This window comes from Dasypus novemcinctus, chromosome 9, assembly GCF_030445035.2.
Source record: "Dasypus novemcinctus isolate mDasNov1 chromosome 9, mDasNov1.1.hap2, whole genome shotgun sequence".
NCBI classification, from domain to species: domain Eukaryota; kingdom Metazoa; phylum Chordata; class Mammalia; order Cingulata; family Dasypodidae; genus Dasypus; species Dasypus novemcinctus.
In genome coordinates, this window is record NC_080681.1 from 91480981 (window position 1) to 91538178 (window position 57198).

Here is a 57198-nt window from a genome sequence, read left to right on the forward strand (position 1 = left end):
GATACTTATATACATCCAAAGTAGAAGCTCTGGTCCACTGTATTTTGTAAAAATTTTTTATTCTAGTGATATACATACAACCTAATATTTCCCCTTTTAACCACACTCACATATCTTAATTCAGTGCTATTAATTATATACACAATATTATGCTATCATCACTACTATCCATTAACAAAACTTTTCCATCACACCAAATAGAAGCTCATACAATTTAAGCATTAACTCCACATTCTGTGCCCCCACCCCATCCCCTGGTAACCTATACTCTAGTTTCTTATTCTGTGAACTTGCTTACTGTAATTATTTCATATCAGTGAGATCATACAATATTTGTATTTTTGTTTCTGGCATATTTCATTCAACATGATGTCTTCAAGTATGTATGTGAGAACATGGATGATCCCCAGTTTTTTTTTAATAGAATTCTTAAAAAAAATTTTTTTGTATTAGAGAAGTTGTGAGTTTACAGAACAATCATTCATAAAATACCAGATTCCCATATGCCACCCCACCACCAACACTTTGCATTGATGTGGAATATATTTTACAATTGATAGTACTTTTTAATAATTGTACTATTTTTTTTAACAGTAGTAGCCAGCATTTATTGAGAAATATGTTCTAGGCACTGTGTGAAGCAATTTACATAGATTTTCTCATTTAAAACACCCAATACAAAGGACTGTTAAATAAGTCCTTTTTTAAAATTTTTTAAATTATAGAATTTATATATTTACAGAAAAATAATGTAAAAAATACAACATTCCCTTACACCTCTATTTTGACACTTTGCACTAATATGGTACCTTTGTTAAAATTGATGAAAGAACATTAAAATTGTACTAACTATAATCCATAGTTTACATTAGGTGTATATTTCCCCATATTAACACCTTGTATTAGTGTCAGACATTTGTTATAATTAATGAAAGAACATTCTTGTACTATGAACTATAGTCCATTATCTACAACAGGGTTCACTGTGTTGTGCAGTACAATGTTTTACCTTTTAGGTTTTTTTTTTTCTTCTTTTAGTTTTTACTCTAGGAATACAAATAACCTTTAATTTCCCCCTTTTAACCACATTAGCATAGATAACAGTGCCATTAATTATATTCACGATAACGTGCTACCATTACCACCATCCATTTCCAAACTTTTACAATCAACCTAAATAGAAATTCTATACAATTAAGCCTCAACTCCCCATTTTCTACCCCCAATATTTCCCCTAGTTACCTATATTTTAGATTCTAACTCTATGAGTTTGCTTATTCTAATTATTTCATATCAGTGAGATCATACAATATTTGTCCTTTTGTGTCTGACTTATTTCACTCAGTGTAATCCTCAAGGTTTATGCAAGTTGTGAAATACATGGGGACTTCATTCCTTTTTTAGGGCTGAATAATATTCCATTGGCTGTATATACCATATTTTGTTTATCCATTCATCTGTTGATGGACACGCCACTATGAACATTGAAGTGTAAATATCTGTTCGAGTACCTACTTTCAGTTCTTCTGGGTATATACCTAGTAGCAAGATTGCTGGGTGATGTGGTAGTTGTATATTTAGCTTCCTAAAGAACTGCCAAACTGTCTTCCACAGTGGCTGCACCATTTTATACTGCTACACGCAATGAACGAGTGTTCCTGTTTCTCTACATTCTCTCCAACACTTGTAATTTTCTGTTTCTGTTTTTTTTTTAAAATAGGAGCCATTCTAGTGGGTGTGAAATATCTCACTGTAGTTTTGATTTGGATTTCCCCAATAGCTAGTGGTGCTGAGCATCTTTTCATGTGCTTTTTAGCTGTTAGTACATCCTCTTTGGAGAAATTCAAGTCTTTTACCCATTTTTAAATTGGGTTTTTTGTCTTTTTATTGTTGACTTTTAGGATTTCATTATATATTCTGGATATTAAACCCTTATCTGATATGTGATTTCCAAACATTTTCCCCAATTAAGTGAGTCGTCTTTTTCACTTTTGTGAAAAAATCCTTTGATGTACAAAAGTTTCTAATTATGAGGAGGTCCCATTTATCTATTTTTTCTTTGATTGCTTGTGCTTTGGGTGTAAAGTCTAAGAAAACATTGCTAACACAAGAGCCTGAAGATGGTTCCCTACATTTTCTTCTGGAAATTTTATAGTCCTGTTTCTTAATATTTAGGTCTTTGATCCCCTTTGAGTTACAATTGGATATGGTGTGAGATAGGGATTCTCTTTCATTCTTTTGCATATGGATATCCAGTTCTCCCAGCACCATTTTTTTGAGAGAGTATTCTTTCCTAATTGAGTGGACTTAGCAGCCTCATCAAAAGTCAATTGGGGAAGTGGATTTGGCTCAATGGATAGAGCGTCTGCCTACCACATGAGAGGTCCAGGGTTCAAACCCAGGGACTCCTGACCCATGTGATGAGCTTGCCCACGCACAGTGCTAATGCGTGCAAGAGTGCCGTGCCACACAGGGGTGTCCCCTAAGTAGGGGAGCCCATGCACAAGAAGTGTGCCCCATAAGGAGAACTGCCCAGTGCAAAAAAAGTGCAGCCTGCCCAGGAGTGATGCCATACACATGGAGAGCTGACACAGTAAGATGACAAAACAAAAAAGAGACACAGATTCCCAGTGCCACTGACAAAAATATAAGTAGACACAGAAGAACACACAGCTAATGGACACAGAGAGCAGACGTGTGTGGTGTGTGGGAGAGAAATTTTTTTAAAAATTGGCTATAGGCATGAGAATCTATTTCTGAACTCTCAATTCAATTCCATTGGTCAATATATTCTTGTGCCAGTGCATACTGTTTTGACCATTGTAGCTTTATAATATGCCTTAAAGTCAGAAAGTGTGAGTCCTCCAATTTTGTTCTTTTTCAAGATGTATTTTGGCTATTTGGGACTCTGTACCCTTCCAAATAAATTTTATGATTGGCTTTTCCATTTCTCCCAAGTAGGCTGTTGGAATTTTGATCAGGATTGCATTGAATCTGCAAATCATTTGGGGTAGAATTGACATCTTAACGATATTTAGCCTTTTGATTCATAAACATGGAATGTCATTCCATTTATTTAGGTCTTTGTTTTCTTTTAGCAATGTTTTGTAGTTTTCTGTATACAGGACCCTTATTTATTCCTAGATATTTGATTCTTTTAGTTGTTATTGTAGATGGAATTTTTTTCTTGATTTGCTCCTCAGCTTGCTCATTACTAGTATATAGAAACACTACTGATTTCTTTTTCATTTTATTTTTGTGTGTGTGGTTTTTTTGAATTTTAATAAAATGTTTTATTTGGCCAGAAGAATATACACATATATACAAAATGCCATTGAGTTTTAACAAATCACAATGTAAAATAAACCTCATGTCCTCCTTTTACAATTAAAGTGATATTTGAATCTCATTTGTCGCTGGACTGATATTTATTTCACTTGACTTTTTTTCTTTAAACAAATCAATTTTATTGGTACATAATAATAAAGCATGCAATTCATCCAAAGTATACAATCAATGGTATTTGGTATAATCACATAGCTTGTACATTCATCCCGTCAATCATTATTAGAGCATTTTTATTATTTCAATAATAATAATAAAAAACAGACAAACAAGAAAATTCATCACCTCTCAATCTATGCTTCCCCTGCTGTACATTACTGCTATTTCTGGTTATTCTTGCACATTTATTTATTTATTTTTTTAACAGTTTTATTGAGATATATTCACATACCATACAATCTATCCAAAGTGTATAATGGCTTTTAATATAATCACAATGTTGTGCATTCATCATCATAACAATTTTTAGAACAATTTCATTACTCCAGAAAGGGAAATTCCACACCCCTTAGCCATCACCTCTCAAGCCCTCTCTGCTTCCCCAGCCCTATATAACCACTAATCTAATTTCATCTTTATAAATTGATTTATATTTACATTTATATAAATGGAATCATACAATATGTAGTACTTTGTGTCTGGTTTCTTTCACTTAGCATAATGTTTTTGTGTCTGATATTAACATCTTGTAGTATTAACATACATTTGTTCTGCTTCAAAGAAAAGAGTCTTACACATGCAATTTTACCCATATTCATACTTCACATACAGTTTTACTCTGCTATACAGTCCCATGTTACACTTTTTAGCTTTCCTTTTAGTAATATACATAACCTTAGACTTTCCCTTTAAACTACTGTCATACCCATATAATAGTACCTTTTCATTCATTTCCAAACATCCTTTTTACCAATTCTGTACAAGTTAACCCTCAGCTTTCTATTCTCTAACCACATTCCATTTTCTGGTGTCCCATATTCAAGTTATTAACTCCATGACATTACACAATATATTTTGTTCATAGTAGTGCAAGCTTACAGTATTTGTCCTTTTCTGTCTGGCTTGCTTCACTCAACATAATGTTCTCCAGGCTCAACCATGTTGTCATATGCTTTACAATGTCATTTCTTTTTACAGCTGCATAATATTTCATTGTGTATATACACCACAGTTTGTTTATCTATTCATTGGTTGATGGACACCTGAATTGTTTCCATCTTTTGGCAATTGAAATACTGTTTTTTGTGCATTGATCTCATACTCTGCCACTTTGTTGAATTCATTTTTTTTAATTCATTTTTTAAAAAATATTACATTCAAAAAATATGAGGTCCCCAGTCACCACCACCTTCCCCCCCCCCTCCCGAATTCATTTATTAGCTCTAGATGTTTCATATTGACTTTTTGGGACTTTCTCTTTAAAGGATCATATCATCTGCAAATAGTGAAAGTTTTACTTCTTCCTTTCCAATTTGGATCCTTTTATTTCTTTTTCTGGCCTAACTGTTCAGCTAGAACTTCCAGTACAATGTTAAATAACAGTAGTGAGAATGTCATCCTTATCTTGATCCTGATCTTAGAGGGAATGAATATGTCAGCTGTGGGTTTTTCATATGTACCCTTAATCATGTTGAGTAAGTTTCCTTCTATTTCTATTTTTCTGGTGGTTGTTTGTTTTTTTTTTAGTCAAGAAAGGATGCTGGAGTTAGTCAAATGCATTTTCCACATCAATTGAGATGATCGTGTGTCTTTTTTCCCTTCCAATTGTTAATGTTTTGCATTAATTGATTTTCTTATGTTGAACCACCCTGGCATATCTGGAATAAAACCCACTTGATCATGGTGTTTAATTCTTTTAATGTACTGTTGGATTTGATTTGCTAGAAATTGGTCTGTAATTTTCTTCTCTTGTAGTATCTCTATCTGACTTTGGTATGAGGGTGATGTTAGCCTCATGGAATGAGAAGGTACTTGTATTAGCCAAAAGGGTGCTGATCCAAAATACCAGAAATTAGTTGGTTTTTATAAAGGGTATTTATTTTGGGTAGGAGCTTACAGACACCAGGCCATAAAGCATAAGTTACTTCCTTCACCAAATTCTATTTAGAGCAAGATGGCTGATAACGTCTACGAGGGTTCAGGCTTCCTGGGTTCCTCCCTTCCAGGGTCTTGCTTCTCTCTGGGTTCAAGGTTCCTTTTTTCCCAGGGCTTGCTTCTTCCTGGGCTCAGGTTTCCTCTCTTATTGGGACTGGCTTCTCTTTCCTCTGTGAGCTTACTTCCTGGGGCTCCAATTTAAGGCTTCAGCATCAAACTCCAACATCAAAACCTCCAACTCTGTCCTTTGCCTTGTCTTTTTTTTTTTTTAAAGATTTATTTATCTCTCTCCCCTCCCCCCCACCCTGGTTGTCTGTTCTGTGTCTATTTGCTGCATCTTCTTTGTCCGCTTCTGTTGTTATCAGCGGCACGGGAATCTGTGTTTCTTTTTGTTGCATCATCTTGTTGTGTCAGCTATCCGTATGTGCGGCACCATTCCTGGGCAAGCTGCACTTTCTTTTGCGCTGGGTGGCTCTCCTTATGGGGTGCACTCCTTGCGTGTGGGGCTCCTACGCGGGGGACACCCCTACGTGGCCCAGCACTCCTTGCACGCATCAGCACTGCGCGTGGACCAGCTCCACACGGGTCAGGGAGGCCCGGGGTTTGAACCGCAGACCTCCCATGTGGTAGACAGACGCCCTAACCACTGGGCCAAGTCCGCTGCCTTGCCTTGTCTTTTATCTGTGAGTACCCACCCACCAAGGGGTAGGGACACAACACCCTAATAATGTGGCCCAATCAAAGCCCTAATCATAACTTAATCACGCCCAGGTACAGACCAGATTACAAACATAATCCAATATCTATTTTTGGAATCATAACCATATCAAACTGCTGCAGTACTGTTCCCTCCCTGTTCCTTATTTTTTATTTATTTATTTTTTGGGGGGGAAGAGTTTAAACAACACTGGTATGAATTCTTCTTGGAATGATTGGTAGAATTCAACTCTGAAGCCATCTGGGTCTGGGTTTTTCTTTCTTGGGAGGTTTTCTCTTTACTTGTAATTGGTCCTTTGAGGTCTTCTATTTCTTCTAGAATCAGTGTAGGTTGTTTGCGTGTTTCTAGGAATTTGTCCATTTCATCTAGGTTGTATAATTTGTTGGTATACAGTTATTCATACTATCCTCTTGTGATCCTTTTTATTTTTGAGGTCAGTAGTAATGCCCTTATCCCCCATTTCTGATTTAATTTGCTTCTTTCCTTTTTCTTTTCCAGTCTAGCTAAGGGTTTGTCAATTTTATTGATCTTTTCCAAGAATCAACTTTTGGGTTTGTTAATTCTATTGTATTTTTTATTTTCAATTTCATTTGTCTGCTCTAATCTTTGTTATTTCTTTCTTCCTGTTTTCCTTGGGATTAGTTTGCTGTTCTTTTTCTAGTTCCTCCAGGTGTGCAGTTAGGTCTTTGATTTTAGCTCTTCTTTTTTTAATGTAAGCATTTTGGGCTATAAATTTCCCTCTCAACGCTTCCTTTGCTGCATCCCATAAGTTTTGATGTTAGATTCTCATTTTCATTTGTCTCAAGATATTTACTGATTTCCCTGCAATTTCTTCTTCAATCAACTGATTGTTTAAGAGTGTGTTATTTAACTTCCATGTATTTGTGGATTTTCCAGTTCTCCAAATGTTATTGATTTCCAGCTTGATTCCATTATGGTCAGAGAAGATACTTTGCATAATCTCAATCTTTTTAAATTTATTGAGACTTGTTATGTGAACCAAAATGTGGTCTATCCTGGAGAATGATCCATGTACACTCAAGAAGAATGTATATCCTGCTAGACAGAGATAACATGTTTGATATATGTTTGTTAGGTCTAGTTCATTTATCATTTATTCAAGTTGTCTGTTTCCTTACTTATCTTCTGTCTAGATGTTCTATCTAGTAGTGTGTTGAAGTATCCAACTATTATTGCAGAAATGTCCATTTCTCCCTTTTGCCAGAGTTTGCGTCATGTATTTTGGGGCACCATGGTTAGGTGCATGTATATTTATGAGGGTTATTTATTTTTGTTGGAGTGCCCCTTTTGTTAATATATAGTATCCTTCTTTGTTTCTTTTAACAGCTTTTAACTCAAAGTCTATTTTGTCCAATATTAGTATAGCTACCCCAGCTCTCTTTTGGTTACTATTTGCATGGAATATCTTTTTCTATCATTTCATTTTTGACCTTTGGGTCTAAGATGAGTCTCTTATGAAATACATATAGTTAGATCATGCTTTTTTAAATCCATTCTTCCCATCTGCCTCTTTTAATTGGCAAATTTAATCCATTAACATTCAGTGTTATTACTGTAAAGGCAGGACTTACTTCAGCCATTTTGTTGTTTGGTTTTGTATGCCATATCTTTTTTTTTTCTTGCCTCTCTTTTCCTTTATTGCAACCTCCTTTTCTGTTTAGTTGATATTTTGTGATATATCTGAGTGATCCCTTTCTCATTTCTGTTACTGTATATTTTTAAAATATACTTTCTGGTTCCCCTAGGGTTTATATTGTACAACCTACATCATAAACTATTATTTGAAAAAATAGTAACTTACCTTCTCTGAGCCTCATTTCTCATTTATATAATGGAATAATAATTCCTTCCTTTCTGGGCCATTGTTAAGAAATAAGGTAATATATGTCATAGATACTCAGTAAATGTTACTTACCTTCTCAACCACATTTCAGCTTGTTTCATGGGAAATGTTCCACATTTCAAATAATCAAATAATACATGAAGCTGGAAAGATTCTGATCATTATTGGGAACTGCTTGTATTAACATGTCTTAGTCTTGGGTATATTCTGTCCTAGACAAGCATTCTGATAGGGCAGAGCCTTTTAAACTTCAGGTGATTGTAAAATCCATTTATTGGATTATGGCCAACTTCTCCTCTTAATGAAATAATAGATTAGAAAATAGCACATGTGGTAAGGATATCATTTCATTAAGCTTTTGTGTCAGGTTTATATACACTTATGAATGTGTATACTGGGTTTGATGTAAAAATTATATCTTACTGAGGGTTGAGGTAAAGGGGGAAAAAATGAGATATAAGAGGATGCCTGAACCAAGACAGAAATGGGTTGTCTTCTTTTTATTCACATTATAAAGATAAAAACTTTTCATCTTTTACTTCTGTGAAATATCAGGGTAAGGGCTCCAGAGGTCTTTGTATCCATAATTAGAAAACATTGAACAGTAAGGCTCTTATTTTTATTATTTTTTTCTTTCTCCTTTTATGCAGTCTCTGAAGAGACTGTCAAAAATTGCCAGTGTAACTTGGCCCAGTGGTTAGGGCGCCGGTCTACCACATGGGAGGTCTGCGGTTCAAACCCCGGGCCTCCTTGACCAGTGTGGAGCTGGCCCATGCGCAGTGCTAATGCGCGCAAGGAGTGCCCTGCCACGCAGGGGTGTCCCCCGCGTAGGGGAGCCCCACGCGCAAGGAGTGCACCCCGTAAGGAGAAGCCGCCCAGCACAAAAGAAAGTGCAGCCTGCCCAGGAATGGCACCACCCACACTTCCCGTGCCGCTGATGACAACAGAAGCGGACAAAGAAACAAGACGCAGCAAATAGACACAGAGAACAGACAATCGGGGGAGGGGGGGAATTAAATAAAATAAATAAATCTTTAAAAAAAAAATGCCAATGTTGACTATATTTCAAGTTGTCATGGTGGAGTATTGGGAAAAGTTTTCAATTAGCAATAATCACCCCTCATAATAATTGTAAACCTCATTGGCTACAATACTGCCACTACACAAAGCTCACTAAGGCTCTTATAAGCATATCAACAAAAACTAGGAACACATCTTTTTTTGCTTAACTGTCTGGAAATGCCAAATCTGACATGATGCGTTCCCAGTTTCTCAGAGGTAAGAGGAGATATTTTTGAAACTCTGCATCAAAACAGTAACAATGAGAGCACTGCCTTTAGAAGTCAATCTGCCTGGGTTTGTCTCAGAGGTCCACTGCTTACTAATTGTGTGAACTTTGGGCAAGTTTTCAATCTCCATAAGTCAGTGATTCTCAAACTTTTGGTATCAGGAATTTTTTAAACGCAAAAACTTGAGGACCCCCCAAGAGCTTTTAAATGATTGTATATGGAAAGTGGACTTGGCCCAGTGGTTAGGGCTTCCGTCTATCACATGAGAGGTCCACAGTTCAAACCCCGGGCCTCTTTGACCCGTGTGGAGCTGGCCCATGCGCAGTGCTGATGCATGCAAGGAGTGCCATGCCACGCAGGGGTGTCCCCCACTTAGGGGAGCCCCACGCGCAAGGAGTGCGCCCCATAAGGAGAGCTGCCCAGCAGGAAAGAAAGTGCAGCCTGCCCAGGAATGATGCTGCCCACACGAAGAGCTGACACAACAAGATGACGCAACAAAAAGAAACACAGATTCCCGTGCCGCTGACAACAACAGAAGCGGACAAAAGAAAACAACGCAGCAAATAGACACAGAGAACAGACAACCAGGGCAGGGAGGGGGAAGGGGAGAGAAATAAAGAAATAAATATTTAATAAATAAATAAATGATTGTATATATTGCATTTACTGTATTAGAAATTAAAACAGGAAAGCTTTTAAAATATTTATTAATTCATTAAGAGCAATAAAAATCCACAAGTTAATATAAATTTTTTTTCGTGGAAAAAAAAATTTTTTTTCCAAAATAAAGAGCCATTTAGTGAGAAGACTGGCATTGTTTTTGCATATTTGCAAATCTCTCTAATATCTAGTCTAATAGAAGGCAACTAGATTCTCATCTCTGCTTCTGCATTTTGCATTCTCATATTGTTTGAGTTAAAGTATATGAAGAAAACCTTGCCTCACAGAGATAGGTATTTGGAAAAGACAGGGGTATTTTAATAGCCTTTTATAATAATTGTAGATATTCTTCTTTGATGCTACACCAAAACTCAGTAAGTGGTAGTTTCTTAAAGGTTAGTTGCAACATGAAATCTGATACTTTATCAGTGAACTTTATGTACTCTATTACAGTAAAATCCATTGGTCTTTGAGTCTTGCCCTTTGAATGGATCTTTCACACATGCATGATTTTGTAACATCATGCATTTGTCATTTAGAAAATATTGGTTCACTAAGTTATGTAGTTTTTAGAAATGCTGACACATTTCATTAGTCAACATCAAATGCGAATTCATTGATCTCCCCACCCATCTCATCAGAAAAATCAGTTATTAGGAAGTCATCAAACTCAGGGTGGTAGATAACTTTCCAAAATTTAAATTTTCACTTGAAAGCTCAAATTTTACCCTTGACAACAAAAACTGTTTTTCTTAAAGTGACAGGCTCACTCAGTTAATTTTCAAGAGAACCAAATACCCACATCTGAACAACACTAGTTTATCTATAAGTTGTCCTTGGATTTTTTATGAAAAAAGCAGCTAGTTTAGCTCAAACTCCAACAAGTGCTTTTCCTCAAGACAACCATCACAACTTCACTAGGCAGAAGTACTCTATATATGCTTTCCATTTCACTGCACAGAATATTAAGATGTAGGGGCTCAGCTGAGCGCCTACTTCCCACATGGGAGGTCCTGGGTTCAGTCCCTGGTGCCTCCTAAAAACAAAACAAAACAAACAACAAGCAAACAAACAAAAAAACCAACTCAGGGGAGCCGATGTGAATCAGTGGTTGAGTTCTGGCTTCCCATATATGAGGTCTGGGGTTCCACCCCTGGCCCTGGTACATAAAAAAAAAAAAAAAAAAAAAAAAAAGATGTATAAGCAAGGATCAAGACTTAATAAAATTAATAGTTTTTGCTGCTTCATCAATGACATTCATAAGTAAAACTGGCTTTTAAAAAAAATCTGTGAACATGTGTTGGTGAAAAATGCGGTGACTACTAATATCATTTGGTGCAACTGCCTTGATTCCCCGCAAGGTGCCACCAGTCGTACCATTCGCTGTCTGTGTTCTTCTATGTCTGCTTGCATTCTTGTCAGCAGCACCAGGAATCTGTGTCTCTTTTTGTTGCGTCATCTTGCTGCGTCAGCTCTCTGTGTGTGCGGTGCCAGTCCTGGGCAGGCTGTGCTTTTTTTGCACAGGGTGTCTCTTCTTGCAGGGTGCACTCTTTGCGCGTGGGGCTCCCCTACACAGGGGACACCCCTGCATGGCAGGGCACCCCTTGCGTGCATCAGCACTGCACGTGGGCCAGCTCACAACACAGGTCAGGAAGCCCTGGGTTTGAACCCTGGACCTCCTATATGGTAGGCAGACGCTCTATCAGTTGAACTAAATCCGCTTCGAACACAGTAACATTTTAGTACCTGCTTTAGGACTATTAAGAAGATAGCTTTGACCCGGAAAGGGTCTCAGGAACCCCAGTGGGCTGCAGCCCATAAGCCTATGATTTGCTAATGACCCCTATTTCACTGGACTGTGTGAGACAGTAAAGTGCATGGAATAGTTACTGGCACATAATAAGAGCTAAATAAATGTTAACTATTATATTACTATTGTTTTAAATGGAACAGTACATATGGGAAGAGAGGAAGGATAGAGGGGAGAAAAGGATAGAATGATACCTATGACACCTTTTACACACTTATTCACTATTCTAGGTGTTTTATGTGTTGTTGCTTTTAATCCACAAAAGAACCCTGAGAGGAAGTAAGTACTCCATTTTATAGATAAAGAAATGGGCTTAGAGAGAAGGAAGGCTTTTACCTAAGGTCACAGAGCTAAGAAAGTAGCAGAATTCTCAGTCACTTGGTTCTGCTCATCAGACAAGGGGAGTGGTACTACAGGTTGGGTAAGAGGGGACTAGCTCTTGACCAGGAGGGAAATCTACATTCCATCCCAAGTTTAGGACTAGCAGAGCTGCTTAGAATCAAGAACTAAGCCCTTTTGACTTCATTTATCCATCTGAGAACTGTATTTTTTAAGATGGCCAAATGGGTATTTTCCTTTTCAAAGCAATTCTCATAGGGACCTACACATTTATTTTAACCCTGCTATTACTGCTGTTATTACTCAAAATGGACATGGAAATCCTCTTTCAGAATTGTATCTTCATTGTTTGAACATAGTTCCAAGTTTTAGAAATAGCCAGAAGTCGTTTAAAGACATTTCTGATAACTATTATGGTTTAAGAATAGGACATTATTAGCTAATCTCAAATATTAGGTTCTTGGACTAAATTTGGTTGGTTCTGGGTAAAACAAGTAGTTTTTTGAGCACCTGCTATGTCTAGGCACTATGCTAGATACTGGACCCGAAAAGTTTATGTGGAGACAGTTCTCTAATTGGAGTACTTAAAATGTTTTTATTAAGGACAGCATCACACTTGAAGCTAATGCCTTGAAGGACATCACATTAAAATGCCTCAACCCACTTATATTTTTAAAATTCTTATTACATTATAATCACCTTGTTTATAAATCACTAGAACCCACTTCTAAATCAATTCATCTACCAAGTTACAGTTTGTAGTGTCAGGCATTGAAGTAGGTAGCAAAAATATAAAAATGTGAACTGAGAGAGCTTAAAATCTAGTGGGACACGACCATTTTCATCTAAATATGATAAGGTATAAATGATATACCTGAGACCTAAGTAGAGAGCAATGGAGAAGAGGTAGCTACCTGTTCCTTTACAGTGAAATTATTATAATGTGGGCTTCCTTGAATTATTCTTTAAAATTCTAATTTTAGATTTAATTCATATTTACTACAAATTTTGTTCTGCAAACTTCACTTTTATCTTCAGTAAAAGGTGGTCTAGTGTCATCTTTGAGGAAGGGAAGGAATCAGCCAACAATCTTTTTGGTAAACCCTTTGGAGGTACAAAGTCCAGGGGCAACGCTGGAGGTTCATTGGCCTCAGTGGACCTAAGTTCTTTGTGAAGTACAACTTTAGGGTACCATACAGTACTGTTTATTTCTATTTGATTTGGATTTTAGAATATGAAGTGACATTTGAATATCAAATTTAGCGTTTTAGAGCTGACAAAAGGAACAGCACACAGTGAAATCCTGGAAACCAGATGATGCCCTTGGGCCGTCAACGTGGTTAATCTCTAAACGAAGCAAAAGGCAAAAGCTCTGACCTCTTAAAATACAGAGTTTTTAGTTACAAAATCCTACACACATTCAAATTGGGCAACTAAAGTCCTCTGATTAGCTCTGCTCTACAGAGCCAGAATCTGCAAGTGTAAGAAATGTTTTCGGGGAAGCGGCTGTGGCTCAATTAGTTGGACTCCCATCTGCCATATGGGAGGCTCTGGGTTCGCATCCCAGGGCCTCCCTGTGAGGACTAGCTGACCCGTGCACCGCAGAGCACTGACAGCCCGTGCACCAGGGAGAGCTGACGCAGCAAGACGACACAACAAAAGGGAGACAAGCAGATACAGAAAAAGCACGCAGCGAATGGACACAGAGAAGAGACAGCAAAAGAAAAGGAACAAGCTGCAAGGGGGGGGGCGGGGAATAAATAAATAAATAAACAGACAAACAAATAAATAAATCTCTTAAAAAAAAAAAAAAGGAAAGAAATGCCTTAGTAAGCCCACACATCACTGGAGGAGTTACCATTGGGCATGTAATTGGCTATACCAAAGCTAAACGGCTTCACTCCTTTCCAAAGGACTACTTTAGTGCACAAGGTCACCCAGCTAGTAAAAGAGCTGGAACTAAAACCCAGCCCAAATTTAGAAATTTTTGGAAAAAATTACATTCTATATGGCAAACAATTATTGTCCCTGAGAGATTCAGAACCCTGAATAGAGAGGAAGAAGTAAAGGCCACTGGCCCTACTGTGGATTGCTCTGGTTTAGAGCAACAAAGATATCAAGTATCTGGCACGTGTACATCATGGGGACAAGGAAAGATTTAGTGAGCACAAGCGTGGGCTTAATACAACATGCTGACACAAACCCACAGAGGCCAGAGAGAGTTGGTAGAGCTGTTTAGTTTCCTCGGTGCTGTGACCTGAGACAGGCTGCCTTGCCCCACAGAGCATCTGGAAAGAAGATGTAGGAGAGTGACCACATCAGGCAGTAGAAAGGAGTTAGAGAGAATGGAGACAAAAACAGCATGATGACACCTGGAAGAAGAAAAAAAAAAATTCAATTCTTATGAAGCTGTCTTACGTGTGTTTTCCACTCTCTAGCCTTCCATCCCCATCCCTCCATGCTATTTCTTCCATCCTTCTTTTTTTTTTTTTTTTTTGGCCCACAGTCCCTAAAAGTTGAAAACAAATGAGATATGAGTCCTGTCTTTAAAAGTTCAGTTTACAAGATAGATATTAGTAACTAAACAATCATAATGTAATGCCATCTCAGATCCATTTTGCCAAACTCAGGTCAGAAATCAGTCCTAGCCAATAAATGAGGTGCTCAGATCCCTTGTTGGGACAAAAAAATCTTCCAAATTGTTTCATGTTTAATATGTGATAATGATAAGTACAATATCATTTGTGTGCAGAAAAGAGATAACATAGCAGGCCTCAGACTGCTATCCTCAGAAAAGCCTGCTTGTAAGCTTGGCCCTTGGCTGGCATCTGGGAACTTGGCTGGTAAAGTTCCCTACACTGATATAGAACTTTCCTTAAATAGTAAAGGTGGCTCACCATGCCTAGTTTGTACAAACAATGTGGTTTATACTAAACACCTGCTTTTTTTCTGGGAGCCTGGAATTTGGGTACATGCTAGGCAGAGGGCACCTGTGTGATCAGCCCCCAGTCAAAACCCAGGACACTGTATCTCTAGTGAGCTTCCCTGGCAGACACACTTCATACATCGTCACAGTTCAGTGCTGAAGAAATTAAGTTCCTCCTGGATGACTCCAGAGGACTCTTGGAACTTTGTGCCTGGTTTCCTCTGGACCTCGTCCCACACACCTTTTCCCTTTGTTACATTGCTCTGAATTCTTTTGCTGTAATAAACCTTAACCATGAGTACAAGCATATGCTGAGTCCTGTGACTCCTAGTGAGTCGCTGAATCTGGGGGTGCACTTGGGGAACCACTGAGACCATCCAAATTGCAGTTTCACCACCAAAAGGCAAAAGGGTACCAACATTTGTGGAATATCTACCTTGCACTAGACATTTGGCTAAGCATGTGTATTAGTCAGCCACAGGGATGCTGAGGCAAAATACCAGAAATCTGTTGACTTTTACAAAGGGTATTTATTTAGGGTAGAAGCTTACAGTTAACAGGCCATAAAGCGTAAATTACTTCTCTCACAGCGTCTGTTGCCATGTGTTCGAGCAAGATGGCTGCTGACATCTGCAAGGGTATAGGCTTCCTCTTCCTCTTAAGACTTTATGGTCCCAGCTTCTAATTTTCAGTCATAGGCTGGGATAAGTCTCGTCTCTCCTAGGGTTCATTTCTCTCCAGGCTCAGCTGCTCTGCTCTCTCCACAAGGCCAGCTATAGATTATCAGTCTAATAGCTCATCTCTCTTCCCAGGGCCTCTGCCATGTCTAATGGAGCCTTCTCTCCTTCCTCATATATCTGCTTCTCTGTGCATTTACTTCCTGGGGCTCCAGTATAAAAACTCCAACTTTCTCCTCTGCCATTGTCTTTTTCTCTGTGAGTCCCTACCCCCTTGGTGGGTGGGGACTCAATGTCCTACTGACATGGCCCAGTCAAAGTCTTAATCTTTATTTAATCAAGTAAAAGTGAAACCTCTGAATCCAATCCAATCTAATATGCCCAGAGGAACAGATCAGTTCACAAACATAATCCAATATCTATTTTTGGAATTCATAAACAATATCAAACTGCTATACTCCACCCTCTAAATTGCAAAAAGACAATTCAATATTTTTAAAAAATTTTAAATCAGTACAATGCTAAATACAGAATCATATTACAACCAGTTTGTCTTGAGGCAAAGTCCCATCAGGCTGTAGACCTCAGAAACTTAGAAAACCATTTTTCTGCTTCCAATACACAAATGGACAGAAAAAGAATAAACATTTTCATTACCATAAGGAGAAATTAGGAAGGAAACATGAGTCACGGGTTCTCTACAGTTCAGTAAACCTGCAGGGCTTACTCCCTATGATTGCAAAGTCTAAGAGTCATTCTTAAGATGATGATTTCTTCTCTCTAGGGCCTCATGCAGACCCACCCTTTCCACAGACTTGCCAATGGCCATTTTCTTGGTTCCATCCCCATCAAGCATCTGGGTGTCAATCAAGCTCCAGACCTCACCCTCCAAGAGCATTTGGGTGATGGCCACACTTTACCCAATCTTTAGGTTAGAGTCTTAATTCCCCTAGTACACTGAAGTGAAGACGACCTCCTCCCTAACCTTTGGCATACAGGCCCAGACCTCTCAGAGCAATGAGTTGGTGACTTGACCTTCCCTAATCCATGGGGTACAGGCCCACTCCTCTCAGACCTATGGGATAGTGACCATAACCTCCCTAATCCTTGGGGAATGTACTCCACCCTCTCTGTACCCTGGGGAGGCAAAACTCTCCTTGAACAGTGGGCAGGAACATCTATCCTCTTCCAACTGTAGGGACAAACTCACCCTCTCTGTACACATTGGTAAGGTTCCTCTCTTGGCCTGAGGAAATATCTTAATTCCATATCTCAGCTTCCATGGTTTTCCTCTTAAAGCTGTTTCCCCTCCAATCTCTCCCTTCCATGTCCCTTTTATTCCAGGCTGATGGCAATTTTGTTCATATAGCTCTCTCAAAAAAGTTGTTGGTTTAGCATGCAGGAAGCAGGGGTCCAAGCCATCAGAGTGTAAGACTTTACACAAGTCTTTCCTAGAAAACTGCATTTTCAATCCTGATTTACAAGTTCCAAGTTTAGTTAAGTCCTCAAATGGGGTGCTATCATCTGGTGGCTTGATTTCCAGAGACCTGAAGTTCCAGAATCAGTTTCTGTTTTCTTTGTGCCCAACAGTTATGTTCTCAGCTTATCTTTCTCATCTAACATTTTACTGTAAGCTGCAATGAGAAGCTAAACTGCATTCTCCAAGTTTACTTTGGAAAGTTCTTCAGCCCAGGTTCACCATTTTCAAATTCTGCCTTCCATAAAATATCGGGAGTTAATCTTGCTAAGTTCTCTGCAACTTTAAAACACAGATCACCTTTCCTCCAGTTTCCAATAATAGTTTCATCATTTACTTCTAAGGCATCATAAAAGTCTCTTCAAAGCACTCTAGGCCTTTTCTATCAAACATCTCACAATTCCTCCAAAAAATATCCCTTACCCATTTATGAAACCATTCCAGCATTTTGGTAATTGCAAAAGCATGACCCCACTCCTGGTACCAAATTCTGTAAATTCTACAGCCTGTTACACAAATTATTTCATTTACACTTCATAACAATCCTGTGGTTTAGAATTATTCCTATTTTTCAGATGAGGAAACAAGGAATGTAATTCACACAAGGCTTGATTCAAACCCATGCTTGCCTGACTCTTAAAAATTAGACACTTATACTGCCTCAGAGAGCTCAGAAAGAGGGTGGGAGAATATGAGCCAACAGCATTTCCATGTGAAAAACCACCATGTATTCTGTGAGAGAAATCAGTACAGATAATCTGACAGAAGATTTTTGTGCCACTTCCAGGGGTAAGAAGCAGTTAGGGATATGATTAGAACTTTGGAATATTGCATTTCAAAAATAATCATTGGCCTGTTGAAGCAATGATGCAGAATATTGAAGCCAGAGCTGTCCTGGAAAACATGACATAAGATCTCAGTAGCCACAGGCCAGCTTCACACATATGCAAAGATATGCAGGGGAGAAGGGACCTCCACATACATGGGTGACTGGCTGTACCCCAGGTAAGAGGAAGGCACATCAACAGCAGTGACTTTGAAATCTATCCAGGAGGGCTTAACTGAGGGGTTAACTGAGTTGAAAGTTTGTGAGGCTTTATTCTCACAGCAAAGACAATTGAAGATAAGGCCAAGTGTATGGTTTTTTTTGAGAAAAGGGGATCAATGGTATCCACAGGAGTAAAGAACATGATGGGGAATACTGTTGGCATGAGATAGAAGGGGAGGGAAAGGGCAGAGAGGGGCTAGAAGGAGAAAGAAAGAAATAAAAAATAAATCTTATATATATATAATCTCTTTTATCCTCAATACTCCTGTGGGATAGGGATTATTGGCTTCATTCTTTAAAAAGATTTATTTATTTATCACCTCCCCCCTTCGATATCTGCTCTCTGTGTCCATTCACTGTGTCACTGTGTGTTCTTCTGTGTCCACTTGCATTCCTGTAAGCAGCACCTGGAATCTGTGTCTCTTTTTGTTGTCATCTTGCTGCATCAGCTCTCCATGTGTGTGGCGCCCCTCCTGGGCAGTCTGTGCTTTTTTCACACAGGGCGGCTCTCCTTGCAGGGCACACTCCTTGTGCGTGGGGCTCCCCTACACAGGGAACAACCCCATGTGGCATGGCACTCCTTGCGTGCATCCACACTGTGCGTGGGCCAGCTCACCACATGGGTATGCAGATGTTCTATCCATGAGCCAAATCCGCTTCCCATGCTTGTTTTCTCTTTATGCGGCATCAGGAATCAATCCCTGGACCCTCTGGAGTGGGAGAGAAGTGCTCAATCTCTTGTACCTCCTCAGCTCCCTGATCTGCTGCATCTCTTATTGTCTCTCCTCTGTGTCTCTTTTTGTTGCATCATCTCACTGCACGAGATCTCCGCTCAGGCCAGCTTGCTATGCAGGCCAGCACTCCTGTGCGGGTCAGCACTCTGCTTGGACCAGCTCTTCACTCGGGTCAGCTCACCATGTAGGCCAGCTTGCCTTCACCAGGAGGCCCCAGGAATTGAACCCTGGATCTCCCATATTGTAGACAGGAGCCTAATCACTTGAGTCACATCTGCTTTCCTTGGCATCATTTTATAGATGAAGAAAATTGATGCTCAGAATGATAAAGTAATTTCCCCAAGTTCACACAATTAATACATGCTGGAGTTCTGTTTAGTTCCAAGCCCCAATTCTTATCACCATGCTGCCTCTGCCATCTGGAACATAGGAGGAGCTGATGCCTATTACTTGGATAGGGTTGTGGGTGCTAATGGCTCCAGAAGAAAGGGCATGAAGCTAAAGGGGAAATTAAAGATGGAACTGAGAACCCTAGAAACCAGAGTGGACCCAGAGCAAGGGAATAACAGAAGACTCTTAGTATCCCCACAGATGTTTGTTTTGTTCACATGAGCACATTTTTAAAGAAGAAAAATTGATATTTCCTAAAGCCCTAAATCAAGGAAAACTCTTGGGAGACTTCTATGACGCTTACTCCTTCCTCAATGTTAACTCTATTTCAAAATTTATCTCAAATTTATCACTTCTCTTCATCTCCACTGCCACCATCATCTATCTCTCCTCTGGACAAAAGCAGCAGCCTCCTCTTTGGTTTTCTTACTTCCATTCTCAGTTCCCTACAATCCATTCTCCACATTGCAGTCAAAGTGATCATTTAAAACTGTACCACAGGTCATCTCACTCCCCTGCATAAATCCTTCCAGAATCATCTTATTTTCCTTTAGTATCAATACCCAAACCCTGCCCAGTCTTCCCAGTCTTCCCTGTCTGTCCACCTCACTGGCCTCAATGTGTGTTACTCTGGCTCTCTCTCAGCAAGTTCCAGCCATGCTGCTCCACTATTGCATCCAGCATCTCCCTCAGAGCCAGCACAAAAAACACTATTTCTTCTGCCTGAATGGCCCCATTCTACCCACCTGGCCAATGATCTTGCAGGTCTCATTTAAATGTTGCCTTCTTAGGGAAACTTTCCCACCCATAGGCCATCAAGTCTAAACTAGGTCACTCTTAGACCCCTTTTCAGAGCATCTCATACTTTTACAACACACCGAAACTATGTTTCCAGTTATTTCTGTCATCATTTATTTCATGTCTGTCTTTCCCATCAGACTGTAAATGCTGAGGCAAGGACTGTTTGTCTAGTTTACCAATTTGGTTCCCAGTACCTGGCACATGGCTGGTCCTCCCTAAACTTCTATCAAACTCAATAACATCCAATAAATATTATGTGACTGGCACAATTCTAGGCATGAATACAAGGGAATCTCCTATGGGGTGGGCAGGTTTAGTGTTTCTAGTCAATAGACAAACTAGCAAACATACATTGTGTCAGGTGAGAAAAAATAAGGAAGAGTATGTGAGATGGAAAATGATGGGGTTGGGGAGATACAGGGTGGTGGCGAGCCTTAGAGCAGAATTTTTCACTCACCCCCCAGATAAACCATTTTTTTCCAGTTCTCAGACTCCAGGATTTCATCATGTGGGTAGGAGCTCTGGTCCATCATGAACAGAATCATGAGCAATGCCATGCAGCAAAGAATGAATGTGTTGCCTTTGGTCAGAAGAGAGGTGGAGGCCAAAACACAGGAAGCATAGGGGCAGGGGAGACCCTTGTATGAGAAGGGAACTCCTGCCAGGGAAAGAAAGGATGAGGATTAGCTGCTTCCCACTGCCCTAAAGGAATCTAAATGATCCCCTACGCAGGCTACAAAATTCCCTTAATCCCAGGGGCAGTGGCAGACTGACAGCATTTTGTTATTCACAGAGATGATGCAAGGGTTTTGCATTGGGTTTCCACAGTAAGATAGGCAGCCAGCTACAGGCAGGGGTGTGCCCCTGCTTCTAGAAAGTCTGGGCCAAAATGGTCCTTTGACATCTGCTGGTCCAAGGCCCTGAGCTGCACCTACATCCCCTCACATTGCGGCCTTAGGCAAGGCAACTGCCCACTACAGAGGGGAGTTAGAGTAAGACCTCCAGTTCTAGAGTCTTCTGTGAATAGACCTGTTCCCTCCACAGGTCACATTGTGAGATACAGGCAGAGCCGGTCGAAGAACTGAGGGCTCCCGGTTCCCAGACCAGGGCTCTATGGATGCAGCCTGCCATCCCCAGTGGCCATGGGCCATGGGAGAAAGAAAGAAAAGTCTCCAAAAAAGGAAAATAAGGGTCAGTTACCTGCAACCCAGGCTCCTAGGATTCAACAGCTCGACCCCCTCCATGTTCCCTGCCCTCAGCCCCAAGGCTGCCTGGATTCTACTCACCAGTTGAATAAAAGCACAGGCGGAAAGAAGCAGCCAACACGTAGATGATGGCCAGGAACCCACTCAGAGGCCCATCCACACGGAGCAGCAGGGCTGGGGCCAGGCCAAAGGTGGTGAAGACAGCAAAGTCATTCAGCTCGACTCCTGCCCCAGAAGGCCCAAGGTTAGGAGACCTTACACTCACACAACCTGCGCCTTAGCCCCTCTCTGGGGGAAGGCTGGAGTGCTGAGTCCTGGGGTCCCAGGCAGCAAGAGCTGCTCCCCCCAGAGTGGTCTTAGATCAAAGACTGGGGTCTCCTCCCACCTCTGCCATGGACTGACCACGTGGCCTCCAGCAAGACTTTTCCTCTTCAGAGCTTAGTTTTCTCAACTTTTAACATGAAACAATTGGATTAAAATTGGATAAAAATGGAAATGGCGTGAAATCCTTTTTGCAAGCAAAATCTCGCATGGAAACATTTTACTGTATTTTAAACCAGCTGCTGTTTGGGGTAATTTCTTCATCTCCCTACTCCCTTGATGCCCAGCTCCCCAGCCCCCATCCCCGGCCCCCAACCGCAGATCAGCCCTAATAGGGAGGCAGGGTCGGTAAGGAAACTGAAAGCCAGGACAGGACTGGCTGAAAATCATGAAATGAACCACAGAGAAATAAGAGCTAGATGGTGGGACTCCTAGTTCCGCTCTGGGGCTTTTCCTACTACTTTCAAAAGGCAGTCTCAGGAGCCAGTGACTGCTGAAGGCCTGCTGGATGCTGGCATGGAGGTGGCGATCTGAGATGGATGCTCCTGGAGGCTGGAATCGGGGGCCTGAGGCCTGGACTTACCCGGTTTGGAGCAGATGCTGAGGTGTCTGGTCATTGTCCCGACCACCATGTCTAATAGGAAGCTGACCAGAAGAAGCCAGGAGGCACAGTGGGACTTCCTAGAGTGCAGGCCAGGCCAGAGCGGGGCAGCCCTTCAGCCTCCAATGGGCGACCCACACCCACTAATACCCCAGCACTCTGCTTATATGTGCCCTACACTGGCCTATGCACACACACGTGCACACACACTACACACACACACACGCACCTCCCCTACACTCACATCTTTTCTACACACACAGATATGCACTGCTTCACTCCCAGGCCCTGGTACACACACCCTCACAAACACAAACCTTCACACATGCCTACATCCCTCCCACACTCTCAACCCACGGCTTTAAAGGGGTCCCTTAGCCCCCGAGGTAATCTCTAAGGTCCCTTCCAGCACTAAATTCTAGACATGTTCCTTGGCTCAGGGGACCTGGGCTCTAGCCCAGCCTCTGCCATCATCTCACTGGGAATCCCCAGATACATTGCTCCCTTCTCTAGGCCTCTGTTCCCCCATCTGGAAAATGAAGATTTTGTGCCAAATGGTTGCTAAGAACTTCCCCAGACGCCACAGTCATGGATTCTGTGCCTCTGGCCAGCATATGCTCCCAGATCCTTCTGAAAGCAGCCTCCTTGGTCCCAGGCCAACCTGCCTGTGGAGGCTCATTCTGAAATGGGAGCCCAGACTGCAATGTGCAGCCACCCAGCAGGAGGAAAGAGAGAGCCTGGCTCAGACCTCAGCAGACCCCAAACAACCACAGCATTTCCTTAGCTTAGACCCAGACCTATGCATCTAGAGGGGACTGAGGCTAAGTGGAAATGCTAGACCCACCATTATAGGAAAAAACTACACTCCCAGATTATGTTGAACTAAAAGGATAGAGATTTTCTGCTGCAGGTGTGCCCCATCTCTGGGAACTCTGGAAACTCAGGCTTTAAAAAATCATACAAATATCAAGCTTAAGGTGAGCTTAAACATTATCAGGCAAAATCACCTTACTTTATTGATGGAAAACAGATCCAGAGAGGGGATGTCATTCGTTGAAGGTTACAGAGAATCTCTATGATGTTGTTTGCATTATGAAAGACTTGTCTTTAAAAAGTTGATTTCCTAAGGGCATTGAAATGATTAAATTTATAGAAATATAATTCACTTATAACCTTTTGGGGATGGGCCTATACATGTCTCAGACTTTTCAGAACAGTGCTAATTTCAAATATTCTTCCAGATCATATGTTCTAATTTAAGAATCAGAAAATATGAACAATAGCCTAGCCAAGGATTGTGTTAAGTCCACCAGAAAAGAATCTCTCAATTATCCCACATAAGTCATTCCGGATTGCCAGAAACTATAGAGATCATAGTGCCAGCTCATTTTACAAATGGAGAAACCGAGGCCCAGGGAAGTGATGTGACCTAGGTTGGTGGATCTTGGCCCCTAAACTCCCAACCTAATGTACTTTCCCTTCTGCCCAATCGATCCTAATTCTTCAGGGCCTATCTCTCTGGACATCCCCTTTCCTTCACTCAGGCCATTGGCTGTGGCTCTTGGCCAAGAGCCCGTTGGGCCCCATGCCTACTTGCAGATGCTGCAGAAGATGGAGAAGAGCCCCAGGACGAGGTTGGCCAGGGACAAGGCATTGGCGACATCCTTCCAGGAAAATTCATCTGACTGGGGGTGGCTCTTGTTGTAGTCTGGGAAGGAATCAGTGCACTGATTCAGACCTGAAGCCCAGGAGAGAGGGGCAGGAGTTCCCCAGGTCAAGGAGTCCCAGAAGAGGCTGCCAGGAACCTGGTAGCTCCTGTTTAGTCCTCATCACAGAGCTGTACCCTCCCAACACTCTATTTCATGGGCTGGACTAAGGTACCAAGAGGGAGACAGAGGGGACGCAGCACAAAGGTGCTGAAGACAGCACCTTAAGGGGGCTTATTAGCAAATGCCTGACTGCACCTCCCTGCAGCCCATATGCTGACCCTCCTGGCACCCTCATGGCCCAGGTACAAGGGTAGCTGGTTCTGGACCCTTTCCCCCATCTGAGAGATGGGCCCTTTTTCACAAAGAGTTGACTGCCCTTTTTCCTGCAGTCCAAGCTTGCTTCCTCAGAAGCACAGACTGGGGCGGAGGTGCCTCAGGGTCTGAGGCTGCCAGGCCCAACCAGAGCAGCTGGCCCAGCCCCAAGATAGGAAAAAACGGGAAATGAATATGCACAGCACTAAACAGTTCACAGAGCACTACTCACATCTGTTCTCTCTGCTGGGAGGTGCTGCTATGACTCCCCCCATTTTATGAATGAGGAAACTGAAGCGCAGAGAAATAGAGATACTTGCTCAAAGTCACGTACTAGGTGAGTAGGACCAAATCCAGTTCTGTTTGACCCTGATCTGGTGCCGCTTCTGCTGAGGGTGCAGGTCTCAGCAGGAGGCAGTTTATACAGAAGAGGATGAGGGAGATCAGGCGGGGAAAGCAGTTTTCGCTTCTGAGTTGGGTCAGCCCCTTTGGGGCAGCAGCAGTCCCCCAACCCCACAAGAACAGCCTCACACAGGCCTCCTCACTCCTTCCAGCCTCTCACAGCAGCAGGGAATCAGCTGGTGCTGCCCATTTTCACAGTCTGTCTTGGCTGGTTTTTTCTTTTTTAAGGAGGTACCAGGGCTTGAACCCAGGACCTCGTACGTGCGAAGCAGGTGCTCAGTCACTGAGCTACACCACTCCTCTTGTCTTTGTTTTGACTCGAAGACCAAACATGCTCACTCCTTACACATTAACTGCTTGTGAAATGGAGTCTCTTTTGTAGAAAGAGCCCCAGCCTTCTCTGAAACAAAGAGGCCTCTCTGGTCAGGGTGAACACACCAGCCACAGATAGCAGTCCTGCACTTGAGTAAAATAGACGATTTCCAATGTCTGCCTTCTCACTTCACCATTTTAGAGGTGAGGGGGCCGAGGCTCCGCCTCCCTACTGCCCCTCTGTACAGCACCAGACCCTTCTGGTCCGGGGCCAGGGCAAGAGTTGAGACAAATGATGTTCCTTCTCCACAAACCCTGCCACTAAGACGTCAGAGGCGGGGAGGGTCTGGACTTGGAGTTTGGGCCTGAGAGCATCTCAGGGCAGCATTGCGGGGCCCACTGTCCCCATACTCCAGCCTCATTCACCACGGGAAATCAGTAGCTACATCGCCAGAGCCAGTGGGACTCCTGAGATCTTCTCATGCTGGGGCCCTTCAAAAACTGAGAGGAGGCAATGTGAGCTAGGAAATATGGGAGAGGGTAAAGGCAAAGGACTGGCTGCACAGTAGCGGCCTCTCCTGGGCAGCTGAGGGTCTCAGAACTGACCACAGCAAGGCCAAACACCTCTGCTCCCAGACTCAGCACCCGTTGATAAGCAGCTCATCACCTGCCAACCAGCCTGCCCTGCTGCCTAGCAGAGGAGCATTCCAACCATCTCTGCCGGTCAGATCACCAGACACTGCTTCATCTGTTCTTCTTTGAAGCTGTGTTCTTCTAATCAATGATCAATTGTCTATATATTACCGCTTTCATTATCTTTCATGCATGAAGCACTTTCACATCTATGATTTTCACTGGCTCTGTGAGGCCTGTCAGGGAAGGGTTATTATCCCTACTTACCAGGTAAGACAAAGAAGATTCAAAAGAAGAAACTTGCTCAAGGTAATACAGGAAGTGACAGAACAAGACTTACAACTTGACTTTAAGTGTTGTTTCCTCTGTACTCTTCCATCTATAAACCAACAAGACTGAACTTTGTGATAGTTATATGCTCAGCCAGAGCTGGGTGCTAGGAGAACACTTGGTCCCTATTTTCATGGAACTTACAGTCTATGCAAGGAAACAAGACTCATGCAGGCACGTGGAGACTTAGTCTCTGTTCATGGTGGAATTTCATCTTAACAGACAGGGAAACTGAGGTTTCAGGACGGGTGACTTGGCCCAGTAACTGGTAGAGTCAGGATTTGAACTGGGCCTCCTCTTTCCCAATTAAATGTTATTTTCAGCATGATCCACAGCTCCCAGGTGTGAAAGGATATGGACCTGAGAATAAGAGCCTCAGAAATTCACAGAAAGAACAGTCTGTTCATTCAGCAAGCATGTGTTCATGAGTAAGGTTCAGCGCCTGGTGCTTGGGACACAGAGAAGATTAAGACCTGGTCTCATCTCAAGGAGATATGAGATGAGAGCTATCCAGCACTGCACAGAAACAAAGAAGAGACCAGGCTGCTAAGGGACATGGAAGAGGGGCCCAGACAGCCAGGGGTGGGAGTCAGAGAAGGCTTCTCAGAGGAGAGCTGAGACTTCACACAGCGGTGGCCAGCAGGAGCAGATCACATTACTCTTCAGCTTCTGGAAAGCCTTCAGTGTCTCCCAGGGTCCTAAGTGTCTCCCTTAGGAGGGAGCCCCTCGACCCTTCTCTAGGCCTCCCTTTGGTCGTGGGTTAGGTGACATTCCCCTTTGGGGAGCCTCTCTGACACACACACCCCCCAAGTGCTCCTCCTCTGTCTCGTCACATCTTGTGCTCACCACATGGCGCTTGGCACTCTTTGACACTGCCCACCTTGTCTTCCTTCTCTGCTACAGGATAAGCAGCTTGAGTGCAGATAGGGGTCCCTTGTGCCCAGCATGAGGCCTGATGATAGAAGTTGTTCAGTGTTTTAAATGAATATAATATGTCACTCTGGTGCTTCCCCCAGGTCTTCTCCACTGTACCTAAATCACATCTCTATCCTGCTTCAAACCCCACAGAAGTCTTTTCAGATGAACTCTTAACAGTCCAACCCCTTCAACACCCCCAGCAATCACCCAACTCATGAACTGCCATTTAACCATTTAAAAAGTACTTCCTATGTTATGTAAATATATCTCAATAAAACAGCTAAATAAATAAATAAATAAATAAATAAATGTGCGAAAATAGCCAGAAATAGTAGCTGTGTACAACAGGGGAAACAGAGAGAGACTGAGGGGTGAGGAATTTTCTTGTCTGTTTTTTATTATAATTATTGAAATATGAAAATGCTCAAATAATGATTGAAGTGATGAATGCACAACTATGTGATTGTACCAAATACCATGGATTGTACCCTTGGGATGAATTGTATGTTTTATTAATATGTATCAACAAAGTTGATTTGTTTTTAAAAAAAGTATCTACTGGATATACTGATGCCCACTCCTTGTGCATTCTTGAGATACAGAGGACTTAGACTTAGGAGAGAAAGCCTAAGGTGGCGTATATCACTAGAAGGAAAGCTAAATAATGAAACATGGGACTGTATAGAATAGCCAACCATTTCATGGAAAGTAAGTATGGTTAATAGTCCATATTTAAGAATGTTTTTCTCTGATGCAGAACAAATGCACATTAATATTATAAGATGTTAATAATAAGGCGCTATTTGGACAAAAATACAACCAAAGCAAACTATGGACTGTAGGGTATAGCAATACATTAATATTCTTCCATAAGTGGATTAAAAAAGGAAGTATGCTAAGTGAAACTTGGTACAAAGTATTACATTTTGTTTGATTCTACATAAAGTGAACACAAAAAATTTATGGAGACAGAAATAAATGAGCAGTTAATGTACGGCAGGGGAGGAATAAAAGGATTGAAAGGCGACGACTAAGGAGTAAGGGGCTTTTCTGAGTAACGAAAATGCTCTAATATTGATTGCAGTGATGAATGCACAACTCTGTGATTATACCAAATGCCATTAACTGTACATTTTAGATGGGCTGCGTGGTTTATGAATGTTTCAATAGAATTGATTTTTTAAAACGTGTATACTGATACTCACTCTGTGCCAGGACTTGTGCATTCTGGGCACAGAGAGAACGGCGAGGTCCCTCTTCAAGGAGCTCCGTCTGGTCGAAAGGTGGATATGAGTCTATACAAGTGAAAGCAGTGTGGCAAGTGTTAGGCAGGACAGGGGAGGTCCAAGTAGCTGTAGGCGCACAGGGGAAGGGAGAACGGGAAGCTTTCACTAACGTGGTGACTTTAAGAGGGGTTTCAAGAAATGAACAAAGGGGAAGGGCATTCGTGGCAAAGGGCATTGCAAGCACCAAAGCACCATGAGAAGGCTGGATGCCGGGAAAAGAGGGGTGACTGGAGGCCACAGTCGTGACCGTGCCTGGTGTGACCTGTGAAATGCAGGTGGTGGGGAAGCAGCGTGGGGTGTCTCGGCCAGGTAAGGGTTGGGGGTGGAGGGCTGTTTGGAAGGAAGGAGACTGGAGAAGAGGAAACCAGCGATGAGGCTGGGGAGTGAGGGGAGGGGTGCGTGAGTAAAGAGAAATGGCAGGACGGGGACTGGCAGGCTCCAGAACGAGCGCGAAGCGTTGAGTACGACCCCGACGCTTCGAGGGACACCAAAGGAGTGGCGGCGCAGCCTCCTCAGTCCGCGAGCTGGGGCGCAGCGCTGTCTTAGGAAGGACCCGGTTGGAATTTTGCAGCCCGGAACCGGCGAGGCGGGCGCTCTCTCTAGGGAGCCCTCCGCTCCCACGCCCCGCCCCCACGCCGCCCCACTTCTTCCCTAGAGGCCAAACACCCCTGCCGGGACAGAGCCCCGGCCCCCGCAGGCCCCGGGTGGGTCTGACCTGGAGACGCCTGCCTCCCTCGGCCCGCGCTGGCCGGGGCTGCCCGGCTCCCACGCCACTCCGGGCCACGCCAGGGAGAGCTGGGGCCCGGGCTGGCGCCCGCCGTGCGGGAGGGTCGCTCCTCTGGGGGCCTGGTCTCTGGCCGCAGCCCGGGGGGACCGTCTCTCGCCCTGCTCGCCGCGGAGGGCTTACCTGGGGACAAGACATGCCTAGGTGGGGGTGGGGGCTGCACTGCCTCCCCGCTTCCTGCGTGGTGGAGCGGGCCAGCCCCGCACCTCGCAAACCTCTCGCCCTTGGCTCTTAGCTCACAATCCCCGAGAGGCGGGAGGGGCTGTCGGGCTTTGGTCCCGGGGAAGAGGAGCCTCAGTTTCCAGGGGCGCCTCAGGGAGTGGGAGGGATGTTGGCGGGGAGGATGAACGGATCTAGTCTACTCTCTCCACCTTGACAAGTCTGGAAAGGCTTCGCAGATGGAGACCGAGTCGCAGCGAGACTTTGCCAAGTGCAAATTCCCTGGCTTCAGGGGACGTGGTGGGTCAGGGGTGGGTTGGAAGTGAGGTAAAGATGAACCTGTGTAGGGACGTGTGACCGCCCCTGGAATGCAAGCTCCACGCGGGCAGATATTTGTGTATATTTGGTTCATGGCTGCATGCGATTATGTCCACAAAAACACCTAAGTATAGAGTAAGCCTCCCATCCCAAATATTTGTTCGATGAATGACAAGTAATGTGGACTCAATCTGAAGATAAGAGGCTTTTAAGTAGAGAAGTGACATGGTCAGGTTGTTTTAGAAAGATGGTTCTGGCAGCCGATGTGGAGGAAGGATACTGCATGCCAGAGAGGCAGGCCCCGGGGGAAGGGCATGAATGGACCGGGACAGACTCAGGAGCCATTGTGAGGTGGAATCCGGAGGCGGGAGAGGAGCGGGAGGTGTCTTTGAGGTGTCTAGATGGGGCAGCTGGATGAATAGTGTGCCACTGAAGGGGCTTTTTAGTTTGGGGTAGGATTCTAGTTCTCATCTAGGGCTCTCCACCCTCCCCTGCCCCACGTTCTCCAGCCTCCTGTCTGCTCTACTGGAGTGGTTAGAGCTGCCAGGACTCCCCACGCAAGTGTGCAAGAGGGTCGAGGAGGGTGCTAGAAGATCAGTGGCACTTTTTCTGTCCTTACAACTAGGAGGGCGTCAAGATGTAAAGGATCTAGTGTGTACTAGGCACACCCGGTAAATGCTTTGCAAACATCATCTTCCTGTGTCTTCTCAGCTGTTCCTGAGATTTGTATTAGCATTCCCATTCTACAGAAGATAAAATGGAGGCGGATGGTTGATTTTACTGAAGGTTGTAACCATTAGTAACTAATGAAGCTGAGACCTGAAAACAGTCTGACACTAAAAGTCAGAGCCAAAGGTGTCTGAGAAACTACAAAGGAGAACCAGTTTGGAGGCAATAAAGGTGTGCTATGGCTCCAAGCTCAGGAGTCAGGCCAGCTTCTCTCTCTCTTTTTCAAAAGATTTATTTATTTGTTTATTTCTCTCCCCTCCCCCCCAATTGTCTGTCTCTGTATCCATTTGCTGTGTGTTCTTCTGTGTCCACTCAAGTTTTGCATTCTTGTCAGCAGCACCAGGAATCTGTCTCTTTTTGTTGTGTCATCTTTGCTGCATCAGCTCTCTGTGTGTGTGGTGCCACTCGTGGGTGGGCTGTGCTTTTATCATGTGGGGCGGCTCTCCTTGTGGGGCGCACTCCTTGCGAATGGGGCTCCCCTATGCAGGGGACACCCTTGCGGGGCACGGCACTCCTTGCACGCATCTACGTTGTGCGAGGGCCAGCTCACCACATGGGTCAGGAGGCCCTGGGTTTGAACCCTGGACCTCCCATGTGGTAGGTGGGTGCTCTATCAGTTGAGCCAAATCCACTTCCCAAAGCCAGCTTCTCTTTATCCTTTGTATGCTTCTCCTAATCTGTCCATATTAGTTAAATTCAAAATTGTAGCATAATGGTTATAATACCAGCTTTAATATAAATTCCACCTCTAACACTTACCAGATGTGTAAATACTTAAGCAAGTTACTTTGTTTCCCTGAACCTAATCTGTAGAACTGGATTGTGAGAATTAAATGCTTAGCACAGAGTAGAAACTCAATTGTTTTTATTATTCTAAGGAAATGATTCCATGTCTATTAGGCTGGACATTCCCAAGGCTTTTTTGAGAAGAGGGAAAGGAGGCAGGGTGTTTTAGTTTCCTAGCTGCTAAAACAAATACCATACAATGGGCTGGTTTAAGAACAGGAGTTTGGGAAATGGAGTTGGCCCAACGGATAGGGCGTCCACCTACCACATTGGAGATCCAAGGTTCAAATCCAGGGCCTCCTGACCCGTATGATGAGCTGGCCCATGAGCAGTGCTGATGCGCGCGAGGAGTGCGGTGCCGTGCAGAGGTATCCCCCACGTAGGGGAGCCCCATACACAAGGAGTGCGCCCCAGAAGGAGAGCTGCTCAGCGCGGAAAAAAAATGCAGCCTGCCCAGGAATGGCGCCGCACACATGGAGAGTGATGCAGCCAGATGACGCAACAAAATGAAACAGATTCTGGGTACTGCTGACAAGAATACAGGCGAACACAGAAGAACACATAGTGAATGGACACAGAGAGCAGACAACTGGGGTGGGGAAGGGGAGAGAAATAAATAAAAAATAAATCTTAAAAAAAAAAAGAAAAGTAAAAATTTGTTATAAAAAACACCAAAAAACAGGAGTTTATTGGCTCGTGGTTTCAGAGGTTAAAAGGCTTGTTTCCTCCTGGAGTCACTTACCTCCCGGCTTGCTGACAATCTTTGGGGTTCATTGGTTTTTCCGCCACATGACAATGCACATGGCCATGTCTTCTTTCTCCTCTGGTTTCCATTGATTTCCGGCTTCTGACTTCTCTCTGTGGCTTCTTTCTCCATCTACTTTCATTCTGATTATAAAGGAGTTCCACTAATATGCATTAAAGCAGGGATTCTTAACAAGGGGTCAATGAACTTGAATTTAAACTTTAAAAAAATTCTTGTGGGGGTGTAGTTGTCGCAGTGTGGGCTTGCCCGGAGGGCCACTGCAGGGGCGGTGTGGGCTCGGGCGGAGGGCTGCAACACACCGAGGGGCCTTCCGAGAAGGCGCTCCGGGGCCGGCAAGGTGCGGAGGACGCGCGGTAGGAAGAAGACTACCAAGGAGACCAGGATCTGTGCGCAAGTCCGATTTATTCAGGAAGTACAGCGGTTAATATAGGGTGAAGACGGGGGAGGGGCAGGGGGCGTGGCCGGGGGGCGGCAGACGGCTGATAGGTTCGTGCAGGGGTGCATCACTGGTTGCGGGCAGAAGACGGGGTAGCCAGGGTTCTCGGCGGCAGCGAGGCAGGGCTGTCATGGCGCGGCGGTGGCCCTCGGGGGAGAGGCGGGGTTAGGCCACCGAGAGGGAAGCGGGTGCAGCTGGGCAGAGCGGCGGGCAGTACGCCCGAACCCCAAGCGGAGGGCCTTAACGCCCGTTCCCGCCACCCGGGTCCGACTCGCACCAGCGCCTGGAGACGAGCCGACCCTTGCTGTCACCACGCTCCCACACGGTGCCACCCTACATTTCCCCCTTTTCTTTTATTAAGCGCCGAAGAAGGTGGAAGAGGAAGGGCCAGCGCTCATTTTGTTGGGGGGGGCCTCGCCAGGCAGCGCGTTCGAGAAGCCTGTCTTGGGGGGGGGTGGAGGTGGGTGGCGGCGGCCGCCGGGCCCTTTCAGCTTGGGCTAGGTGGAGTAGCCGCAGAACTTGTTGGCGGAGAGGGTCCGGCTCGGCATTCAGGGTCATCATGGCCATCCGAGGGACGAGGTGTCGCTGGCGACGTTTCTCTCTCCGGGTCAGGCAGTTCGGCGGTGGTGGGCCGGATGAGGCGTCCTGGGATCCAGATGGGCTGGGCGGCATCATCTGGAAAGACACAAGCAAAATCCCTTCCCTGGGCAAGGAGGGGGGCAGTCCCTGGCCAGATGTTAGTCTTGGGGTCTTTCCACTGAACAAGGGGGGCCTGTGTGGGGCGGTAGGATGGGCCCCAATGAGCATGTACTGGGGAAAGTCCATCCTCATCAAAGCAGAGGAGGTTGTGGTGGATTAAGGCAGAGGTGACAATTTCTCCAGGTGTGTGGCGGGGATGGTTGCTCCTTTCCTTTTGAATAAGATGCTTAAGGAAGAGATGAGTGCGTTCAACCATGCCTTGACCTTGGGGGTTGAATGGAATTCCAAAGTGATGAGTGATGTTGTATAGCCTCAGGAACGCTGCGAAGGAAGCGCTGCGATATGCTGGTCCATTGTCAGTTTTCAGGTCCCATGGGACTCCCATGAAGAGGATGGCTTGTCTGAGGGCCTGAATGCAGTGCTTGGCTGTTTCTCCTGGGAGGGGAACGGCATAGCACAGGTGGGAGAAGGTGTCGATGGCCACATGGAGATACTTGAGCCTGCCGAACTGGGGCATGTGGGTGACGTCCATTTGCCATCGGGCATTGGGGCGTAGCCCGGGTGGATTAACTCCTTGCGGCTGTAGCGGCCCAAGGGGCAGAAGGGGTGCACAGGTTTGGCAGCATCTGACCATGTGCTTGCAGGCCTGGATGGAAAGTTCCGGGAACAACTTGTGAAGGCTCCTGGCTGAGAAGTGAAATCGAGAGTGGAGTAGCTTGGCTTGGTTGAGGAGGTCGCCAGGTGGAGGGGCGGGCAGTCGGCCTCCCGAGCACTCTACTGAGGCTGGGAGGGCTTGGACGGCTTGATTGGCAAGGTTATTGCCGGCGGTGATAGGTCCAGGAAGGCCAGAATGGCTCCTCACATGGGCGATGTACCAGGGCGCCGTGCGGTTTTCCAAGAGACTCTGGAGAGTTAGGAGTGCTTGGTCGATAGGCCTTTTGGCAGGAAAAAATGTGGCGAAAGCCAAGACTTGGCAGACTTGCAAGGTGTACAGGCTGTCGGTGAAGATGTTGAGGGGTCTGTCAGGACAGGCGCAGAGAGCTAGGACGACGGCTTGGAGCTCTCCTACCTGGACAGAGTTCACATTGATGTGGATGAGTATTTGAGGCTCTGACGTACCAGGCGAGTAGATGACAGCTGCGAACTTGTGCTTGGAGGCGTTAGTGAAGGCGGTGGTGGCATGTGGGTAGGGGCGGCGAGACGGGAAGGGGTGGTGCGGCGGAGGGTTGAAGGATAACTGGGAGATGCCCTGAAGCAGCCGATGGCTGGGGTAGTGGTTGTCAAATTCGCCATGGAAGAGTTCCGCAAGGACTTGCATGTCTGGACTGGACAGAAGCAGCGCAGTGGTTTTCTTGGCATCAAGAGGCCACACAATGGTGTCAGGGGGAGTACCATATGTGTGGGTGCATTGCCGGACGAGGTCAATGGCCAAGGAGATCCAGAGGGTGACTTGCGGGCCGATTTTTCTGAGCTTGCTTTTGATGGTATGGAGCCAGAGAAGGGGCCCTTCTGCCAGAGGAACCCGGTGGGCGTACCCGTGGTAGGCAGGATCAGCGCCAAGATGGCTCGGTTGGGGTCGTGACGCTGCAGTTGGCATTCTCGCAGGGCATCATTGACAGCTTGGATGGCCTCCTGCGCAGCCGAGGTAATAGCGATTTTCTTTGCTACGGCCTGCGGAGGGTCTTGGTCGGTTTACAGGAGGGCGAAGAGGGGTTGTAGTTGAGCGGTGGTGATTGGGAGAGCCGAACGGAGCCAATTGATGTGCCCACAGATTTGCTGTAGCTCTGTCAGAGATAGCTTCTGTGGAATGGCCAGTTGGGGGGCCGCAGGCGTGATGGTGTTGTCGATGTTGAAGCCTAGAAAGGTGAAGGGGAGCTCCATGCGTACCTTATCTTGTAATGAGGGAGCTGTTCCGGTGGCTCCAATGACGCGGGGGCCAGGGAGCACACCCCAGTTGTGCCCTCGGACCATTGGCCTTCAACCTCTAACTCCATTATTGGTTTCTTGGGTCCCAGTGGAACGGTCCACATTACGGCAGGGGGTGGTGGCGTGGATGAGCGGCCTCTTGCTGGCAGGGCTGAGGCCTGCCCCCTCTCGCGTTTAAAGGCTGCCGTTGGCTGTTGGCGGTGCGGCAGTCACGGGCCCAATGGTATCCTTTGCCGCAGCGGGGACATGGGGTGGGAGGCGCGCGTGGTCTGGCTCCTCCGGTGTCTCAAGGCGTGTTCGTGGATGGTCGTGGTCGGGCGGCATGAGGGCATTCGCGGGCAAAATGTCCGGTTTCTCTGCATTTGAAGCAGTCGGAGGAGAGGGACATGGCCGTGGCTATGGCCTGAGCCAGCGCGGTGGCCTGCGGGTCTATGTGGGAGCAGGCCAGGATCCAGTCGTGTACTCCCCTTTCCTTCATTGGTAAGATGGCTTGTCGGCAGGCATTGGTGGCCCCTTCCAGAATGAGTTCCCGGGCAAGGGCTTGTTGCGCACGCTCGCCAGGAACCTTGCGCTTGCAGGCCTCCTGAACCCGGGATACGAAGTCGGCGAAGTCTTCGTCTTTTCGTTGGACTAGCTTGGCAAGTGGCTCAGGTCTGGTGGTGGAGCAGCTGCAGAAAGCGCGGAAAGCCAACTCGCGAAGTTGGAGTCAGAACTCGGGGGGGGCATTGTGATATTGGGCTAGATTGGCGAATTGGCCCGTGCCTGTGTAAGCGTCCGGGGTATGGCGAGCCCCGACACGGGCGTTGTGTGCCACTTGCTTTTCTGCCTCTGATGTAAAGTGAGCACGCCAGTCGATGAATTGGCCGGCGGTTAGAATGGCCCGAGCCAGGGAAACCCAGTCATATGGAACCGCGAGCTGAGTGCTAAGCTCCTCAAGCAAATGTTGGGCGTACGGGCTACCGAGGCTGTCCTCTTTAACAGCCTTGCGGAGGTTTTTTATTTCATCGGCTGTAAAGGGGTACCAATCCTGCGGATGGTGCCGTGAGGGGGCGGCATTCAGCGGGTATAAGAGCGGCACCTGATGCGCGGGGGCCTCTGCCCGCGGGGGCCAAGTACCCATGGGCCCTCTTGCGGATGAGGGATCCGCGGTGCGGGGTGCCCAGGGGGTGGGGCGAGAAAATGGCTCGTCCCAAGATGGCGGCGCCTCACAAGATGGCGGACTGCCCCAGGGGGTAGGCGGCTTGTAAGATGGCAGCCGCTCCTCTTCCGGCAGGGACCAAGATGGCGCCATGGCCAGAGGGGGCGGGTATAGGGGGAGGAACTTCCCTTTATCCTCCCAAGAAGAAGGCGGAAGTTCGCCATCTTGGGGCGAGGTAGGCGCGTCTGGTTTGGGTGGGCAAGAGTCCAGGGCATTGTTGAGGCGGCTGGACAAGGACTCGGTGTCGGAATCACTGTCTGACTGAGACCCCTCTCCCTTGCTCTTACCGCAGGTGCAGTGGAAAGCGTCCCGATTGACGGGGGTGTCCTGGAGGCACGAGCAAATGGCGATGAGCGTGGGGAGAAGGCTGGGGGAAAACGCTTGTTCTCATACTCCATAGCCGCCGTGACGCAGTCAATGAGGTTAGTGTACGTGTCCGGGTCCCACAGCTGGCAAGTGGAGAGCCAGGGGTTGAAAGGCAGCAAAAGGTCCCAGTACATTTGGAGCTGCTTTACTGAGACATTCATATGATTGGTGTCTAAAAGGCCGGCAAGGGCCCTAACCTGAGGCGCCTGGCGGGAGGAAAGACGGCCGTCCATGGCGCCGACGGCGGGGCCTAACGAAGACGGGGGTCCTTACCTTGCGGGCGAGGCGGGTGGGGGTCCGGCCAGGAAGTTGTTGCCCCCACGTTGGACGCCAAATGTCGCAGTGTGGGCTCGCCCGGAGGGCCACTGCAGGGGCGGTGTGGGCTCGGGTGGAGGGCTGCTACACACGGAGGGGCCTTCCGAGAAGGCGCTCCGGGGCCGGCAAGGTGCGGAGGACGCGCGGTAGGAAGAAGACTACCGAGGAGACCAGGATCTGTGCGCAAGTCCGATTTATTCAGGAAGTACAGCGGTTAATATAGGGTGAAGACGGGGGAGGGGCAGGGGGCGTGGCCGGGGGGCGGCAGATGGCTGATAGGTTCGTGCAGGGGTGCATCACTGGTTGCGGGCAGAAGACGGGGTAGCCAGGGTTCTCGGCGGCAGCGAGGCGGGGCTGTCATGGCGCGGCGGTGGCCCTCGGGGGAGAGGCGGGGTTAGGCCACCGAGGGGGAAGCGGGTGCAGCTGGGCAGAGCGGCGGGCAGTACGCCCGAACCCCAAGCGGAGGGCCTTAACGCCCGTTCCCGCCACCCGGGTCCAACTCGCACCGGCGCCTGGAGACGAGCCGACCCTTGCTGTCGCCGTGCTCCCACACGATGCCACCCTACATGTAGTATATTTGTGAAACAATACATAGTATAGTGTGGACTTAGTAAGGGGTCCATAGTTTTCACCTGACTGGCAAAAGGGTCCATGGAACAAAAAAGTTTAAAAATCCCTGCATTAAAGCCCAACCTGATTCAGGTGAACCACACCTTAACTGGACAGCTTGAAGAGCCCTTATTTACAGTGGGTCCACCCACTAGAATGTGGACCATGTCCAAACCAGGGTGCACTATTCAATTTACCACACAGAGGTAACTGCCCACCCCACACTCCACCCCCACCAGAAGTTTCCAGCCTCCTTAATGGATCTGATGGGAAGTAGAGAACAAGACAGTAAGGTTAGACGATCTAAACGCACTGCCTAATGTGGTAGTCACTAGCCACATACGGCTATTGAGCACTTGAAACATGGCTAGTCTATACTGAAATGTGCTGTAAGAGTTTGAATTCACCACAGTCTGAATACTTAATTCAGGGGAAAAAAGTAAAATAACTAACAATTTTTTTGTTGTTGAAATGCTAATATTTTGGATATACTGGTGTTTTCATTTTCCTGGGCTGCTTAAGCAAATACCATGCAATGGGATGGTTTAAATAATGGGAATTTATTAGCTCACAGTTTTGAGGCTAAGAGAAAGTCAAAATTAAGGTGTTATGGTGTATAATGCTGAGAAAACTTTTTCAAAAATGTAATAAGGAAGGTTACCTGTTTAAGATGCTTAAAGGGGATAATCTGACACAGGACATGCTCCTAGGGAATATGTGAATGCTCATTTTGCCAAAGTGGGTTATATCATTGGATAGAGACCCATATAATGAGAGTGAAGGTATACTCACATCCTGGGGAGGACTGATGTTCTCAAATAGAGGGAATTGTATCTCTCGAGAAAAATGATGGCTCCCAGTGCATTAGGGCAGTTGAGCATGTCAAGCCCTCAACACTGTTGCAAGTATCTCTGAACATGGGCCATCAAGCAATGAAGATTGATTGTCACTGTGGGCCCTAAGGGGAGGGGGAGAGAGGTATTGAATAGATGGAACCAATGTAACTGTGTGGGCAATAGAAGTGTTCCACAAGAGTATGCAATGATGGATAGAAGACATGTAAAATTACACCAAAAATCTATAGGGGCTGATAGGCTAAAATGTAAATCATAATGTAAAACATACAATAACTAAAAATTTAGAAAATTGTATAGTCTAAAATATAAACCACAATGTAAACCCAAATGTTACCTTATTTGAAAGCTATTGTCTCACTATCTGTACATCAGTTTCAGTAAATATAATATGAATATGAAAAAAAATCTTATAATGTATAGCTAGATTAAATTTTCTGACATTTTGTATATGATTTTTTCATGTATGTAATTGTGATTGGACTATACTTTCTTGTATGTGTTATCTTGGTTCAACTTTAGTATATCAAGGTTAATGGCTTCAGTTGAAAATAATGGAAAACTCAGACTTAGCTGACTCAAACGCTGGTTCAGAGAGCTGAATGCTGTAGGTGCAGATGTCCGGCATGGCTTCATTCAGGGCTCAAATGCTGTAGTCAATATTCATTGGTTCTGCTTCCCCCTTGTGGCAGCTTTAGGCTCAAGATCCACATGGCGGACAAATGACTGTTCTGGTATCTATAGTTAGCTTCAAGGGCAACTTCTTACCAGAAGTCCTTACAAAACTCACTTGTGCCTCATTGTCCTAGACTGGGTCACATGCCCATCCTGAAGCATTTGCAGTGGTTGGGGAAAAGCAAAGCTTGATGAGACCTGTGAGCTCAGTCCTAGAAGGAGGGATGATGGCCACCCCCTTTGTCCCCAGGGAAAATCAGGGTGTGGTTACTAGAAGGATGAATGAACACTGCGGAGCAAAAAACAACAGATGCTCACTATAGTTATGCTAGCCCAACAGAATGGATTGGGAAGTTTTCCATTTTTCCTTTATGCTCTAAAACCGTTTAAATAACAGAAGTTATTTGTTCCTTGAAGTTTGATAGAACTCACTCTTAAATCTATTCTGGGCCTGATGCTATTTTTAAAAGCCAGGCTTTGATGACCTGATTTCTTTTATGATTATTTGCATTTTTACTTCTTCTTAAACCACTGAAGGCACAAAAGAATGAATTAGCATTTGGTTTTAGTTATCAAGTCTACATTTGTTTCCCATTTTATTAATTTCTGCTTTTATCTCTATTAATTCCTTCTTTCTACAGGTTTTCTTTTCTGGTTTTCCTTTTCCCAGCTGCTTGGATTCAGTTCTCTTTTCTGTTTTCTAATAAATGTGTTCAAGGATATATATTTTTCTATAAATACTTCATCGGTCTTAACGGTTGGTTTCATTATAAGGTATTCTTAGTGCCATTCATTCATAAATAATCTGTTGTTTCAATTTTGAATTTCTCTTCAATCTGGAAGTTACATAGAGTAGTGTAATAGCGTTTTGAAATTTCCAAGTGGCTGGGCTTTTGTGGTTGTTGTATTGTTTTGCTATCCTTTTCTTTTTTAAGATTTATTTTATTTATCTCTCTACCCCCTCATTGTTTGGACTTGCTGCATCTGTTCGTCTTTTTTTGTTTCTTTAAGAGACACAGGGAACCAAACCCCTGGCCTCCAATGTGGGAGTGAGGCGCCTAATCACTTAATCCATCTCCGTTCCCTGGTTTGCTATGTCTCTCATTATGTTTTCCTCGTGTCACTTGTTGTACCATCTTGTTGCATCAGCTCACTGTCCTGTCCAGCTCATCCTCTTTAAGAGGCATTGGGAACCTCTGCTCCCTGATTTGTTGTGTCTCTCATTTATGTTTTTCTTCTTGTGTCTCTTGTTGTGTCATTTTGTTGTGTCAGCCTGCCACACCTGCCTATTGCACCAGTTCACTGTCTTCTTAAGAGGCACTGGGAACCAAACCATAGACCTCCAATGTGGTAGGTGGGAGTCCAATCCCTTGAGCCATATGCACTTCCCTGCTATCCTTTTTTCATTCTAGTTTTTTTTACATTGTGGTCAGAGAATGTAGCTATGTGATTTCTATTTTTTGGAATTAAGATTTTACTTATAAAAAATTTTAATGAATGATCAAATATTATAAATATGCCATAGATACTTTTTAAAGGTGTAAATATGTATTTTTAGTTCATTAAATTTTCATGAATAAATCTCTTAAATCAAACTTTTAAATTTTATTTTTCAAGTTCTCCTATAACTTTACTTATTTTTGATCAATTTCTGGAGATTAAGGACTATTTTAAACTGTCATTGAAATTTTGAAAATTTCTCCTTGTAGTTCTAAAAATATTTATTTCTATAGTTGATATGCCATTGTTTAGTACATAAATTTACTTGGTATATTATAACTTTTATAAATATAAATTAATTTCTCTTTGTTCCATGTAGTACTTTTTATTTTGAATTCTATTTAATCTGATACTAATATTTCTAGGAACTCATTTTTTTTTGTTTTGTTTTGTTACCATATATTCCTTTTCCATTCTTTTATTTGTAATCTCTTTGTATTGTATTATATTGGCTGAGATGTGATGCTCTAAAGTAGCTGAATTGTATATGGACATGTGTATAATAAGTATGTCATATGTATGTTGTTGAGTTTTTTTAAGACCCATTCTGAGAATCTCTGTATTTCAATAATAAAGTTTAAATCATTCACATTTATTGTGATTGCTGATGTGTTTGGACTTCCCCTCTGTTTTTTGTTTGATTGATCATGTTTTCTTTATTTCTATCTTTTCCTCCAATTGTTGGCAAGCTATATGTATTATTTATATTTTTCTAGTGCCTTAAATTTTAATAAACTTATTTAAATACTGTTTTCTTGCAAGAGTATCTTAAACTTCTTCCTACCTCTTGTATTTTATTGAAATTTTAGTTTCAATTTATTATTTTACTTTTATTCCTATACTTATAAAGTAAATAATTCTTTATAATTATGTGGCTATTTATGTAGACAGTGCCATTTGTTATTCAGACTTAGATATTTATTGGTTTCTTTTTACTTTTTAAAATTTCTTAACCATTGATGTTTTTCCTTGAATTCCTTTATTTCTTTTTTGTTTGTTTTTATATGAGTATATCATTTCTTTTCAAAGGGGTGAATGGGTGGTAAATTTTCTTTATTATTGCTTATTTTAAAATATCTTTGGTTGGCATAGAATTGTTGGTTCAAACTGGGAAGCACTGAGGAGTTTGTCTTTATTTTGAAATTTAGAAATCTCACCAGGATGTGTGTCTTTTTCATGCTTTTTGCTTAGCATTTGATAGGTCTTTTTATAGTCTGAGGACTCAGATCTTCCTCTAGCTCTGGAAATTAAATATCTTTTAAAAACTTTATTTCAACTTCAAAAAATAAAATAACAGACAAAATATGGCTCAACAAATCATGGGAGCATTACTTTAAAAAATCTTGTCCAGGTTCATTTATTTATTTAATCCCCAAAACAAACTCAGTTGTTTCTCCAGTGTTCTGAAAGATGAGCGAATGAACACAGTTTGGTTAAATGACATGACCAAGGTCTCCTTGTCAATGAAGAAAATGAAAAAAGAAGCTTGATCTTATTCACATCTCATAAAACTAAACTCTGTATCTTTTTCTTTTTTACCCTTAGAGTTGATATAGTACCTTCTTTGCCTTTGCTACAAAAATATTACAATATTACTGTTAACTATAGTCTTTAAGTTTCATAGTTATACTTCCCCCATATATCACCATATTCTTAATGCCTTGTAATATAGGAATATTTTTGTATCTGCACTATTAACCACAATCCTCACCTACCACCAAAATCACTATATTATACGATCCCTAGACTATCTTCTGTCTTTCAATTAACATTGACCTCCCTGGACTACCCCTTTCAGGCACAATCACATTTATACATCAGCAGAGTTAGTTATGCTCATGGAAATATTTTAAATTAGTTTTTAAAAAATCATTTCACTACCTTTAGTCTTTCTGTTATCTCAGTCTAGAAAACAATAAGATAAATACTAGGTTTTCTGTTTTCTCATATTTTATATTTCTTTGTATGCTTGCCCTACCTCCTAGGGTTTGTCCTATACTTTATCTCCCAGATCATTGGTGAGTCTTGAGCCACAACCATTCTAATATTCACCTGTTCATTTTTTCATTAACCATGATTTTAATTTTTAAGACTTATTTCTTCTTTTTTTGATGGCTTCCTTTCCACAGAAGTCTACTCTTCCTTTATAAAAGGAAATTTCTTTTGGATCCTTCTGGGTATACAACCTAGAAGTCTTTTAAGGTTTTCCTCTGTTTCCTACTTCATCTGTTATTTCCTCTGGGATGAATTATTCTGGTTTTTCATGCTTTTGGTTTGCTTCAGATATCAAGCGGCCCTCCAAATCTGATGGTCATTTAAGATTTATAAATTTAAAGAGAGATTGATGAACGTATTTAGGATGCTGGTGTGCCGTTCTTTCACAGTGGTGTGGACGTGCTTTTCCTTGAAGGGAGGCTATTGCAGTTCTGTGCAAGTGGGAGGGGGCCTGGAGCTTCCTGCCTGCAGGCTTCCCCTTAGGAAGAGTGACCGAACGGCACAGAGTTAGGCCGGGACCCTCATGATTGCCCAAGTGAAGAAGACTTCGTTCTGTGTGGAGGACTTTAATAGCGTTCACTCCTGAGCAGAACTATCTTACTGTCTTCGCTTTCCCCTCCCTACTTCTTGCATACATTTCAGGGATTCTAACACCTACGTGGTCCTCCCTGCTGTACCAGCTATTTATTGCTACATAACAAAACACCCCCAAACTTACTGTCTTGAAGTAACAATGATTTATTATTTCTCATGATTCCACGCGTTGCCTGGCTCGTTATTCTGCTCCACGTGACATGGGCTGGGCTCGCTTATGTGCCTTTATTCACCTGGCAGCGGGCTGGCTTGGAAGGCTCAAGAACGCTTCACTCCGGTGCCTGGAACCTTAGTGTTGACTCTTAGATGGGACACCAGTTTCTCCACCAGGTGGCCTCTTTCCCCACATAGTTTCTTATCCTCCAGAGGTTCTTTCTCTAGGGGTGAGCTTCCTTACAGCATGGTGACTGGGTTCCAAGAGGGAGTATTTCAAGAGGGCAAGCCCCAACATGCAAGTACTTATCCAGTCACTGCTAGCATCATGCTTGCTAATGGCCATTAGTTAAGCAATTCACATTGCCGAGCCCAGAGTCGATGTGCAGGGGCCTCCACAGGAAGTGAATACTGAGAGGTGTGGTTCACTGGGGGCCAATGAATGAGGTGGTTGCCACACCTCTTAAGGCAGAGCTGTCATTGTGCTTAGAGAGAAGCCCACCAGCCTTCAATTTCAGGGGAAAAGTTACAGCCAGCCATTCTGTATATGTTGGGAGAGGATGGGGTTGTCTAGCCCAATTGTTTTTTCAGTAGTTCTTTTTTTTCTTCTAAGATTTATTTTATTTCTTTCTGCCCTCCCCCACCTCATTGTTTGTATCTGCTGTCTGCTCATCTTGGGAACTGAACCTGGGAGCTCCCATGTGGGAGGGAGGCACCCAATCACTTGAGCCACCTCTGCTCCATGCTTGTTGTGTCTCTTTTTGTATTTCCTGGCTGTGTCTCTTCATTGCATCATCTTGCTGTGTCATCTTGCCAGCCCATCTCGTCAGCTCATCTTCTTTTGGAGGCACTGGGAACCAAACTTGGGACCTCCCATGTGGTAGGCATGCGCCCAACAGCTTGAGGCATATCTGCTTCCCTTTCAGTAGTTCTTTACCTGATAGTTGCACCATGGCCTGCTCCCTGCTCCCTGTACTTGGAGTTTCCCCAAAGTTCTGTTGGAAAGAACAGTCTACATCTCTTCAGCCAATATCTTCTGTGCTGAGTTAAACATTCTGGTTTTCTCCATAAATCTGATTCTATCTACTTTTTACCTTCTAGAAAATCTTCAAAGTTTTCTGATCTACTGATATCATGATTTCTAATTTTCTTGGGCTGATATGGATGTATTCTTTTCACATATCTTTCTATCATTTCAATGAAATTTGAAGAAGGAGGGGAAAAATTGTATGTGCTTCATATATCACCTTAAATCACAAGAATAAGCAAAAAAAAAAAATTAAGGTGTATTTATTTTGAAAAGAGGGAAAGAAAGTAGTGGGATTCCTCTCACTGCAGGGTGTATTCACACGACAGAAATGCTGAAGCAAGGTGGAAGTTAGAGAAGACATTTTTACTTTTTGCCCGTTTTGAGCTGTTGGAGATGCTGTAGCTTCAGCCCCTTCTCCCCCAGGAACTGAGGCTGATGGGATTATACTGATGGGTGTGATCCATGCGCCTACTGGGACCAGAACAGAGCCCGCTGGAGCTGGCTTTTTAGATCATCTACTCCAGAGCCCTCACTTTGCAGTAAAGGGAATGAGACTTAGAGATGAGAACAAAGGTCACCAGCAAAGCGGCAGCGGAACCCAGTTTAGAGCCTGGGCCTCCTGTCTCCTAACCCTGAGACATCTCCCTCCTACTCATTTCTCTGTGTCTTGACCCAATTTCCACTTCCCAGAATCCCTGGGAGAAGCCCTGGCCCTGACTGCCCAGTGGCCCCAGGCTGTACCCCCACCCCGGGCTACCCAGAGATGAAGGATTTGCGGCGGGAATTGCCCTGAATGAGACAGATGCCTGTCTGGTCCCTCCTCCCAAAAGGGATTATTTGAGCTGGAGATGACAGCCGTGTTCGGATGGTAGATTCTCCTTTTCCCTCCAGCGCCCTCTCTCTCCTACTCAGTTATCTATTTACCTCTCTATTTACGTGAGCTCTTTTTTTTTTTTCCCCAATGAATTACGTCTGCAAGGCAGTAAAATGTTATGTATTTGCAAGGCCCATAATCTTTAAAAGCCCAGTGATGCTGGCTCCAGACAGCAGTGAGCTCCCTCCAGTATGTTAATAGATAGTATTAGGGCAATAATGAAAACACTTGAGACAAGTAAGCTCCTATCAAAAGCTGAGTAATAGGGCTTCGCGGAGTGAATCACAATGCAGAAGAGATTAAGACGTCTGCTGTTGTGCAGTGTCTATTCAGACTAACAGCTGCTCCGTTTCTGATTAAAATGGGGTTGGGGAGACCTTTTCCAGCAAGTCCCCTTTTTATCCTGTACTGTCCTCACCCTTCCCACCTCCACTTCCACACACAACTGCACTTAGCCACAGCCATTCATACACACACACACTTACACAAACACAGAAAGACTGACACACACACACAGCTTCATCACACACACACACAGTCACACTCTCAGCCATCTTCCCTCAGCCATGCGTGCTGGTCCCAAATGCGCAGCCCTCTCCTCGCACAGTCACGCGCACGTAGTGCTGACATGCGGCCACTCGCACATCAGTGCACACGCGCTCGCGTCCTCACGTGCAGTCACGCCCGGAACCAGTCCCACACACTCACAGCCTCAGCTAGTCTCACACACGCATTCAGTTATAATCTGTCACAAACTGTCTCACATGTGCGTTAAATCGCAATCTGTCACAAACACACTCTCACACAGTCACAACCAGACACAGAGACAATCTAACCAGAGTCACAAACCCACACACACCTGTCTGGTCACGTCCACGCGGCCCTGCCAAGGCTTTCCTGTTCAGAGTTGCACTGGCACGTTCGTGTTTACGATCCCAGGTAGTTGTGTACACACAGCGTGTCACCAACACCCCTCCACGCACACGGCCCCAGCCACAAATATTCACACACGGTCACGTGTGGTCCAGGCACACAGGCAGCGATGCTCTTCCACATGCACAGCCCCAGGCAGGCTTTTCCACAGGCACACACCTGCCAACCTCCAGCCACAAGTGTGCACGTAGGTCAAATCACAAACACGACTGGACACGCTGTCTCAGGCACAAGCGCTCACGGTCATCGCACAGCAGAGACTCTCCGGAGCACCCCTCCAGATAGTGACACGAGGTGCAAAACTTGACCACAGGCCCCATGGTGGCCTCTGAGTCAGCTGAGCAGCCCCATGAGAAAGAAAAATCATCAGGCCGCAGGCATCAAGGTCTCCAGCCTCCAAAAAAACCTCTGAACGGCAGTAGTGTGAAAGGGGAAATGGAGTCATCCGAACTTGAGCAGAACTGTGGATGTGAACTTGGGAGAAACCAGAGCCGTCCGAGAACAAAACTTTGGTAGGTAGTGAGCACCCCATTAGTAGAAGTGTGCAAGGTGATGCTCTGAAGGTCCATCCCAACCCTGAGATTCTGTGTCCTCCGCCAGCCCCCGTCTCCATCGGGGACTTCCTTCTTCCACTCCAGTTCTCCAGTTAGGAGAAGCCACGACTCCTGATCTTCCTGTCATCTCCCTTTACATGAGGTCTCTTCCAAGGGCACTTTTAAGCTGACCTTAAATCAATGTCTTTTCTCTAAACCACTGAGACCCTGGCTCCAGGCTCAGGGAGAGATGCAGGCCTGAGTAACCTGGGGAATTATTCAGAGAATAAAGCATCCATCTTAGACTAGGGGACCTCGCAGGGCCTGCAGGGCTGACTTAGGTGTCTCCTGCGTGGAAGAAGCCTGGGTCGCTGAGCCAGGACCACCAGCCCTGGGCAGCCAGAAGCTCTCTCCTAGGCAGCTGGTCAATCCCAGGGCTGGCCGTGGGCGTGGGAGGAAACCAGGGCCTTCCTGCTCCAAAGCTGCACTTGGCTGTAACCTTCTCCCCAGCCTCCTCTCCCAGGGCACCCATTTCTACCCTGAGGATCATCTCGCTACTCCTTTTCTCCCAAGCTGCCCATTCCCTCACGCCGCCAGCCTTTGCTCATGCTCCCTTCTCCATGCCTTGCTCATCTCTGCACTTATCCCAAACCCAGCCTGACTGCATCATATCCAGGAAGCAGTCAAAGAACCCCTGGACTGGAATCAGTCCTTCCTCCTTCTGTGCTCCCACAGCCCATTGTTTTTCCTGCTAGAACATGGACCATCTGTCTTCTACCCGAGGGACTGGGTCAAGCAGAGTGGGTGTGTTGCTCAAGGAGATGGGGGCAGGAGGGTCCAGAGCTAAGCGGAGAGGCCAAGCAGCTGGGAAGGAGAACTGGCTCCTTGTAGAGCAGTGTCAGGGCATAGTGGGGAAAATGAGCCTTAGATTCAACTATGGTGCAAGTTTGGGGACGGGGTATTGAATCCTTTGCCTGAGTTTGTTGGCGTAGAGGAACTTGTTATGTGGCCTCAAAAGTCAGGATCCCAAGACACCCCATACAAAGGAAGCAGGAATGGGATAGGACTGGCGTTGGAGCAGGGTCAGAACAAACCAAAAGTGTCTGGGATGCTGGCCAGGAGCTCGGTCGGAGCTGCGGCCCATCTTCAGCGGCTTGTAGGTTGCCTTAAAGGGTCAGTACTTAAGTGATTCCAAGCATCCTATCCAAGGGATGAGGCACAAAACAGGAGAATTGAGATGTGAAATCAGAAGCCAGAGCTCCAAAACCAAAATCACCTAGAAGAGCCCTTCAGAAGTAAGCTAACGTTCTCTTCATGGGATCTTGTAGGATCTGAACGCCAGGGGCTTGTCTGGGCACTTCAAGGAGTCACACAAAGTGGGCACCACTCTCTATCTTGCCCTGGGGTTTTCCATTCACTTGTTTATCTCCCCTTTAGACAGGGAATTTCTCCAGGAGAGACCTTGGGGTTCTTCCCTCTGTGCTTTGCACAGTGCCTGGCATACAATGCATTCTCAGTAGGCTTTTGTGTCCTTTGAATCCTGCCTCTGAAACTGTGGTCTGGACTCAACCTTCAGGTCCTGTCACAGCTTTAATCACCTGATTCAAGAGCAGAGGTCTCCTTCCCAGTTCCCAGGACCATTACTGCCTGATCTGCGGCTGGAGGGGTTTAGAGGCTCCAATCTGGCCTCTGGATGCTTAACTCCAAGTCTCCCTGGCTGCTGCTGTGCTGGCACTGCCTTGTTCTCTACCCAGGAGGACAGACCCAATCCTTACCTGGTTCTATTGATAGAATTTGTTTTATTTTCTGTGTATTCATTCAATAAATATTTATTCCACATTGTCATTGACCAGTCTTCAATCTTTATCTTACATGAGCTGTCATTAGCCTTAATGCAACTGATCACTTCCTCCTTCTTGAAACAATTTCTTCGTTCAGCTTCTAGGGCACTCCACTGACCTGGTCTTTTTCTTCCCTTCCTGACTCCATCTCCATCTCCATTTTTGGTTCCTTCTCATCTTCCCAGTTTCTTAATGTCATAGTGCTCCTGGGTTCAGCTCTTATACCTCTTCTCCTGAACTCCAGACTTTCATATCCACCTGCTTGCTCAATGTCTCCACCTAGATGCTGTATGTCTAAAAGGCAAAACTCCTGATTTTACTTCCACTCGATCTTCTCCCTCCACAGTCAACCGCATCTTGATAAATGGTAACCCCATAGACGGTAACACTTCCACTGCTCAGACAAAGAACCATGAAGTCCTCACTCAATTCCTCCTCAAACCCAGTCCAAGCCTCCATCATCTTCTGCCCGGCTCATTGAAAAGGCCTCCTAACTGGGCATCCTGCTTTTGTCTTTGCCCCTACCTCCTACCAGCCTCAGATTTGAGGCTCTGGTCACTTGTCTAGTTCTTCTGTCATGCCAGCCATAGACTGATGGCCTTGACTTATCAGTGCCTCCCCCTTTCCCCTGTGCCACCCTTAGCCCCTTGTCCCCATGAGCCTGACTCCTGTTTCTACTCTATTGGACCTCCTGATGGTGATGTCAACTGAGAAGCTACACAGACAACTCATCTATCCAGGAATACTCTGTGTCTTCTGTCTGCCATCTGTCACTGCAGCTCCACCAGAGTTTTTGTGCCCACACTTAACAGTCCAGTCTCTTTGACCAATACCTTGGGACCAAGGGCCGGCCAGGAGCCCAAGGGCATAGGAATAAGGATACAAAAAGGTTGGAACACTCACCGTGTGCTGGACTCAGCATGAATAATTTCCCTTTCCTGTAGGTGAAGGGAAGGAGAAAGGAGAACCCACTTGACTACAGCTACATAGCAAGTCCTCTGACCCCAATGCTTTTGCTTCTTTCTCCCCCATGATCCCATGGGGGCATTTTCAGGGTTGGAAGTATCCTCAGAAATCAAGCCACCTTTCTCCTCCCCCATCCCACCTCCCATTGCCCATTTACAGAAGGAGGAACTGGAACCCAAAGATGGGGAGTCACTTTCCCAAGGTCACAGAGTGACTCAGTGACTGAGCAGAGGGTACCCCAGGTCTCTTAGGCTCCACTGTCCCCCAATGGGCCCAGAGTCAGGAGGGGTGCACACCCCAAGACCAGACCCTCTCCCAACATGGCTCAGCTCCTGACTCCCAAACTGAGGTCTGGAGCCCTAAATAGAATGAGAAACGCTATCTCTCTTCTTGGGGAGGGAAAGACAGCTGTGGCAGTTGTGGCGGGCGGAGAGAAATTTCCCCTTTTTGGAGATTGGATCAGTCACTCTCAGAATTGATGGCAATAGCTCATCACAAAGATCTAATGCTTTAATTATGTTGGGACATGACCTGACATGGGGGTGGCATTTGATGGATTCTCTGGTGTCATCAGCATGGCCCTGACATAGGAAGGTGGCAGAAGGCAGGGGGTGGAGACAGAGAAAGGGGTCCCAGTGGGAGACATGTCCTCCCAGGCCCCCCTCCACCTTCTCCTGCTCCCCCTCCTCCAGGGCAGTTCTAGAGGAAGTGGGGACTCAAGAGAGGATGGGGACCAACTTCTGTGCTGGAGAGGGTTGATGGGCCTTCTGGAATGGACTGGTTCCTGGGAGGGGTTCAGTATAAATATATGTACATGTGTATGTGAGTATATGCGTGCATGTGCCCAGGGAGGAGCATGTCCGAGCAGGTGAACGGATTCAGATCCACGCTATAAAAGCAACAGCAGGATTGCGTCTGGCCTGCAGAGAAGGTCTGGGGGCAGCAGAGGGCACCCAGTTGGTCGTCATATCATGAGGGTGTCATGAGGAAGCAGGAGCAGATGTACTCAGGCAGCCTGGGAGGTTAGAGCTGGGACCAAGAGAAGTCCCCTCCAGGGAGCACAGTGAGGGCTGCCCTGAGATGGATCGGGCAGCCCTGGCAGGCAGGGAGCCACCTGACACTGGCGAGGGCTGCCGGGGCTGATACAGAGGGATTCCTTCCCTCAGGGCATGCTGGGACTTTATGACTAATGACCTCCAGAGCTGCAACTCCATGTATCTGTGAGTGCGCGTGTGAGAGTGTTTATCTCAGCCTAGGAGGCAGCTTTGCGTTGCTCAGAGCTCTGGAAAGAGTGGAAACAGAGCTGCTTCCCACCAGCCCAAGCTCTTTGCCAGGAGGCTGGCGTCAGCAGCCCCACCTTTGCTCACTCTCCCCGAGCCCATCAAGGTCCAGGGAGTTGCACTCCTGGTACAGCCAAAGTGAGAAAAGAGGCTTGGAGGCTGCTGGCATGAAAGCCGCGGGGCCAGCATGGCGCTGCTTCCTTCTTGCGCAGTGTCTCCAACTCTCCTGTCCTGCGCTTTTCCCTGTTTCACTCCACTCTGCCAGCGGTGTCAAGGTCAGCAACCCAGGGAGAGGGAAAAGTGCCATAGCAGGTGTCTGGGGGCGGGGTCTGGTTTTGCCTGTCTTTGCCTCCAGTTCTGGGTTCTGGGGAAAAGCAGAGCCAGAGAAAAACAGTACCAGAGAAGTCTTTTCCCTTCCTTCCTTCTTTCCTTCTTCCCTCCCTCCCTCCATTTCTTCCTTCCATCCATTTATTTCTCCCTACCCCATCATTGTTTGCACTTGCCCTGTCTGTTTGTCTTCCTTTTTTCTTTAGGAGGTACCAGAAATCAAACCCAGGACCTCTGATGCAGGAGGGAGGTGCCTAATTGCTTGAGCCTCCTCTGCTCCCTGCTTTGCTGTGCCACTCATGTTTTTCTTGTGTCTCTTGTTGCTTCACCTTGTTGATTCAGTTCACCATGCCTGCCCATCGCACCAGCTCACTGTCTTCTTTACGAGGCACTGGGAACTGAACCAGGGACCTCCCTGTGGTAGGCAAGAGCCCAATTGCTTGAGCCACATCCACCTCCCTGGAGGACTCTTTCAAGCTCTGTTCAATACTATCTTCTTCCTTATTCCACTCTACCCCAATCCCATGGTGCAGAAGGAGAAACTGGGGCCCACAGAAGAGGAGGGATGGGCGCAGGATTACCCAGTGAATTAACCCAGGTGCCAGAATTGTGACCAGAACTCCTGGCTCGTGGGTCAAGTCTTGACCGTGGCTGCCCCAGGGGCCAGTGCTGCCAGGCCTGGCTGTGAAAGGCTTCCAGGGGAGCCTGGAGCTTCTGTCGGGAAGATGAGTTAAGGAAAGGCCTGCCAGCCAGGGAACTCCCAAAGCCCGGGGAGGTTCTCACAGCTTGGAAAAAGCTCGCAAGTGCACGCCCAGCCCTAAAGCCTCCCCATCCCAGCCTCCAAAAAGGATGCAGAAGGCCTGCACCCCTGCGAGGTCTGAGGTTGGTGGCTGCTTGGGCTGTGACCTAGCGGTCAAGGTAGGGAGAAGGCGGGGACTATGCCCTGACTCTTTTCTAAAATACCTTGCATGTCTGTGTGCTCAGAAATGCTGCTGGTGGAAGACTAGAGAACAAGAAGGATGAGACAGGCATAGGGCACTGCCGCAACATGTGTTACACACAAACACGCTCAGAAGCACGTGTTCTCCCATTGGAGTCCGTGTCTGGGTGTAACTGCGTCTTCCAGGGTGGTCAGGGGGCCATGACATTCCTGGGTGTAATCGTGTGTCCCTGGTGGGTGACCATTACCCAGGGCTTAATTTTGGCAGGCACTGTTGGGTGTCTCTGTGTGAAAGTGTTACTGGGGTAGCTGGTATGGATGCCTGTTCCTGTCTAAGTGTCCCTGGGTGTAGCAGGTGTGCCAGCCTGAGTGTGTGTCTGGACACAGCAGTGTTTTCCAGTGAGGGTAGCTCCAGGCACAGCAGTGGTCCCCGCATAGCTCTGTGCTCCGGTGTAAGCACATCTGTGTGGAATTGGGTAGCCTGGCTGGAGACTGCCTCTGGGGTAGCTGTGTCCAGGTGGCTCTGTGGCCTGGGCTCTGGGTTCTGTAGCAGGTGGCCCCACAGCACAAGGGGACACTGTGCAACTTCCTAATCCATCATCACCAGTCAGTTTCCAATGTCTGGGCAGGGTAGGGGTCTGCTGGCTGGAACTGGGACCGAGGCCACCTCGGGCAGGCCCAGCCACATTTGCCTCTGCATCCCAGGCAGACCCAGGGCTCTTCTCAATTTGTGCCCCCGGGGGAAGGGAAAAGATGTTGGTCAAAGTCCTGCCTAGTAAGTCTCATGGGAGGAGTCCAGAGATATCTCTTCCTACTGCCCCATTTAAAAAATGGGGAAATTGAGGCTCTCCTGGGAAGTGACGTGGCTCAGATGCAAGCCCAAGAGTGTATCCCATCCCTGAAATAAAGCTAAAGATACCAAATGTGCTGAGACAGAGCTGACAATACCAAAGCGCCAACCTCACTTTACAGTTTCCAACGCAGGCCTCAAAGAGGCCTACCCGACAGCGGGCATCGCATGCTGCCACCGCCCTGGCCTGGGTGTTGAGTTTGAGGTTCTGGTCCCGGCTCCATCCCCTATCGGAGGCGTGGTCCTGAGTCATGCATTGCTCTCCTCTGGACCTCATTTTCCCATCGATGAACTGAGAGAATCGACCTGCTTTCTTCAAGCCCCTTTCTTCCAGCATGGACTTCTAATTCCCAGAGGATGGAGGTCAGTGCAATATGGGGTAAGTGCGGCTCAGAGGGGAGAGGCAGTGGACCTGGGCTCACTTTTCCCACAATGCATTGGTGGAAGCAGCCTTCTGGCCTCTCGCCCATGTCCCCTCGCCCCACACCAGCAGCTGCCGCCATCCTCTCTCTGGGTCTGTAAGGCTCAGTGTCTCTCTGCAACAAAACCTTGGTCTTCCCCGAATTGCCTTGCCATATCCCGAAGCCACTCGCCCCTCATGTCCGTGCCAGACAGGAGCTGTGCTGGGCACTGGCCTCTCTGTTCCCTTATTTAGTCCTACCAGGGGCACCACTTTACAGGTGAGGAAACCGAGGCTCGATGATGTCGTTAAGAAATAATTATGGCGACTAATTTTTGAGCCTTCCCTGGCTGATTATAAGACCCTGAGCTGGACACTCATGAGGTGAGCAGAGGTGACCAGTCCAGCCTCCAAAATGTTCCCCCAAATAGTGCCAAGACCTGCGCAGGATCTGCCAGCCTGATTTAGACAGCAATTTGCATACAATTTACCCAGAAAGTTGCACTGTGAAAAATATAATTACTTTTTTAATATTCTCGCTCTGATGTGATGCTTACCGCCCGGTAATGAATTACTTGCTTAATGAAGATAAACCTGAATTGGAGATGCACTTCGGAGGGTTGCTGGAGCAGCCGCCTTGATGCCATCATTTGCAGCTGTTAATCTCGGAAATTGATGCCCTTGGTGGTGGTATCGTAAATCGAGGGGAAAATCTATGAGATGCGGTTATTCATTCTGTGCTCTGGTGGAGCCACTAGGACTCTCTGTGTCTCAGTTTCCTCATCTATAAACAGGGCATTGGGATAGCACAGAAAGGTAGGGATGGAACCGATTTTTATTCAAGAATGAATGAGTGTCTACATCGTGTCAGGTGAGGTCCAAAGAGGAGAAGTGATTGTTCAAAGACACACAGGGACTGAGGAGCTGCGGGACTGGAACCAGCAGCCACATCCTCGCTCCTAGGTGCTGCCCCTGGACCCCTTCTCCTACACGGCCTCTCAGTTACCTTCCAGCTTCTGGTGATGGAAGAGGGAGCCAGGTGGAGTCAGACTCTGGTAGGAGGAAAAAGTCTATAAGGTGTGGGTAGGCATGGCCACTGGAAACTGCCCATTCTTTTCCAGATGCTGGCCATTTCTGGGCACCAATCAGAGCAGACTCAACACTAAACTCAGGTAAGGACTGGGGGCTCCAAGGCAACAGCTTTACAATTTAATAAATATTGACTGATCACCATCTGGGACCAAGGGCTGTTCTAGGGACACAGCTGTGAGTAAGGCCAGCAAGGGCCCTGGCAACATGGACCCAGCCAAGTATGGAGACCACATGGAGCTCGTGGATGAGCTGCCACGTAGTAAAGCTAATGTCCAAGAGTGAGAAATGCTATAAACATTTTCTAATGGTATTGTTACGAGTGATTGAGAGGGCTATCTTGACTAGCTGGTCAAGAAAACTTCCCTAAGGAGGTGACACCTGGACCAAAATCTAAACGACACTAAGGAGTCAGCCCCATAAATATTAGGAAGGCGGCTGCAGGCGGGGGCAGAGAGGCAGGCAGGAGCCAGGTCTTAAAGGGCCTTCTAGGCTGTTTATTCCAAGGGGATAAATGACAAGGGGATGCCATCGGGGATTGTAATAAGGGGAGTAATATGACTTATTGGCATTTTAAAAGATCATTCTATAAGACGAAATAGAACATCTGAGTAGCTTTATATATTTTAAAGAAATTAATTTTATATCGAAGACTTTTCCCACCCGGATGATTTCACTGGTGAATTCTACCAAATATTTAAGGAATATTTAATATCAATCTTACTCTTTCAGAAAATAAGAGAGAAGGGCACACACCCCAATTCATTTCATGAACCCAGCATAACCCTTTTGCTGGTTTTTAATTTCTGTGCAACTATCCCAAAACTTGGCTTAAAACAACAATTTTATTATTATAGTTCATGATTCTGTGGCTCAGGAATTTGAATAGGTCACAGTGAAGATGGCTCATCTCTGCTCCACAACATCTGGGGCCTCAGCAGTGACTCAGATGTCTGGGGCGCGTAACCGTCGGAGGCTGACTGGCATTGCTCTCTTCCTCTCTGGCCCTAGGCTAGCCTGGGACTCCTCACAGCACCGTGGCCACCGGGCACTTGGATTCCCCACGTGGCAGCTCAGGGCTAGAAGTGTGAGTGTTTCAAGAAGCTGCAAAGCTTCCACCGGTCAGGCAAGTTATTAAGACCAACCCTGATGAAAGAGAAGGGAATTAGATACCACCTCTCAGTGGGAGAGTGACAAAGAATTTGTAGCCATCTCTAACCTAGCATACCTCTGACACCAAAACCTGACAAAGACAATACAAGAAGAAAATTATAGCTCTGTATCTCTCATAAACAAATATGAAAAATCCTTCACAAAACATTATCAAAACAAGTCCAGCAATAAATAAAAAGGGCAATACATTATTACTAAGTGGCATTTATTCTAGGGGTGCAAAGTTTAACATTTTAAAAAATTAGCCCGTTTAATTCATTACATTAACAGAATAAAAGAGAAACCATTTGATCATCTTAATTGACGCAGAAAAACATTTGGCAAAATTCAACACTCGTTCACAATAAACAAACACCGACCACCGCCCCCAGCTACCCCCACCCTGAAACTCTCATTAGGAATAGAAGTGAATTTCCTCAGCCTGATAAAGGGGCATTTATTGAAAACCCCTTTACTTAATGTTGAAAGAATGAATGCTTACCTCCTAAGTTCAGGAATAAGGGAAGGATGCTTATTTTCATCACTTTTATCCAACATTATTCTGGAGGGTCTGGCCAGACCAATAAGGCAAGGCAAGGAAATAGAAAGTTTAAAGACTGGAAAGGAAAAATAATAAAACTGCCTTTATTTGTGGACAATGTAATTGTTTATGTGGAAAATCCTGAGGTCCTCAAAACAACTACCAAAACTAAAAGGGAATTTAACAACTTTGCAGGATGCAAGGTCAATATACAAAAATCAGTAATATTTCCATATATTAGTGGTAAACAATTGAAAATGAAATTTAAAAACTTACCTGTTATAGCATGAAAAAATGCAAAATACTTATAAATAAAATCAGCAAAAGACATGCAAGACCACTCAGGAGATACCAGAACTTCATACATGGGAAGCAGAGCTCTGCCCCTTGAGCTGTATCTGCTCCCCTGATGTGATTGTGAAGGCTGGCTAGGCAAGTCCAAAATCCATAGGGCCCCCTGTTGGAAAGGGCAGGTTGGACCTCAGTCAGGAGCTGAACCTCCTCTCTACAGGTGGGGCTTCTTCTGGGAAGTTCTGCTCTTAAAGACTTCCAAATGATTGAATCAGACCCACCCAGATTATCTAGCATAATCTCCTTACTTAATGTCATCTGATTATGAATTTTAGTCACATCTATAAAATACCTTCTCAGCAACACCTGGATGACTGTTTTATTGACTGCCTAGACATTGTAGCCTAGCCAAGTTGACAAATAAAACTGAACAAGGATTCTTTATCTAGTGAAGGAAACTTATTGCAGATTTTTATCATCTATGAGATGACCACTTAGCTTTCTTTCATTGATGTATCACTCTAGTAATTTAATTAATTAGGGTTTAGTTCATAATGTTGACGTCTATGTCTGATTGTTGGGATTACTGGCATTATGTATTAATCTTATAATGTATAGACAGGCTCCTAGGGAGTATGTGAATGCTCATTTTGCCATAGTGGGTTATATCATTGGATAGAGACCCATATAATGAGAGTGAAGGTATACCCACATCCTGGGGAGGACTGATGTTCTCAAATAGAGGGAATTTTATCTCTCGAGAAAAATGGTGGCTCCCAGTGCATTAGCACAGTTGAGCATGTCAAGCCCTCAACACTGTTGCAAGTATCTCTGAACATGGCCCTTCAAGCAATGAAGACTGATTGTCACTGTGGGCCCTAAGGGGAGGGGGAAAGAGGTATTGAATAGATGGAACCAATGTAACTGTGTGGGCAATAGAAGTGTTCCACAAGAGTACGCAAGGATGGATAGAAGACATGTAAAATTACACCAAAAATCTATAGGGGCTGATAGGCTAAAATGTAAATCATAATGTAAAACATAAGACCACTAAAAATTTAGAAAATCATATAGTCTAAAATATAGAC

General features: G+C 45.4%; 1 protein-coding gene and 1 non-coding gene across 5 annotated transcripts; both read right to left on the bottom strand.

Annotated features, from left to right (window-relative positions):
• Positions 1–9045: 9045 nt before the first annotated feature.
• On the bottom strand, positions 9046–9192 carry LOC111760229 (U4 spliceosomal RNA). Its single transcript, XR_002793985.1, has one exon. It is a non-coding gene; the product is annotated as a U4 spliceosomal RNA (small nuclear RNA).
• Positions 9193–14257: 5065 nt separating this feature from the next.
• TMEM269 (transmembrane protein 269) lies at positions 14258–29193 on the bottom strand. Of its 4 annotated transcripts, none has more exons than XM_058304814.1 (8): positions 29109–29193; positions 28121–28210; positions 26844–26949; positions 23893–24007; positions 22282–22379; positions 21459–21602; positions 20630–20830; positions 14258–14491 (listed from the first exon to the last, which is right to left on the bottom strand). In XM_058304814.1, the coding sequence occupies exons 1-8, from the start codon at positions 29121–29123 to the stop codon at positions 14355–14357; spliced, it is 906 nt and encodes a 301-aa protein (XP_058160797.1). In that variant the 5' UTR covers positions 29124–29193; the 3' UTR covers positions 14258–14354. The 4 variants fall into 4 exon arrangements, with proteins under 4 accessions (XP_058160797.1, XP_058160796.1, XP_058160799.1 ...); XM_058304813.1 differs by having other exon boundaries at positions 23893–24037; XM_058304816.1 differs by lacking the exon at positions 29109–29193 and having other exon boundaries at positions 26878–26949; positions 28121–28203.
• Between the last annotated feature and the right edge of the window lie 28005 nt (positions 29194–57198).

What these genes read in the sequence shown, in the direction of transcription:
- TMEM269 (XM_058304813.1), bottom strand. An exon ending in TGCACAAGTCCTGGCACAGA is followed by an intron (nt 26,950 to 28,120) that starts GTGAGTATCAGT and finishes TTCTATCATCAG; the next exon opens with GCCTCATGCTGGGCACAAGG. An exon ending in CCTGTGCTTTTATTCAACTG is followed by an intron (nt 20,831 to 21,458) that starts GTGAGTAGAATC and finishes TTTCCCTGGCAG; the next exon opens with GAGTTCCCTTCTCATACAAG.